This window comes from Centrocercus urophasianus, unplaced genomic scaffold (assembly GCF_019232065.1).
Source record: "Centrocercus urophasianus isolate 14NV4802_14NV808 unplaced genomic scaffold, USGS_Curo_1.0 seq_59, whole genome shotgun sequence".
Lineage (NCBI taxonomy): Eukaryota > Metazoa > Chordata > Aves > Galliformes > Phasianidae > Centrocercus > Centrocercus urophasianus.
The window spans coordinates 166,163-237,332 of NW_024885188.1; the positions used below are offsets into that span (position 1 = coordinate 166,163).

Genomic DNA, 71,170 nt, shown 5'->3' on the forward strand with positions numbered 1-71,170 from the left:
TTTATCAGATTTGCCAAAGTGCTGAGAGCTCTCCCTGAGTGCTGCTGGAGAGAGCAGCAGGAGGGACTTAATGGAGACCGTGTCTCTGTGACTATAAACTAAAACAAACAAGCAAAGAAACAAAATCCTTCTCAGAGGCAAATGCTTTAAGATACTTTAAAAACCTCACACCAAGGGGGAGGGAGGGGAAGCACTGCTTTAAACACTTCTGTCTGAGGGGAAGCATAAGGGAAAAGAAACGGCTTCAGGTTGGACCCTGGGCTGTGTCCCATGGATGTAAGGAGAGAGCTCCCAGGGGCGAGGGGGCTGTAGAGGTGCTCGTGTTAAACCAGACAGCCTATTAAACTGCGGAGTCACTGCTGTGACTCCAGCATGGCACCAGCAGAGAGCAAGCAGCACAACCGAGGCACGGAGCATCATTAAAAGCAGCAGCGCTACAATTGTCAGCTCTGAGTTATGATCTGGGCAGCAGCTGCAGATGCCATCAGCAATTTACTTTCCAGAGGGAAAGTGCTCAGCACTTACAAGCATCACCTCCACGTTGAGGTATCTACAGGCAGATGCCCAAAGCCAAAAGCTCCCGACATCACGCTGAGCTCGGGATGTGGCCGAACATCCAGCATTGCTGCTCCACAACCAGCAAGCTCCCATGTGACTTTCTGTGCTGCTGGTTTTCAAACAGCTTTTGCTTGAGCAATGACTACAGATTGGTAGATGAATAAGACATTTTGATTCCTTTCCTTGATCCAAAGCTTGTTTTTCTTCAGTATGCTTTCAGTTGCATGTTTTCTATAAGGCTTTTCACTGCAGTGCTTCTGATCCATAAGTGGGGTGATGTGGTGAGACTGGCATATATTTTGAAATAACACCCCAAAATACCACCATTTTTAAAATGCAAATAAATGCAGGAAGAAAAAAAAAAACAGACTTCATGAAACCACTTTCTTAAAAGATCCTGAAACTGTTATTTTGGAAGAGAAATTCTCTCTCACAGAAACATTTGCTGTTGGAAAGGATGCAGGGCTACATTACAGCACCCTGAGGGGTTCCAATTGTAGGGAGGTGTGTAAGGATGCAGTGACTGCTCAGACAGGAGAAGCTCTGTGGTACATGTTTGGATGTCTCTGGGAACACGTGCCGAGCGCTTGCAGCAGTGGGTGGTACCTGTGTGTCCCTGCCAGGCCCCCCTCCCTCTGCGTGGGTAGGATGGTTTTCTTCTCCAAATGGCATTTATTCTCATCACTGCTGGTTTCTGTGTGGGTCTGCACTGAGCTTCTGAGCTCTGCTCTGATGGAGGATGAGCTCCTGCAGTATCTGTTGACACCACCACGTCTGATTTCCCTGGTAACATCGTACATGCTCTGACACAGACTTCTGTAACCATAGATACACATAAGCAGTGCACAGCAACCTGCTCCGTGCTTTTCTCTTAGATGCCATCAGCATCTGCTTGGGCAGCTCCCAGAAATCTTTCAGCCCATAGAAATGGTAAATTGTATGGCTGAGGGAGAGCAGCCCCTTCCAGCACCGGAGAGCACAGGGCTGCACTCTGACGTTGAGCTTTCCACTGCATTTGAAGCACAGGCCCCATCTGGCCAACGGGTACCTCTTCACACTGCATGGCAATCCCAGAATGAACTTCTGAGCCGTGTTTTACTTTGGCAGCTGAGCAGCTCTGCTCTTACCTCTGGGCAAATGTGCTTCCAGGATGGGACGAGGGGCAGGGGAAGAAGACGACTGGTGGAAGTGCTGCTGCACTACATGTGGGCCTTGAGAAGCTGCTGCAAAGTGCCCTCCGTGACTTGATGGGGAGATATGCGCAGCGTGTCCCAAAGGCTGTGCCAAAGCACCTCCGTTCAGCTCAATCAATCCCCTAAGGGCTTTGCGGGGTTTTCTAAACAACAGGAATCCTCTTGTTCCTCCCAGCACTGGGGACAGAGATAAAGGATCCACAGATCCCAGAAGGGGATTGCCTTGAATACAGCATGTGCTGAAATACGCTCTCAGGATAAGAACCAGCATGGACCTGTGGAAGTGGGAATCCTGTTGCAGCCACAGCTTGTTCTGGTCCTGGCAAGTGCTCCAGGGACAGAGCTCAATTGGCCCCAGAGCTCTTGAGCAGCAAGGGCAGCCATTGAAGATGCCAGGAGCAGTGCCACACGGCTCTGGCAGTGGGCAGGGGATGTGGGTCCTGCTTGGGCTGTCCTCCAGTGATATTACTCCCCTGCACCTCCTCCCAGCCCCTGCAGTGACTGGGGATGCTGGAGGAACTGGAGGAGGAGAGCAGGGCATGACTTAGTCTAAATGTATTATTATCATTCCTGACTCTAACTTCCCCAGCCTCTACACCAGCTTGTTGTCACTTTGAGATCACCTGTTTTGAAGGCAGACCCCGGGGCTGCAGCTGCAACCTGTCCTGTGGCCCACATAGGGGAGATGCCCTGTGCCAGAGCCCCTCACTGCCCGCACTGTGCCCTCAAAGGGAGCTGGGAGGGCACCCAGGCATTGGGGTAGAGGAGGGAGTGCCTTTGGTTTCATTCTGGTGCTAGAAGGGTTTGAATTTCATCCATCATGGTTCATCTGTGCTTGTCCCACAGTTCCCCCAAGGCTGGTTGGCCACAGCCTGGGTAACACACATATGTATGCACAGGTCCAGCATCCAGTGTGCTCAATGCACCTGCAGGAACAAAGTGCTGAGAGAATAAGGACCTTGCAGGGAGCTGTCTGTGCTAACACCAGACATATCTAAAGAATATTGCACAGAGAATGGCTGTCACAGCATTCAGCCTCTCAGCACTCAGTGCCACATGGACACCCCATGTGCACCCAGAGCCGAAATCCCTGGGGAAAGGAGCAGGAAGGAGGGAGCACGGATGAGTCCAGCACGGCTGAATGCTCAACTGGATGCTGTGGCTGCATGTCCCACTATGGGGAGTGTTAGAAGAAACTTGAGTGTGTGGGGCAGGCAGCACTCTTTTGGCCACAGCCCTGTGAGCACGAGCCCAAAAGTTGTGCCGACCCCCACCATGCCCATCAGCAGCGACCACAGCTTTGAATGCCCCTCTAATACCTTTATGACCATCTATTCTGTGCTTTTGCAGAAGACAAAAGTCTGAGTGACACAACCCAGCTACCAGCACAGGAGACAGGAAGAGGCACAGGAGACCTTAGAGCTCAAAGATCCATTAGGCTGAATCTGAGAAGAGAGTGGTGGTGGGGAGCACGGTCATCTCCTCTGTGTTTTGCTCTTGGGATTGCGTGTAAAGCCAATGTTGGTGCATTGCTCAGGAGTGCAAGGAGGGGTAAATGCAGGCAGGGAGTGGCTGTGGTGTAACTGTGCTCTGACTGCTGGGATGGTCTGATGGTGTGCTGGAAACACTTAGCTTGAGGGGACTGCCTGCACTCCAGCCTCTCTTGTCCTTAGTGCTGGCCCTGACATTTCTCTGGAGGCGGCCCAGCTTTGTTAATCTTTGAGAGCAAAACCTGCTCCCAGCTGAGCACAAGCAGCAGCAGTGCTACGTCTGGTAGGGATCTTCTGGCTGAGAAATCCTGGGGGGGTCTCAGCCTGGATGATGTGCTTTAGGGCTGTGTCCCTTTCCCCAGCATCCACTGGGCTGTGCTTCCTCCCCTCTCCCTCTGCTGCCCGCAGATGCCCCCCATCCTCCCTGCTCAGACCTGTGGTAGCCACCTCAGCTGCTGTGGTCCCAGCGGATACTCTGGTGCTTCTGGGACGCTCCTCTGTGGTTGCCACGCACCTTTGCACAGTCACTCATCCCCACGTGTCTGCGTTCTCTGGTGCCCTCCTGCACCCCCCGTATCCCATTGCATCTCCAAAACACGCTGCACTCTGCACCCTCACATCCCCACAGCGCTGCGTCCCTATTACTCCTAAAGCTTTTCCTGGCCCCCCGCGTCCTCGCGGTCGCTCCCCGCGGCGCCGTGACCCCGCAGCACCACAAGCACAGGCATCAGCCGATCCCCTTTCCTTTCCACAACACCCCCGTGGCACCCACCACTCCTCCCCGCAGCCCCGAGGTCCTCCTGCAGCACCACACCCACTGCGTCCCCCCACTGCCCTGCGGCTCCGCGGCTCCCCGAAGGGGTTCGCATTCCCCCGCATTCCCCCCACCCCCCTACAAACCCGCGCACACACACACTCCCCCCGCACGGCAGCACATTCCCCCGCATTCCCCACAGCCACCGCATCCCTCCGGCCCCGCGGGAGCACCGCACCGCCGCGCCCAACGCACGCCCCCCGCATCCCCACGTTATCACCTCCCACCCACTCCGCACCCCAGCATCATCCACCCCCTCCCGCTTCCCCCTACCCCAACCCCTTCCCCCACTCCCGGGCCCCACCCCGGAGCCTCCCCCCCCCCCCCCCCCTTTTTCCCCCCCCCCGAAGCCCAATCAGGGCGGGTTGGACGAATTCAAACCCCGGCCCCGCAAAGCGCCGGCGGCGGTTCTGCTGCGCTCCATCAGCCGGGAAGGCTGCGGAACGGGGCCGATCCGGATGGGCTCGGAGAGCCGCGGGGCGGGCGCGGCCCTCTCCTGCCGCCCGGAGAGCAGGTGAGCCGGGTGGGGGGCGGGGGGGCACAGCGGGCACTGCGCCGGGAAGGTGTGGGGATGCTGCCGGGAAAGTTTAGTCGCGATGCCACCGAAACCGGAGATGCTCACCCGGCCGGGATGCTCCGGGCACCGCCCGCCGGAGGCTGCGACGCGTAGGGAGAGCCCACCGCCCCACCGCCCCCCATCCTCCCGGTCTCCGTCTCCGTCCCGAGCCGCTCCCCCGGTGCGGCTGCATCGCCCGCGGTGCGCCCTGCGGAGCGGTGGGGCGTCTCCTGAGCGGCAGCGCAGCTGGGATTTGAGGGTCCGGAGCTCGAAATGGGGCTGGAAAGAAATACCACCGCTACGCCAGAACGTCGGGCTGGGGTGATGGGGGGGGGGGAATCTTACTTTTTCTTGGGGGGAAAAACAGGGAATTTCTGTGGCTGCTGCAAAACTGCTGGTTGTGGAGTTCTTGCAGCAGGGTGCAATGGGGCGTCTGCAAAAGAACCCTTTGCGTTGAAGGTCTTCAGAGAATACCCACCCTGCGGGTCTGGAGTGCTGGTGTGCATCAGAGAAACTTTGAATTCAATTAAGTTGATTTCTGCCTTCCGGAGCTGTGGGTCTGTTCATAGAACTGCACCAAGCCTTGGGAGAAAGGAGCCAAAGAGCAAAGCAGGAAGGAGCTGTGAAATTTCAATCTCAGCCCCCATAGGAAGAGTTGGAGCTGCAGGAACTCTCCTTGCGATGCTGGGAGTGCCAGTGAGCCCTGCCCATGGCAGAGGAGATCCAGCTCTTCCAAACCCTGGGAAGACAGTGATGAGACTGCTTGGAGCAAGCAGTTTTTGGTGCAGAGCCCTTTGTTAAATATAATGGTAAAAGCTGTTGTTGGCAGGGACAGGTACGCATTTGATAGTATCTATAGGACTCCCAGCTTTACCTCCCCGACATTCCCATCTCTCTTCTGCTTTCTCCCAGCTATTGCAATTTGCCATAAATCATCCCCAAAGTAAAGAAGGTAAAATCCTTAGGATTTTAGGCAGGGTCCTCTTGTCTGCAGTACAGGGGGAAGTGTGACTCCAGTTCTGCCTGGTGGACAAGCCTCATTCGATGCACTGCAAATGCCTCAGCACCCCAAGCTCAGGGAGTGGGACTGCAACAAGGTACAAAGCTTTGCCCTCTGGTTGCTTTGCCCTATTGGATCCTGGTCAGTTTGGGGCACAGATCATGAGCTGAGCAGAACCACTGCATGCAGTGGAGATTTGTCCCTGGGGTGCTCAATTTGCAGCTAGGCAGAGCAGGCAGTCTGGGAGCGTTCCTCGGTGATGATATCACTCAGAATGTGCCAGCCCCGGTTTTGCAGCTGGGAGAAGGCAGAGTTGCAAACATCCTGGTTCACTTCACATGTGGTTCTTGCTGTGCCTCTGTAGGGCAGGTGGAGGGGGTGGCAGGAAAAGTGTGTGCAGTCTTGGCTGCCTCCAGTTTGTCTGGGCAGGTGGGCTGGGTGGCAGTGGGCTCTGTCTCATGCTGTGACATGCTTCTAAGAATCCAGCACCAGCTTGGTCCTTGCTGGCATTAAATACCCAAATCTTCAGGGCAAGACGGCTCTCTTCCCTGTAGCCCAGGGAACCCTTGGTGAGCTTCTGCAGGACATGTTCTCAGGAGCACTTCCATGGCTCTGCTTCCAGGAGAGGAAGGGGCACTGTGCATTAACCCTGCAGAACATAAGAAAGGCGTGGGCACGATAGCAGCGTGCTGCTCCCCCTGGAAAGGACTCAGCACTGCTCCCTGAATGCGGAACCCCCGCAGCTCTGTTTGCCTGCCAACCTGCTCTCCGTGCTGGGAGAGGCCAGCTGGTCCCAGCAATGTGCCACCCACCTGTTGAAGGCAGCACTGGCAGAGAACAAGGCATCACTGCCTTCCTCACCGTGCTGCTAACAGAGAAATGTGCTCTTTTCCTAGAGCTTGGTAAACTCTGCTGCTCTGCCTGCAGCCTTACAGGGGCAGCTCTCCCACTCCTCACCGGGGGTGGAATGACATCAGTGACCAGCACTCCTTGGTGATCGTGGAGAGGATGGGGCTGCAGCAGTGACAAGCTGTGGGTGGATGCTGCAAGGCCAGAGGGCTGCAGCAGCAGGCCTGTTTCCTTGGCAGTGTGGTTTGCTCATGGAAGCTGACATGGGTGACAGAAGCTGGTGGCATCCTCTGGCTCCTGGCTATGAACTGCCTCATATTGTGAAATGTCAGTAGATCCCAAGCTGGTGTGTTTTCTGAACAGCTGCTCCTATGGAGAAAACACTTTTGGGCTGTCAGGCGCCTGGGAGTTGCTCTGATTTCACAGCAAATATTGCCTACAAAGTAAAATCAGAATCTAATATTCTGAAGGGGAACTTAATGGCCATTAGGCTGCTGCTTTCCTGCTCTCAGTGCAGATCTGCACCACTTAACTGAGGGATTAAAGACATCAAGACAAATGAAGAAGGCTGCCAAATGGGTGTAGGGTGGCATGGGGCTGGCTGCTCCAGGGCACAGGGCGAGGCAATGGGGCAGGAGGAGCAGGGAGCAGAGGAGGCTGCTGAGACCATTGGCAGCAGCACATGTACTCACTGTCTGCCAGGACAGAGCTGCAGTGACCTGCACTTGTAACCTGGGCATGAAATGGTCCCATCTCCAGGGGTCAGCATCCCTGGGTTCCCCAGCCCTGGGCCTGCTCTCAGCAGAGCTCTGCCTGTGGGTCTCAAGCCTGCTGACCGTTTTGCATCCCAGACCTGCTGCTCAGCATTGCCCCAAGACCTTTTGATTGCACTGTTGAGATCAGCAGACCAAATTTGGGGGCAGGAGTCATGATCTGCACGGGCCACGCTGCCCCACAAATTTGCTGTTCTCCCTATGGCCCTGTGCTCTCTGCCTGTTTTCTCCAGCAGCATCCTGTAGATAGAAGTGGCCAGCAGCACCTCACACTCCCCACCAAGCCTATAGGTGCACTCCTTCCACTGGGGATGATGGGCAGCCCATCCCTGCACATCTCCATGTCTCTAGGTTGCCAGCCCTGTGAAGCCGGCTGCTCGCTGGCTGAGAGGTGCAGGCCTTGTGCTTTTGCTGCAGCAAACACCCAGCCAGCAGGGCTGCAGAGCTGAGCCTGCACCTTTTCTTATCCATTTAATTAGGAAGGGACAGTGGCCATTCCTGAAGCAGACTTTGACATCCAACGCAGCACTCGCTGCAACCAAGCAGTCTGAGCTCAAAGCTGGTGGGGATCCTCCAGGGGTGCTGCTGATGTGAGGCTCTGGTGTGATCCTGACCCAGAGCACCTCTATGGGTAATGTGTGATGCTTTCTCCCAAACTGCTGCATTGGTGATCACATCAGTGATGGATCTGCCTTCTCTAAGGTCTGTCTAGAAGACAACTGGATGCACCTTGAGCATCCCAAGGTGGGGGGCTGCCCTCCAGCACAGATTTTATTGTGTGGAGAGGAGAAGAAGTTTCAAGAGTGCCGTAAAAAAGATCATCAAATGTTTGGTATATTTGCAACTCCATTTTCAGCCAATGTAAATCCATTATTTGTGAGTTATCAAATGGAGTACATAGAGTTGCAAACAGACATTCAAGTCAAAGGAAAATTTGACCATGTCTCCTCGTTAGAACTCTATAAATCTCCCTCTTACCAGAGAAATATCCCTCCCTTCACAGTCACATCGTGCTCATGCCACTGCTTTCTGGCAGTATGTACATCTGTGAACAACTGCTGTCAAGGATGAAACACAGGAAGAGCAAAATGTAAAAAATGTGACAACCACCTTGAGAGCTCACTGAGAACTGCAGCCACTGCACTGAACCACACTGATGTGTTAGTTTCACAAAAACAGTGCTACACATCCCACCAATATTATGTTTTTGTTGTTCTCTCTTTTTTTTTTTAATGTTTTAATAAAAAATATTGACTATGTTATACAATATTAGCAGGGCTGGTCCAAAAGTAATGCCTCCTATTTTATGATGTTGGCCTATTCTCAATGCACCTCACTCTCCACTCATCTGTCAAACAGTTTCTGAGCTTACATGTGAGGATTTATGGGAGACAGCATCATGAGCTTTGCTGAACAAAGACAACATCCTCTGCTCTCCTCTCATCTATCCAGCCAGTCATTCTGCCATAGAAGGTTACCAGATTGGTTAAGCATGATTTCCCCTTGGTGAAACCATGTTGACTGCCCCTATCAACTTACTGTCCTCCACATGCTTAGAAATGGCCTCTGGGATGAGTTATTCCATCACCTTTCCTGGGATGGAGGTGAGGCTGACAGCTCTACAGTTTCCTGGGTCCTCCTTTTTGCCCTCTTTGAAGACTGGAGTGACACTGACCTTCTTTCAGTCCTCAGGCACAGCCCCTGTCCTTCATGGCCTCTGAAAGATGATGCCAGTAACATCCACCAATTCCCCCAGTACTCACGGGTGCATCCCATCAGGGCCCATGGACCCATGGGAGTGAAGTCTGCACAAATGATTCCTAACCCGAGCCTCCTTCATCAAGGAAAAGTCTTCCTGTTTTGGGATGTTCTGGGCTCCAGGGTCTGCAGTTCTAGTGGGTTGGTCTCAGAAGTGAAGGCTGCAGTAAAGAACACACTCAGTAACTCTGCTTTCTCACCAGGGCTCCTTCCCTGTTCACTATCAGGATAACGTTTTTGCTAGTCGTCCTTTTGCTCCTGATATATTCAAAAAAGCCCTTCCTGTCCTTTATACCCTTTGTCAGATTAAATTCCAAATGGGCCTTAGCCTTTCTCATTGCATCCCTGCATGCTCTGATGATAACTCTGTATTCCTCCTGCATGGCTTGTCCTCTTTTCTACATTCTGTACATTTCTTTATTCTGAAGTTTCTCATTGTTCTCATTGTTGCCCCAGCCCAACTAAAACTCCTTAATACCAGTGTAGTATTAAGAAGCAGGCATTACTGTTATTACAGTGCTGGTACATTTCCACCTATCGTGTACCATGATGAAACAAAGGTTCATCCTTTATGTACATTTGGGTAGACATTGCAAAATTCTGCCTACCTGTTTGGTGAGAGATCTGCAGTCGCCTTGAGATCTCAGCCTCACCTCTCCCACTCATCCATATTTGGTCAGGTAACAGTAGGGCTAACGTCCTTCCAGCCCTTCCTGCAGGCTGAGAAGGTGTGCTAATTGCTACATCTTTCTCCTTCCCAAAAGACAAGACCAGTCACACCAACAACATCACGATCTCCTTGCTAGTCATGCAGGTCTCTTGCCTCCTTTGCTAGAATTCTTACTAGTACAAATGACTCTCTGCCCAGACGATGAGATACTGGATTCCTCTTCCTTCTAGGAGCTGATTCCATGAGATCCCTACCAGCAGGTTTCTGAAGAGGCCAAAGTTAGCTCTCCTGAAGGCCATGGTTGTGTTTGTTGTTGTAGCTTTGCATCCTCCCTGTAAGGTCCTGAACTCCACCATCTCATGTTTGCTGCAGTCAAGGCTACCCCCAGCTTTCACTCCAAACACCTCTTCCTTATTTGTTAGCACAAGGTCCAGCAACACGCCTCTCCCTGTTGGCTCCTCTATCACCTGTGTCAAAGTTACCAGTCCTCTGCAATAACCTCTTGGACTGCTGGTGCCTGGCTGTGAAATCTTTCCAGCCGATATCAAGTGGTTGAAGTCCCCCATGAGATCACGGCATGTGATCATGGGCTACTTCCAGCTGACTGTAGAATGCCTCATCATCTTCCTTATCTTCATCAAGTTGTCTGTGCACTCACAACCCCTGGTAGCCTGCCTTTAATTCTTACTCATAATCTCTGGATTTGCCCTTCAGCCACCCCAAGGCAGAGCGCAACACATGCCAGTTGTCCATTGGCACCCATGGAGCCGTGGGTATCGATGGCCTGTCAGGTCCTTAGTTGCCAGCTCTTTCCCTTCCTGTCCTGGCAGGGGTTAGTGCTGCCTGCCAGCAGCTGCAGGGTCTCTGTGCTCCTGACCCCAATGCAGAACCGTGTTTGGGGAGGATTTTGATCATTAAACCAATGTATTTGGGAGCATATTTAGCTGTTCCTTGAATGGACTGGTGTAACTAAAGCTGTACCCAGTTCATGTGGCTATTTAAGAGCAAAAGGGGTTTAAGCAGAGAGCACTGTGTCCACAGGAGACCAATCATTTGAGTCCACAGAAAGGAACAAACAACTCCAGGGAGCTCTAAAATAGGCAGAGCATTATTTACTGGACTCTTTCAGCCTTATTTTAAGCTCTATAGCACTGAATGCCTCTGAGCTAGCAGTCTGTAGAGCAAAAGAAAGTCTGTTCTTGTCCCACATTCCAAAGGTATCACAACTCACATGTGATCTCTGGGAGACTGGACATGCTTTGGGGATGGTATACTGTTGGTCTGTGTGTTCTGTCTTGCTTTCCAGCATAGTGTGCAATGATGTGAGTGCAATGAGCTTGCTGCAACTTCACCTACTTTTCTGCACCTCTAGGTGAGGCCTGAGGGCAAACGATATCCAGTCTGGGTCTTCAGAGTCTGGGCTCTGAAGATTCTTCTCCACCTTTGGGTATGATGAGTTTTTTGATGAACTTGGCTAGCTCTAGGCCTGCATTGCTAGTTCTGTCCATTCTTTGCTGCAGGGGTTCTGCATGTGTGAGGCAACAAGGCAGCATGACACAGCTCTGGGTGTGCAGCCACGAGCTGACCTTGTTCTGCTTGTTCTGCCCATCACTGGTGTCAGCAGTCCCCATAGCCCCACTGAAGCCCAGAGGCTCAGAGACAGTGCTGCTCACAGTCACTGCAACCCAAGTTTCCATTACTCATATATTCAGTATAACTTGCTGTAGCCTAAAAAAGGGAAGCCTGAGAAGAGGGGCAGGAGTTCAGGCTGTAGTGAAGCTGATGAGCAGATGGCCATCTTCAGTCTTCTCTTAAAAGATGGTGTGATCTGGGGCAGCCTGCATAATGGATGGACAGATGCCATGGTGCTGTAGTGGGGACAGCACAGAGGTACCAGGCACCCTTGGAATGGAAGGTAGTAAAGGGCTGGTGAGGCTCCAGATTTGCTGCCTTTTAGCAGCCTCGAGGCCTTTGCACCCTTTGGATATGTTGTGCCCTCAGCTTCTCTCCCTAGGCTTTTGTGTGGGCATCAGCAGAGAAATGTTCCCCTATGCTAAGACAAGTACTGAATTTGCACCACCAAGCAGGGCAGTTAACCTATTCTCCCTTTTGGGAGGAGGGAAGGGTCAGCAGGCACTGACCTCAGTCAAAGCTACTCTGAATGCCCTCCTGCTGGTTTTGTATGGGGAAGGGCATAAGCAATGGGATCTGTGGATCTCTGGGATGGAGATACCAGCACTCGTGTCATGCTCCTTCTGGACGTGTGCAGTGCTGATGTCCTCACATTCAGACTCCACAGTGAGAAGCTGGAGCAGCTTCTAGTCAAAGCACTAGCTGGGGAGGCATGAGCTGGTTTTAGCCTGGAGAATGGAGAGTTACTGGCCTTGGTTTGGGGCTAGATGACTAGACTAGTGCTGTTATAGCACCCGTGTCTTTTCTCCATGGGCTTTTTATGTGTCTTGACTGACAGCTGGCAGCACCAGCCGTTGGCTAACTGTCTGATATGGGCTGATATGGGTTGATATTCCGCTGCCTTTGCTGCATCTCACCCAGGAAGTGTGGTGTCACATGCAGCTCAGCACTAGCTCCAGGGTCTGTTCAACACTTGCACTCACACATCAGTACAGCATACAGGTCCTTGTGCTCTGCTTTACAGAGCCTAGTAGCAGAGGATAGAGCTGTCAGCAGCAGTTGCTGCCCAGGATCCTATATGTATATTGGCAGGTACCATGCAAAGCCATCTTAGAGTGGAAGAAAGGTGAATGAAACTTCAGCTCCTACATTCAGGCTTGAGCCTCAAACAGCACAGCTCAGTTGAGTTTCACTGGCTTCAGGTGAGCTGGGCAGATTCATGGAGAAAAAATGCTCCTGACTGCTGGACCGTCTGGGGTGGGCAGACCCTCTGCTCAGCTGCAGGGAGCTTTGCTCTGTCCTTGTGGTATGGAGAGGGCTGCAGCTTCCCTCTCCCAGCTGTGCTGTAAAACCAGGCTGCAAAAACACAGCTGACACCTGTGAGGCTGGAAGGAAGCTGCATCAGATTGGCCTCGTTTCCCATCCCAGCTCCCCATGGGCAACAGAGAGTGTGAGTACTGAGGGAGATGGGGGTTACAGTGTGATCGTGTGGCAAGGATCAAACATAATAAGTGTAGCTCTCAAAATTCTGGGATAAGCTTAAAAATCCTTCTGCCTACAGAAGCGATCCAAGATGCTGGGATCATGCATGACCCAGCCATGACTCTCTACTTTTATAGTAATAATAGCAATGATAACATAGTAATAAATTTGAATCAGGGGCTGATACTAAAGTATTACCTTTATAGTCTTGGGAGATATTGGAAACAGCAGGATGACTGCTGTGTGTACCAGATATATGGGCTAGGCAGCCCTCTCCTCCTGCTTCACAGCCCTGTGAAGGGTGATGTTACCCCAGCTTGTCCCTGTATTTGCTCTTGTGCTCTCAGACTGGTCATAGAGTTCGCAGAATTGTTTGAGTTGAAAGGGGCCTTTAGAGGTCATCTGGTCCAACTGCTCTGCAGTGAGCAGTGGGCTCAGAGCTCCCTGTGGGAGCTGCTATTACCTGGTAGTGGGGAGGCACACCTTGGCGCTGGGTAGTTTGCACAGCCAGGCAATTCCTTTTCACTGCTCTGTGACTTCTCATTTCCCATGAGAAACTATTGGATTTCTTCCTTAGGTGTATCCTTCCCCTCCAGGAGATGCTGCTGCCCTTGGAAGGGTGGGCACAGGGCTCTGAACCACGGAGGTAAGTACATCTCCAGGGATCTGCAGAGAGGCAAGGCATGCTGCCATACCAGATTTCGTGCAGCCTTATTTCCCTCTCCTGTAGATCCCATGGGACCCACTTGTTTGATCTCCCAAGACCTGCAGTGATTGCAGCTTTAGTTTGTCAGCTCAGACAAACTGCCTCTATTTCTGCTCGGAGCTTCCAAGTCCCTTGCAAGCAGCAGTTACCTCAGGGCTAGTTATCAAGCTTGGCCAGAGGTGTTTCTCCCCTATATTACTCAGAGTCCATGTCATCCAACTGCTTCTAAAACAGCCTTCATCCCTGCTCTTGTGCCATGAGGTGTGTGGCCAGGCAGGGCTGTGATGTCTCCATCATGCTGTCCTGCCTCAGGTGTATGCTCCAGGCAGCAGCAATCCAGCTCTGGCAGCGTGGCTCTGGAAGCATCTCTAAGTGCTGACGCTCTAAGCGTATCGGTTTTCTAGTGCACTGAATAAAAAAAAAAAAAAGAAATAAATCCAAGGGGATAATAAACTAGAAAGTGATAGGCCAAGAACAGCGACAATAAATGGATAACCACTCAGCCTCCAGGGAGGAGCAGAGCAATTTGTTGTTCTTGAGTGCACATCTGAGCAGAGACAGGCAGGGCGTGCAGGCATATATGCATACCTCTAGGGAAATGCATATGCATTTCTGGCAGCACATATGTGCATGGTCACACACTGCTGCAGCAGGATACACAGAGGCAAATTGGCCATGCTCTCCTGCTCCCTGTTCTCCAAATTTTCACCGTGTCACAGATGCTCCTTTGCTACCCAGGTATAATGGATATGGGATGAAGGCTCTGCTTGCATGGTGTGAGATGTTGGTGTGCTGCCAGTTCTGGAAGTCCTCATGCAATTAAAGTGAAAAATCACTGCGAAGTCCACAGTTCTCTTCACTGCTTGCAAGGAGAGGCTCTGCCTGTTTTGCTGCATCCTATCCCTTTCATGCAGCCTGTTGGGATGCATCTAACGAGCCTGGTTCTTGTTCACGCTGCTCTCTGCATACACAATGGGATGGACATAGAACCACCATAAAACCATGATCTCTGTGCTGCCTGAGCTCTAGGAGCATCCAGCAGCACGTTGCTCCTACCTCCTGCCCACGTAAATAGGATCAGCCTCGTGTGCCCATTGACCCAGCAGGGAAGCTGGGTCAGGGGCTTGCTTGCAGGCAGGAGCAGAGTTCAGGGGTTTTTGGTGTCTTGTGCAAAGTATGGAAGAGACAGAATAGTTGGCACAGATGGCCTTCAGCCAAGGCAGACTGTTGCCCAAGTTCCTAGGAGTCATGCTTAATGAACATGTGGTGCATGGACAACATGGATGTGGACAGAACCCATCTCCTGGTAGTGAAGGGGGTTGAGGGAAGATACCAAGGCAGGATGTCTAGTAATAGATAGAGGACATCTAGTAATAGGTAGCATTAGATATGTCTAGTAGTAGATTTGGAGGCGGACGGCCCTACCTGTGGTAGGGAGGTTGGAGCTTGATGCTCCTTGAGGTCCCTTCCAACCCAAACCATTCTATGATTCTATAATGACATCAGTTTCAGGATGGGGTCAGCTGGCCAGTAAGTTGTTCTGGATCTTGCAAGGTTGCCAGACCTTGAGGCCGGATGGGGCCACCCCAAAGACCCATTTTCTTTTGCTTGGATGTGTGGCTTTTAGAGTTTGTGCTGCCATGGTGTCTAGAGGCACAGCTGCACGCAGTAAGGGTGCAGTTCAAGGAGAAACGGCAGGACGTGGGCACAACCTGGAGAGCTGATGATGCAAAAGAACAGGGGGGCATACATGCCAGCCAGGCGGATGTGCCTAGGCCAAGTCACAGGACAGCTATTGCTTGCAACCCCCACCAACACTGGCACTCAGCCTCTTATCAGCCCTGCCCTTATCTCCATGTTTGTTTGTTCTGGCTCGTTTTGTATTGCATGCTCCCCTCCTGATGTCTGTTGTACCTTCTGTGCTCACTCCCACCACCTTGGCTCCTGCTGGTTGTGTGTGATGAGCTCCAGCTCTGCTGTGGCTCAGCCATTCTGCTCCTGTCCCTCAGTGCAGAGGGCTCCTCACTCTGACGCCTGGTCAGAGTGTGGGGGTCCATTGGCCCTGGGCCACCCCCACAGAACTGCACCACGTGGAAAATGCTCCTAAGCTTGGAAGATACCTCTAAATGCAGAGATTAATTCACTGGAGCCTTTGTTGGTGCAGACTGTCTGCATTGCAGGTTTGGGAGAACTTGTCTTTAATTATATCATGAGGCACTTGTGTTAACGAAGGGATTAAGGCCCAGAGAGGTGAACAAATGCAGGCCAACTTTTCCTCTCCCGTTTCAAGGTCTTTCATGCTGTAATGTCCTCTGTCTCTCCTCTCCTTTTTCCTCCTTTATTCCTGCCCTCTGCTTGGAGCAGCCTTCTGGTTTTCCCCCAGTGGAATCCAGTGATGCTGACCTACATTCTGGATATGGGTGTTCGCCTCAGACCTCCCACCAGCTAGAAAAGTCTTCCTCCTCTTGGCTCCTTGTAGAAGCAGTGGGGCCACTTTGCCTCGATATGGGTTCTGTGTCACTGAGGTACAGAAATCACACTGATAGTACTGGCTCATATTTATGGAAACTATGATAAAGAGCACAATAGCAGTATTTGATAGAACATATTCTCAGCTACAAAACACCCTTGTTCAACATAATTGCTGCTAGCTGCTCGTTTTCATCAGTGTTGAACAAGAACTGCATGCCACGCTCATCACACAAATCTGCACCAGTGGATGTGACCCGTGGTTGCTGTCACCACTGCTGAAATGCACCACACACCACCTCAGTGTGCTCACATCTGGTTGGTCTCCATGAACATTCAGTGTCAGTGAACTCCAATGAGTGCCATTTGTACCTCAAGGAGGAATTCAGTGCCACCCCATTTGCTTCATCTGCACTCTCACGTCAGACCTCCCCTCTGCTGCCATCTGTCACATGGCAACAAAATGTAATGGGTGAGAAGGTTCAACCTCTACTGCCATCCCACCAACGTCTGCCTCTGATGCTGTGTGTCAGCATCACAGAACATGAGGCATTACTTTCGGAGCAACCCTTGTAGATGTACCTGTGACGAGGGAGAAGCAGGGAACCTTTCTGTTGTACTGTGCATCACAGTGAGGGCAATAGGAAAGGATTACCTGGCCCTTCTACAGAATGATGGTCAGTTAGAGAAATATGGAGAGCAGAACGGCAAACCGTGGAGGATGGGGGCTGCCCAGGTTGACCTCTTTATGTTCTGTGCCTCTAGCATGGCTGTATTGAAAGCAGTGCCCCACTGACTCCTGCTCTGCTCCTGCTCAGGTGTGTGAGCCGGACTTTGCCATTAGCAGAAAGGTGAGGGCTCTCTCTTGTAGTGCAATGCTGAAGGAAGGGAGCTGATGGGACGAAAGGGTCACAGCCAAAGGCAGTGCAGTGTTGGTCTGTCCCTGTGTGCAGTGCGGGGCAGTGCCACATCACTGCCTGCAATAGTGGGAGCACAGCTATGAGCAGCAGTGGGATGCAGGCATTTCTGGCATCAACAACTGTGGGAATCAACCTGCAGAAAGGCTGGGTCTGTTTGGAATCCCTGAGTTTTGTGATGAAGAACTTCTGTTTTCTTGGCTTTGGTGTGAACCTCCTTGCCTGCGCCCACCCAGCAGCAGAGCTGGAGGGAGGCAGAGGGGCTCTGGCAGAAGCCAGTGCAGTGCTATGGGGTCAGGAACTGGGGTGGGCCTTGTGCCCATGTCAAATACTGGAAGATCAGAACGACCTGACAGTGCTCCTACCAGACCTAGGGCAGAGGGGAGAGACTCAATTGTAAGGCTGGCTTTGCCAATGGCTAAAGAACATCTGAGTCCATAGGAACCAGTTCAATCCTGGTCAGAAGGTGATATTTTGGTACCTGTGGAGGGTCTCTGGGATTCATTAGCACTGAAACAGATGATTAGCACTGCCAACAGAAGATAATAGGCATCGGAGATATCTTTGTAATCCCAAGTGAGCTCAATAGGGGTTGGAGAGCCTTGCCTTGTGCTGGACAAGACCCTTGGTTTTGACAAACACGAATCCTTGGCCATGATGTCATGCACTGGAGAAGTTGTGGGCAGCTTTGGTTACAGCCTGGGCTGAGGAGATGATGAAAGCTCAGAAGGATCTGCTGGAGCCCACGCTGTGACCCAGGGTAGTGCTGTGCCTGCAATGTGTCCATGGTTGTTCCCACATCTGGCAACTTGTTTTTCATGCCCACCTTCGCACCCTAGCACAGCCCAGGAGCATGCAGTGAGTTAACAGCAATCTGCTCCGTGTGCTGGCTGTCTCAGAGCTGCGGCTGAATCTGCACAGGACCGGTATTTATTTGAAAACAGCAGAATATTTGATACGCTCAGTGTTGTCAGAACAGAAGTGCACACCTGTGTCAGCTCTGTTCCTGCCAAGTCACATGAAGTCTAAGCTTAGATTCAACTGTTTTCAATTTTAAAATTACATTTTTTGCATTGTAACTTAGCTTTTTGAAACAAGATATTCAGTGACAACTGGGAAGGCTTATTACTCCAACGTCTCTTCCCAGTTTGATGCTGTTTCTTGCAAATGCTCCATAATTTCCATAGCACAGCATCTGCTGCAGTAGCTGTGGACCCAGGCAATGCTCTGCAATGCCAGCAGTCTCCCAGAGGCTGCTCTGGAGCTCCAACTTGAAAAAGACACTGCATGCATTTTGCTGTCAGCATAAACAGGAGTGCAACCCCTCTTTAGTTCCTATGCTTTTATTTGATATTTCAGACATTTAGAAAGCAATCCAGTGAGATCAACGGTGTTCTCTAAGCTTAAGTCACACCCCTCTCTATGGGATCCAGTGCTTTATCTGTAAGGAGAGGTCTGGTCTGGAGACGGTGTCTGGATGCAGGACTCGAGTGGATGCTGAGTGTGAGGACAGCCCTAAACTGGAGGAGCTGCTGACTCCCTCAGTGGCAGAGAGGCCTTGCAGAGACCTTGACACACGGCAGGGCTGGGCAATCCCCAGCAGCGTGAAGTGCAGCCAGAGCAAGGGCCGAATCCTGCCCCTGGGTGTGCAGCCCTGCCGCGGCTACGGGCGGGGGATGAGAGGCCGGACAGCAGCCTGCAGAACGGGACCTGGGGTTCTGGTTGACACCGAGTTGGGTCTGAGGCAGCAGCGTGACCTGGAGCCTGAAGGCCCCACAGCCTTGAGCTGCTGGAACTCAGGAAGTGTTGAGACAGTGATCTCAGATATATGGTATAGTTTTTATTCTGTCCCATGTGACTTGATCCTTTAGTTTCCCATCCAATTTGGCATATTCTGCACATCTTCCAGAAAGCCTTGGATAGGTTAATCTGTCCCTTCACTTTCATTAGGTTAATCTGTCCCTTCACTTTCATCATCCTTCACCCCTTTGCCTCTGGTGAGTGTTGAGATGTATTCCCAGATCATACAACTTCCAAGGGAAGGGTGTTTGCTGCCTTACTTTTGATATCCTAATGCCAAAACATAACAACACTGTACACTGTGAAGAAAACCCAGAAGCTTGGCCAAATGAAGATGACAGCAACATAGTGCTGGTTTCAGGCATGTATGTTCTGACCTGTGGATGTTTGTTTCCCACTACAGCCAAGAACAGTGGTGGGCTGACCAGTGCTGGGCAGGCAGGACAGAAAATAGTCCTGGGAATCTGAAATTCTGACTTCTGATTTTTAGCTGTCAGGAGCCCAAGGAGACATACTTGGTAGTTGCCAGTAGAGGCCAGAACAAGGCTTGGATGAATGAGACAAACTTCCCAGTTATGATGTGGTGGAAGGAGAAGCTGTGGTCCATAACACAAGGGCTAGTGCTGGATGGGTATCATCAGTGCATGCTCCTTCCTCCTCCTGGTGTCAGAAAGGCCAGCAGCAAGCCCAGACCCTGGCTTGGCTTGGAATTAACAAAAACTCCCCAGGAGATAGCTTTGTCACAGCCTTTGTATTGTTATTACCTCAATCAGGGTGAGCTAAAAAGTTAGAAGGCACAGTACTTGCTGGGAAAAACAACCTGTGCCATTCTTCCCTGTTCCTTCTCCTCCGTGGGCATAGTCACACCAGCTCTGCTGGGAAACACAGAGCACAGAAAGGAAATGGTTTGATATGCTGCCAGTGCTGGAATAAGTGCATGGATTAGCTTTAGGCCAAGCGTGGGCTATCTTGTCAAAGTGGCTTGAATAATTCAGGTCCTTAGGGAGATTTTTGCTGATTTGGAAAGATGTGCCTATGCACAAGGCTGAGGGATAAGGCCTGAGGGGCAATGCATAATTTTAAGGCTGCCTCTGTTAATGCTATCCATTTGCCTCTGATATTGGAGCTGCTGTTGAACACATTGCCTGACAAGTACTCTGTTTTTGGTGGTGATACTACTGTGTGAGCAGGAGGATTGTCGAGGAATGATCCAATTACAGCCCTAGGGCAGACTCACCCAGGCTGCAGTTTTTCCCCCTGTGACTGACCAGATGTCTCTTCCCTAAACAGCACCTTGCAATACTGCCCTGCCTGCCTGCATTCCAGGCAGAACAGAACCAACCTTCTTCCCACCAAGCAGAATCAGTGCTGTTTGAGGCAGGACAGGGTGGTATGGGATGCTCCACTTTTAATTATCTTCTTCTTGGTCTGTCAGTATTTCCCCAGGTCTGAGAAATAAGCTCTGTGATTGGTCTGGGAAGCCATGTGGGAGCAGGAAGATTTGCCAGAATGTTTCTTGGTTGCTCTGATTCCCTGGCCTGAGATGCATTCCCCTGCCATCTTTCTGCAGAGCCCTATGCATTCTCAGCATCATTCCCGCTCTGCTGGAGAAAGCAGCAAGACTTGAGAGGCCTAAGAAGAACCTGAAGGGCTGAAAGAGCAAGCTGAATTTGATCAGCAAAGAAAGGGAGTGAACTCTTCCTAACACATAATGCTATTGTGAAGTGATCAACATTTCATTGCATCTGCTGGGACAAGATGAGAAATGATAAGTTTCATTTGGAGCTAATGAGGTTTAGGATAGATATGAATGAGATGCAGACCGTTTAAAGGAATCTTCATCAGATACATTTTAAGAAAGCAAGTGACTGTTCTGAGCATCCTAGGACTTATCTCAGTGCTCAGCGCACGGTGCAGTAGGATCCCTCTGATGGAGGGCATGCTGTGTTGGATAAATCACTGCTTGCACATTTACAGCCAGGCTGGATCCATCCATGGAAATACCCAAGCACAGCTATGAATGCTGTTGCATATGAATGGTTCCAGGCAGGACAACAATTCAGATCACAAAATAATTGATAATCTTTTAATTGCAGCAGTGGTTTTCTTTGGAGCAGCATATTTGCCCACTTGATAAATAATTCATAGAAGAGCCTGGTAATTAAATGTTAAAGACCTAATTTGCTTAGCATTGTTTGTACTTATATTACTATTTAAATGCAAGAAGTCACTTAATTGCTAATTAGAAATAGTACAATTATATACCATCTTACAAGAATTAGTCAGCATTTCTGTGCATTGTTTGTACAGAGCATAAAAACTTATTCTTTTTTCAGCAGTCATCTTGCAAGTTGCTATCCCATTATTTGTGCTGATGGAAGGCATGCACCCCATCTTCCTTTAATGGCTATTAAAGACATGAAGAAAAATAGTAATTAAAAAAAAAATAAACTGCCTGTAGAGAATCTCTGTGGAGCTGCTTAGCTGTGTTCCCTACCTTCCTGCAGATTTCCTTGCAGAATGTTCCCTGGACATCAGCCCCCATTGCATCTGAGGTGTTGGGTTACGTATGGTGCCCAGTAATGGAAGGAGCCTCATGGGTCATGGAGAGAGCAGCACAGAACGTTCTAGAAGTTGTCTTCAACTTCAGAGCAAAAGCTAAAAATTCAGGTTCTCCATCTAGTCCTAAAGATGACCACAAGATAGCAAGGGAAAGTAAGACAAAATTGCCTGAAATCTATTGATGGCATGCTGTTGGGATTTGTGTAGTTGTCTTTGTTTGCTGTTGTCCCTGGAATGTCCGGGAAGAAAACTCTTTAACTTGTGGTGTCAGAAAGCAGGAATTCTTTTGGTTCACAATGTGTACCGGGTGACTTGGCCAGCCATGAGCACCTCTTGGAGCTCTGGTGCTACACTTCTATAGTTAGTACATACATTGGCAGTACACCTCTCGGAAATGGCATACCTATTCGTTCTTATTCCAAGGACTCATTAGTGCATGTTGATGTCCTTTGAGTGTGTGCAGTGTGGCCCTCTGGTGCTCTTAAGACCCTGTTCTTCATCCCCTTGATTCCATCTCTGGCCTCTTCACCATGACCCTTGTCCTTTCAGCTGTTTTCCCCTAATTTGCCAAATTTCCATTGCTCGTTATGCCACAATGAGCAGCTTTTTCTCTTGGTATACGACAATTCCAAACAGTGTATATGAAATCCAAGGGGAGTCCTTGTGCCCAGTGATACAAAGCTCCCAGGATGTACTGCATAGATAAGAAGTGGTCTGCTGTGACATCAGTGAAGCACAGTTGCTCATACAAAGCAGGACTGCGAGGCCTTCACGTTCCAAGCAGAGCTAAACTGAACTAGCACACATCGATTCCTTTTGCTAAACTAATATTGGTCCTTAAACTAACTTATATGGATCCCTGTTGCTAAACCAGCCTATGTCACTATGATTACTTTTCCTTCCCACTCACCCCTGATGGCTGGCAGAAGTGAGTTACTTATTAGGCTTGAAACTTCTTGGCTGCAAATACTTACATAAATCCCGTAATTAATTTTTTGATGAAACTGCCTCTTCCTTCATCAAGGCATATATATTTTCTGAAATACATATCAAGGGTGATATTCACAAGCTTAAACTCAGCCTACTGCATTTTATCTCACTGGGCTCTCAGACTCCTTCAGAATGTATATATGAGGCAAGTTCCCACCACAAATCACTTTCTGTCTTTATCTTTAGATGTAGTTGGCCCAGGTTGGAACAGTTTGGATCAAGATAGCTTATGTGTATAGCTCTTACACTTCAGGTACTCACATGAGTATTGCTAGCCTTCTCTGGACACTGACATTATTTGCAATGAAACATAGTCATGAAACATCTCTAGCAGAACATAGTCATGTTATCTGTTAATAGTTAAAACAATTCCATAATATAAATGCTTATTCATGTATGAATGAATCTGCCCTCAGCTTTAAAAAAATAATAATAATTATCTGATCAGGACTTTGTTTCCTATGTAGTAAAACAGGAACATAGCAGTACTCCAAAGGTGTGGATGAAACTGTGGGTGCACACAAGTTCATACAAGGCTTTATAGTGAATTCCCAGTAGCTTAGGAATTCATCCTAAAGGACTCATGCTAGTTAATACAAACTTAATATGAACAGCACGTGCAGTTTCATGGTAAGTTGGTTGGTTTTGGCTAAAACCATCTAAACAGGTTAAGGGGAGAATGTAGGATGAATAAGTTTGTGGGTCAAGATAAAGAAGGGAGATCCCTTACCAGTTACCATAGCAAAACAGACTCAGGGAAAATGGATTTAATTTATTGTCAATTAAAACAAAGCACAGCCCGCTGGCAGAGAAGTGCTCATGGCAGCAAGCCTGCTGGAGCTCAGAGAGCATTTGGACACTGCTCTCAAACAACGGGTTTGGTTCTGGGTGCTGCTGTGTGGAGCTGGGAGCTGGACTCAGTTGTTGTTATGAGCTCCTTCCAACTCACGGTAATCTGTGATTCAACAACAGCATGAAATAGGCTGGAAGGGCACTTTCTATTCCCTGACACTTGAGCTTCTAGGGAAAGGCCTTGGAGGAGGCAATAAGATATGCTGGGATATTCCCATGAAGGGTGAATTAGATGTAAAGACTAAGGAACCAGAGGTCCCAGTCTTACAGAGGACACTGAGAAAGAAAAACAGCAGAGCTGTTGGACCAGGTGAGGGATATGGGTGTAAATCAGGGTTTGGCTTGTCCATGGAGCAAAAGAAAAGTGTGTGGAGGTGTTCTGCACTGTGTGCTCATCAGGTGCGTGGGACGGAGGCGATGAACTTGGTGGTGGTGGGGGTGTATGTTCTGCAGACATGCTGTGTGCTTGCATGCAGACAGAGGCTGTGTGCATGTGGATGTGTGCAAACACAGTCTGAGCTGGGAGTGGGGGTGTGGGAGGTTTGGAGTGCAGGTGCTCTCAATGTTTGGGCATTTGGACAAAGGAACATATCTGTATTTTTATGTGACTCCCAAGAAACAATAATCAGTTCCCAACTTTTCTTAAACTTTTCTAACTTGAGGGATGTGCTAAGGTCTTGCCTCTATGAATTCATCATTAAATATTGCTACTGAGTCACTCCCAGTCACAAAGCTTGCTCAAAGTCAGTTCATTACACAGCTTCTGCTCATGATTCACTCATAGCTTTTGATACCAGGGTGTGAAGGGGGACAAATCACAGAATCACAAAATCACAGATTTGCAGAGGTTGGAAGAGACCTCAAGAGATCAAGTTCAACCCCCCTGCTAAAGCAGGTGCCTTGAATAGGTCATACAGGTTGGAGTATGGACAGGTCTTGAGTATTTCCACAGAAGGAGACTCCACAACCTCCCTGGGCAGCTTGTTGCAGCGCTCCATCACCCTTCCTGTAAAGAAGTTCTTCTGCATGTTTGTGTGGAACTTCTACGTTCAAGTTTTAGGCAATTGTTCCTTGTCCTATTGCCATTTTTTTGTGCTGAAGTGAGGATGAGTGTTGATCATTCATTTCATTCTGGGAATCTACTCGTGGAAAAGGCTGAATGCACTTCACTGGGGTATTGTAGGATGTCACCCTACCCCTAGATATAATTCTTCTGCCCTTACAGCTTTTACCAGGTTCTGAGTGGCTTGAAGTGGAGATATGGGTGTCTGTAGCCCAAAGAAGGGCCTAGAAGGTGCTCCGAGCTGCCAGGATTCCAGTTTAATGAAATCAAATAATCTCTGCCATGGATTGTTGCCTTCTGATTAAGTGATAATCAGATCCGAGCTGGTGACTATCTTTTAAGTGTTGTGCACAGGGAATGTTTACAAAAGACAGCTTGATTTCTACTGGTGGACTCTGACCAACAATGAAGTTACTGTGGCATCTGGAACAGTCATGAAAATTGGTCCTGCCCACATCAGTGGGTATACTGGGTGTCATCACAGAGCAGAGGCATTTCTAGATGTTTTCACCAGTTGTCGGAGCTCTTGGAAACAAGTCCTTCAGCTCTGGCACCCTTTGCCTTTTTCATTGCTCCCTTGTTTCACTCCCCAGCGGAGCTCTTCTCCTAACCTTTGTTTTGGGTGATTGGTTCAACTCACAGCTGCTCTGCATTATGCAGTTGTTGGCCTTCATCTTCTCAAGGACGCACATCTGACTTCTGCCCAACTTGTCCAGAAAGACTCCAAAGCTTTTTCTGCAGAGCTGCTTTCTTTGTTTATTCTGACTCCAGCCTTTCAGTGAACAACTGGACTTCCAGTGCATGGCCATGCCAAATATTCAGATGAGATCCTTGTCTGGAGAAGGTAGTCTTGAGCAATAGCGGGACTATGCCTTTATTGTCATTGGTCTCTAAGGCTGAACAGGATATTATTAAGTTGGATAGAAATCAGTGAAGAATGAGGCTGATGAATGAAGATGGGCAACAGAATATTTTCTGTGAAAGTTTGGATTGTCAGAGGTGTCTTACCACAAGATATTAATGCCTGACTGGAGAGTAGAAGAGCAATACCAACTTATTCTACCAAGCAAAGCCATCATTAGGCCCAATGGCTAAAAGATGAAGCTAGATAAGCAACGGCTAAGTACATGTGCACATTTTAAGGATATTATTCAGTTACCTACATGATCTGTTGTTCAGTTTTCAAAGAATAAAAAGAATCTTAGGCATGTTGGCTTCCTGACACTCACTCGAAAATAAGCATAGAAAGACAACTTAGGGAAAATTTTGTATTTTTAGCAGAACTGTCCTGAGACACCAGAGGCAGAGGGCTGAGAAAACACAAGTTCTGTGTCTGTCTTTGGATGCACCGAGTGAGGCAAACCTCACTGTCATGTAGACCATCTGGGTCACAGCAGGCACAGATGCCCTGGTCAGGAATCCTTAGCTGGTATTGCTATGGTGGTGGTGAGGCAGAATACAGGATTGCAGGCCACTGATTCTTCTGGAGAACAGCAAATATCTTTCCTGGACTGAAGACATTAAAATAGAGATACAAGCAACAACATATTCTGTATAGTCCAGCAACAGCAACACTCAAGACTTTTAAAGTAAGTTGGGAACAAAATAAAACACATAAACAGGAAACAATATGCTACAGTATTGAGTATGACTGTCAGTTAGATTGAGTTCTCTTCTACAAAATTAGCATTGAGAGAAAGAAATTCAATTTAATGTAACCTACCAGAATTTCAGCAAAGCACTTGACATGCTGAGAAATTAGTATTGAGACTGGGGGTGATGGTGAACAAAACAAGATGAGCTGCCAAACAGAGGAAGATGTGAATGGCTTTGCTGTAAAGACAGCATTGAACAGTGTTCTCATGAAGTTTCTCACTCCATGCCTCCTGAGGACTGACTGCCTTCAGGTGTTGTTAATGGTCAGACTCAAACAAAGAAAGAAATGTTCTGAAAAAAAATGGAAGATGACAGAGGCATCACTGAGGCTTGAAAGAATTGGGACATCAATACGAGGATCATGGGGTTAACAAGGAGCCTGACCCATAAGAAAGAGGGGGTCTGAAGGATCAGGATAATGGGTTGGATATAGCAGTGCCATGGGCAGGGGTACGTATTTAGATTGTAATATCAAGAATTCCTGCTGGAAGCTGAGAGATTAACAAGTAGAAATGAGACAAAGAAGGAAAAAGCACGTAGGCCACCCTGAAAGTAATGCTTCCTATGTATTTCCATGGAAACTACAACAGACTCAAAGAGCATAATAACACGATTTGATAGAACAAATTCTCAGCTACAAAACATCCTTTTTCAACATAGCCATCACCATTAGCTGTGCATCTTCACCAGCAATGAGAAAGAGTTGCAAGCTGCTCTTGTACAAATCTGTACCAGTGGTGGTGAACCACTGTTGCTGTCACCACTGCTAAAATGCACCTCCCATCCCTCATGGTGCTCATATTCACTGTTGGGTCTCCATATATGTTCGCAAGTGTCCATGAATGTCACTGGGTGCCATTTATTCCACACGGCGGAATTCAATGACACCTCTGATTCATCCACACATTCATATCAGATGCCATTCTGTAAGACTGCCCCTCTGCTGCCATCTGTCACACATCAACAAAATGGGATATTGGTAATGGGGTATGGGTGGGAAGGTTCTGCCTCGACTGCCATCCCACCAACATCTTCCATGTCATGGGTTGATATCATGAAACAGGAGGCATTACTTTCGGAGCAGCCCTCGTACCTACAGGAGCCTTTCTGCCTTTAATCTCTATGTCTCTGAGTGGGGCTGTATAATATTACTTCAGCGTTTTTCTGACTGGAAGAACTCCCAGTGAACATTTACAAAAGCCAGCAGCCCTACAGCGCACTGCTAGGCTCCCCAGCAGCAGATGCTGAGCTTCTGTTTGCCTTATTACACTCAATGATGAAACCAAGGTGTAGAGTCACTGTTTCTGTGGCTGCTGAGCTGACTCGTCATGGCTGTGCTGGATAATTCAGATGATTGGCAGACCTGCGAGGTCTTAAATTTAATTGCTCAACTTTGGCAGACAGTACTCTTCTATCTTATTCTGTACCCTGATGCAACCACAGACATCAGCATCTTCCTTCAAGCACAGCAGAGACACTTCTGCCATCCCAAAAACCTTCTGACCTCCTCTACTGACACAGAAGGATTTGCTGACCTCTTCCCATTGTGGAGCACATGAGCATTCTCCATGCCACAGGCCGGGCACTCTTGGTCTATGCTCTGCCCATGCTGCCTCATCTCTCCCATCACCATGTCCATCACTCTAGGCCTCATGCAGTCCTTTGCTCTAAATTATTTATCCTCAACTGTCTAACAGTCACACCTGAGTGAGCAATGCAGTGAACCCCTCTTGCAGCTGCATTGATGGGGACAGAAACCCCAGGCAGCGCGCGGTGCCTGTTGCTCTCTCCTGACTCTCGTGCACCAGCACCACGTACTCACCCACCTCCATCTGCTCTCACTGTGAGGCTGTGAGCAGGCCTGTGTCCAGAGCAGGTTGCCATGGCACCCAGCCTGGGTTTAATCACATCTCCATAGGGTTTGCTTTTCCTGAATTGCGAGCAGAGCTCGGTGTGAGGTCACCGCCACCTCTCTCATTCCATTTTCCCTTAAATCACACATGCATATCCTCAGTCTTCTCATCACAACCCTATTTTGTCTAGGAATATTCATAGAATCATAGAATCACACAACAGTTGGGTTGGAAGAGACCCCAAAGTCCCCCCATGCCCCCAGCTCAGGCTGCCCAGTGGCCTGGTCCCTCCATGCCCATCCACGGCCTGGTGCATCTCCGAGAATGCGGTACCCGCAGCTCTGGGCTGTGCAAAGGCCTCACCGCCTCTACATAAAGAATTTCCTCCTCACATCTGACCCCAGTTTAACATTCAGTCCCAGTAGAGGTGCAGCCACCTTTGAACACAGTGCTGTGGCATTAGCAGACCAGCAGGACAGATGCAGCTTCTCCTGGTCAAGAAGATTTTGCTGGCACAAAACCAGGGCTGTACTTTTCCCCTGAAAGTAATGCCTCCTATTTATTTCCATGGAAACTGCAACAGAGCACAAGAGCGCCGTTTGACAGAGCAAATTCTCAGCTACAAAATGCTATTTGTCAGCATAGCCAGCACCACTAGCTGTGCTCTGTCACCACTGATATTGTGGTTTTCAGATCTTTTGTGATTTCCTTTGAAATAAATAGGAGGCATTGGTTTGGATTGGCCTGCGTTATTTACCTGCTGTTATCAGGCAGTACCTTTCCCTTGCCGTTTATTTCCATGCTAACATGAGTCCTTGCACACTGGAGTTGTGCAAGACACAGGTAACCTCTGCTTAACCCCAGTTTGCATTTATACTGGGATGATTTTTGCTGCCTAAGCCCTTCCATTTGCCCTTTCCTTCTTTCATTCCCAAATTACAGACTCCAGAAGCATCTCAGCTCCTTCTCATCAAAGCCAGAATCTGAATTAATAATGTGCCAAGAAAATAAAGATTGTTCAACAGACTTTAAATCAAGGAGAACAGCATGTTAAAGAGTTTGGACAAATCATATTACTTTGCGTGCAGTTTTTGGACTGGCAGAAATAAATCTCCCATCAATTTATTGATGGTGACAAATTCTTTCCAAAGGAGCCTGCTCAGGGAGTGTTCCTCTTTATCACTAAACTCTGTGAGAATTATCTAGAACCTACTTAATGTGTTCCAGTGAAAGCATCAACACTTTGTATTACTGAGTCTCAGTGTCACCTGGGTTAGCACATTATATGAATATATCTGCTGAAAACCATGTTGGTTTTGGGATGCTTCTCCCTTTGCAGCTGTCTGGGTCTGAGTTTGACAGAATCACTTCCAGAGTCAGGTAGGTCCCCAGACAGAGAGTATCGTCAAGTACACAACCTGTCTTACACTAGATGTAAAATTATCTGTGAAAAATTATTTGTGCGAGCTGGTGTAGGGAACCTGCTTTGGCAGGGGGTTGGACTCGATGATCTCTGCAGGTCCCTTCCAACACCTACTATTCTGTGATTCTGTGTAGATCCATGGAATTGTAGAATGGCCTGGGTTGAAAAGGACCACAATGATCATTGAGTTCCAACCCCCTGCTGTTGTGCAGTATCAGCAACCAGCAGACCAGACTGCCCAGGGCCACATCCAGCCGCATCCTGGCCTTGAATGCCTCCAGGATGGGGCATCCACAGCCTCCTTGGGCAACCTGTTCTTGTGTGTCACCACCCTCTGCGTGAATTGTCCATGACAAGAAGAAAGCACAAAGAAAGCTGCATGGTCAGTATTGCTGATGGCTCAGGTGCTGCCAGCAAGTGCTTGAGAGAGGCAGTCACCAAGGTTGTGCTCATGTTGCTGGTGGGACCGAGCACCTGGACCCTTATTGATATTGTTGTGCCTGTGTCCTCTTCCCGAGTTTGCACTGCCAAAGCTCGAGGAAGGACAGAGGACAAGGCTAGTGCAGGAGACACCCATGTAAAATGTAACACTCCAGTATGCCATTCAACATGAGCCTCCCAGATTCTCTTACTTGGTTTATGCCTGCCCCCACTGCTTGCCCCCAGCCCAGGCAGAGATACTTGTTCATCACATGAAGCCATCCCTGCACCTCTGGGATGAGTGCTTGGAGCTAGGGGGAAATGTGGGGCAGCTCTGTCTGCTGCTAACCTGGTGGAAAGTTTGACCAGGTTTGACCTGGTGGAAAGTAAGTGGAAATAGGGAGGTCAGGGCCATCTGCAGGAATCAGGCTACAAGGCATGATGCCTTTTACAGCTTGAAAATTCAAGGACGTGCTGGAGAGCATGATTCCATCCCAGGCAGTGACAGTAAGGGAAAGGGAGTCTCTTGTGCTTTGTCAAACCGCACTTAGGTTTCTGCAGACCTACAGTGTGAGACTCGGCTGGGCAGCACACTGAGACCTTCAGGGAGCAGAATTCAGCCGTCAGCTGGCTCAGAGCCTGGCCATGGGGGTCACAAGCTGGGCAATCTGTGCCCAGATACTGCTGTTTACTCAGCATCTACACTACAGCTTAACAAGGAGAAAAGAAGTTAGTTTATTACTGCAAATGACTCTGAAGTAATTAATTGATGTTGTCAAAGGCAAGGGATAATTCCATGGCTGTATAATCCCAGAAGAAAGACACTTCTTATCCCCTGACAAGGCAGCTTTGATACAGCTATTTCAGTAACATGTGCTGCAGTCAGGAAGGGGACGTCTAATTTAATGATTCATTCTAATTAGGGCGAAGCAGGCATATTCCCTCTCTGCCCCACAGCACAGTGGCAGTCAGGTCTTTCTTGTCAGCATCATCTCCTTGGGCTTGCAAGCAGAATTGGTGCTGGGAGAAGTTTTGTTGGAGTACTTAAGAACAGGAGTATTTTCTACTAAATGTCAGAGCTCTGCAGCCCTGATTTAGTGGTTGGGCCAAGCCCTACACGTTCCTATCACTGCCTGGCTGTTTGTCTTGTGGAACTGCCTCTGCTGGCCACAAGCAGCTCCTGGCACCATAGTTCTGGCGGACATCAGATCCCAAGGGCCTTTTGGCAGTGCCCACAATAAAGAACTTTCTCTTTTGTACCTGCTGCTGTCACAACTTGTACATAGGAGAGGCAGTTTACATGGTTGCTTCTTGCTGCAGGTAGATAGAAACAAGGCCACACCATCCCCAGTAGCTCTGTCACAACAAGCTGTCTCAGTTTCTCCTGCCACCAAGGGATTTGTGCAGCACTGCACAGCCTGAAGGCAGCTGGATGCACACTGCACAGAACTGAGACTTCTCAGGTTAACAGTCATGCATATCACTGACTTCTCACAGTACCACGATCTCTGTGTCAAAATCACTGCAGTGTGTCTCGTCCCCCGTAAGAAAGACTCCACATGCACACACGTGCTCACCAGCATCTTAGTTAAATTGCTGGCTGCTAAATCTGGGCTGCATGTCGGTGTCTTTGGCTGTCTCACCACAAACCATCATTTAGTCCTTTGTAGTGCTTTTGTCTTGTCCAGCGAAAGCAGACAGGGAATGCACAGGGAGTAGGGCAGCAGATCTTGTTGCCTCTGCTTTGCACCATGCCTGCCTTTCACCTCCCAGGAGCAGTATCTCTGTGTGCCTTCCTTGGTGTGCGTTGGCTCTCCCTGGGCTGGCTGTGACCACTGCTGTCTCTGGTCTGCTGAGGACTGTCATGAGCTGTGGGTGCAGCTGTGCCTGGAGGACTGCGCTGTTACTGAAAATCATAACCAAGAACATTCTCCAAACCAAATGATAGTTTAGAAAGCCAAATCTGGTTTACTGCAGCACTAGGTGCATAGGGATCTCTCCACAAAACATGCACACCCAAGAGCTTCATAACCCTTGTTATATACATTTAATATAGGAATCTTCATTGCAATTTCTGCAAAGTTCCCACCTGTTCCCAGAATTGTCACCAATAGAAGCATAGAATCATAGAATCATCAAGGTTGGAAAAGACCATCAAGATTATCCAGCCCAGCTATCCACCTGTCACCAATATTTCCCCACTAAACGGTGTCTCTCAGTACCGCATCTAAACATTTCCTGAATACTTCCGGGGATGGTGACTCCACCACTCCCTGGGCAGCCCATTCCAGTACCTGACCACTCCCTTGGAGAAGAATTTCCTAATGTCCAACCTGAATCTCCCCTGACACAACTTGAGGCCATTCCCTATTGCTGAGTTACATGGCAGAAGAGGCTGACCCCCACCTCGCCACAGGATCCTTTCAGGATATTGTAGAGAGCAATAATGTCTCCCCTGGGCCTCTTGCTCTCCAGGTTAAACAATCCCAGTTCCCTTATCCACTCCTCATAAGCCTTGTGCTCCAGACCCCTCACAGCTCTGTTGCCCTTCTCTGAACACACTCCTGGGCATCAATGTCTTTCTTGTAGTGAAGGGACCAAAACTGAAAATGGTTCTCAAGATGCAGCCTCACCAGAGCTGAGTACAAAGTGATGATCACCTCCCTGCTCCTGCTGGCAATGCTATTTCTGACAGAAGCCAGGATGCCATTGTCCTTCGTGGCCACCTGGGCCACTGCTGGCTCATGTTTAGCTGAATGCTGACCAACACGCCCAAGTCTGTTTCCTCAACACAGTCTTCCAGCCACTCTGCTTCAAGCCTGCATCATTGCCTAGAGTTGTGTGGCTGAAGTGCAGGACCCAGCGCTTGGTCTTCTTGGGCTACATCCCATTGGCTTCAGCCTTGCTATCCAGCCTGTCCTCATTGTTCTGTAGAGCCTTCTTATCCCCAGGCAGATCAACACTTTCCGCCAGCTGGGTGTCATCTGCAAACTGGCTGAGGGTGCACTCTATGCCCTTGTCTAGGTCATCAATAAGGATACTGAACAGGATGGGCCCCATGGTCAACCCCTGGGGAACTTGACTTGTGGCCGGTCACCAGCTGGGTGTAACTCCATTCACCACTACTCTCTGGGCCTGGCCATCCATCCAGTTCTTTACCCAGCAAAGAGTGTATCTGCCCAAGCCATGGGCTGACAACGTCTCCAGGAGAATATTGTGGGAGACAGTGTCAAAGGCTTTGCTGAAGCCTAGTTAGACTATATCATATTAAATCTATCATTGCACCTGCACCATTCAATCAAGAGGGTCTTGCCAGGGCTCTCTCTTGGTCTCTCAGTTGGCCCATAGATGGTCCTGATGCTGAGGTACACAGACTGCTCTTTGGCACCTCCGTGTCTCGTACATCACCCCTCAGTGCCTCCTTACAATGTCTACCCACTCCCATCCATCTGGAGTTTAGAGGGATCTGTTCCCTGAACGTCAACCAGACTCTTTAAGTCTTCGGTATCAATGCTTCCTCTCCCTCTTTCTGTAATGTTTAAGGGAGTTCTTGGCAGCCTTTGGGGCCAGAAGGCTTTGAGGAGAGAATTCTCAATGTGCAGATATGGAAGAATAGGTCAACTATAAAACATCCTTCACATTATCCACAATAGTTTTGCAAAGCTGAAGTTGGCTCTGAGGAAAGAGTGATGAGGTGCAATTCTCTGCATGATTAGCTGCCATTACAGAGGATTCAGCTGCTCCCAAGTACTCTGGATTAGCAGTGGAAAGGACACACTCTTCCCTCACTGTCACCCAGGCATATTGAGAAATATTCCCTCATCAGGAAGGTTCAGGTCAGCTCTGAGTACTTTCCAGGAAAGGGGATGATAGTGTGCCATGAGCCTGCTAGTATCAGGGCATCAAGAAAGGGGAGCTGGTGTGTTTGAACTGGCTCAGTCCTTCCTCAGTCTGCTCAGCTCAGCGCGCTGTCATCTGGCAGCTGAGAGGTGACAAATTCTCCTGAGTGGTCTTGCCTTTCTGAAGCAGCGCTGTGTTTGTTGCAATCCAGTCTCACAGTAAGTCAGAAGTTAATGTTCATTAAGTCCTTCGCCATTGGCAGTTAAATTAAAATCTTCAGTTGGTGAAAACTGCATGAATAAATAATTATTTTCACTGAGCCATGGGCAACTATTCTTGCTTTGAACTGAAGCCTCCAGTTGTACACTTCCACTCACTGTCCTCAAAGACAAAAACGTTCATTCTATGCCACAGGGTTTTACCCATCGCTACCGCTGCAGTATTTTACAATATCACTTTGTCAGCACTAAAAAAAAAAAAAAAAGTACAGAGGTCCCATTTATTGCATTTCATAGGTGAATAGATTTTTGATTAGAGAAACACTCAGCTTTTTTTCTTTCAAAAGTGCTTGGCTGAGTGGTGAGATAATGCAAAGGCTGAACCTCAGTTAATTGTCCAGCCCTTCAAGTCCTGGCAGAATGAGCTCCCTTACTGTCTGCACAGTGCAGGTAGGTGAGTCCCAAACACCACTCCTGGTTCTTTGCAAATGTGTTGGGCTGGTTGGAATTAGGCTTCCACACAGACATGATTCTTCTCAGGGACAAAGGAATAGAATACAGTGCTGGAAGAGAATATTGTATATGATCTTATATCCCTCCATACACAGTGAATCCCATGTTGTGCAGTTCTGGATGGAATTTGAACCAGGGCATGACATGGTGCATCTTCATCCCATCTTCCCATGGCAAGCCTGAGCCATTCTACGGTTCTGTGATGTTTGTTCTTCAGAGTTCTTGCAGCATTTTCTTAGAAGAGAGCAATTCATAGTTTCTGTCATTAAGCAAAATAATGTTTGCAGGACCACATGCTGCTTTGCCTTAATCTAAAGGCAAGGACATCCATGGGGTATAATTGATATGCCAAGTAGGAGCTGTCTCCAGACTCCTCCATTACCTTTAGCCAGCTAAGTTGATCCTGCAGCCAAGGGATATGTGCAGCACTGTTCAGGTTTACTGTTCAGTGTTTACTGTTTACTGTTTACTGTTTTTACTGTCTCTGTTTACTGTTGCTTTTGTCTCTGTCATTTAAATGCTCAGTTGGTGGGGAGCCCTTGAAACAAGTCACCTTGCAGCTGTAATTTATCTACATACCTGCAGATGTGTGAGCCATAGACCACATACAGCCATATCAGCAGTCAAGTTTAATGCTTGAATTCCCTGCCTAGTGAGGTATCCACTCCTTGTTCTGTATCATTTACGTCACATTCAGGTCCCACACTTTCCCATGCCTCCTATTTATTTCCATGGTATTACAACAGACCCAAATAACACAATAACACCGTTTGATAGAACAAATTCTCAGCTACAAAACTCTGCTTTTCAACAGAGTCACCACCATTAGCTGTGCATTTTCACCTGTGATCAACAAGAGCTGCAAGCTGCTCTTGTACAAATCTGCACCAGCAGAGGTGAACCGCCGTTGCTGTCACCACTACTGAGAGGCACCTCCCATCCCTCACGTTCACTGTTGGGTCTCCATAAATGTTCTGTGAGTGCTTATGAATGTCAGTGGGCATCATTTGCTCCACAAGGAGGGATTCAGTTCCACACTGTTGCTCCATCCACACATTCATGTCAGATGCCGTTTTGTCAGACCCTCTGCTGTCATCTGTCTCATGACAACAAAATGTAATGGGGTACTGGCAGGAAGGTTCAGCTTCTGCTGTCATCCCACCAAATTCACCTCTAACATTCCCTGTCATTATCATAAAACAGGAGGTGTTACTTTTGGAGCAGCCTTTGTACACACAGATACCATTCTCATAATCTAAGGCCATGTCTCTAAATTGCCAAGGAGTTCATTTAGGGAAAGACTTTGGGTCCATCTGTCATAACATTCCTTCATAGCAGGAGGGGTGCTGTGCACTCTTACACTGCTGCATGCTGAAGCCAGTTCTGATTCCATCATAATACATTCATCTTTAATCTGGGTAATACCCACTGTGGTACCACTGATACGGCGTATAGCAACACCAGTAGTGATGACATGCATTATTATGTAGCAACTAACATCACACAATTCAAATTATTGGCTGTCCACCCAACACCAAATCATACTGAGGTACACAACCGACTTCCCCACCCTTCTGCATTCCCCACCACGTGCACTCTGGTCCTTGAGCAAAAGCAATCTCATGGATAATCTTGCCTTTGCCAGATGCAGGAATAGCCCTGTCTGTCCTAACCTGTATGTTTTTTTGCATGTGCACTACAGGGGCATCATCTCCTGCAGTACATAAGGTTTGTGACTGATGGCAGATCCCCATGTGTCAATTAACAGATGGCTTTTGCTAAAAGTTGAATGTCCCAGCACCTGTTGCCCATCTATATGTTGCATCTCTTCCCTGATGCCCTGAGAAGTCATGGACATAATTCACCCTTAAGTTCATCCAAATTCCCCTGAGCCACTTCAGTCCTAGCAACCTGATCCACCTGCTGGTTGTTCTGGTGCTGTACAACGGCCCAACTCTTGGATACGTGGGGAATACATAAGTACTGGTACAAACAGCTTCTCTACCTTGGACACAGTATCTTTCCACCAGGCAGTGACCCAGATAGCTTTGTTTCAATTGTTCTCTTTCCATTGCTGTAATTGTGTTAGAAGTGCAAAAAACTTTGGCAGAAAATAAATGCCCTTGCATCCCAGCTTATCCTCAGATATCAGAGGGATTGTGGGCAGCTGGGCTTAGATTTTGAGAGATGTTGAATTCAGAACTACAAGCCTGGTCGGGTCCAATACACGACGTGTCATGATTGTGGATTCACAAATAACGCTCTCCAGTTGTCCAGTCACACCTGAATGTACTCTCATGATCGCTCTTAAGGAATTTGGCTGCTCCCAGTGAGAACTCACACAGCCAGGTAAATTAATTGCGCAGTTTATTAAAGCAGCAGCAATACAAGTTCTTTTGTCTGCAAAGTATGCGAAGTTAACCAAGAACACACATAGTACAGATGACTACAACCATGTTAAATGGTTGGAACAAGTCTATAGAGAATTCTAGGTTTCCCAGGGAAGAACTTAGCACAACCTCGCATATGAATCTTACCCAGCAGGCATCCCTATGGGGGAGGAGTGGGGCTCAGCCTGTCATCTGATCCCAGAAGCCAGTGTTGTGCTGTTGACCAATCTGTGATGGTATCTTTCCTCCCCTTCCTCCTCTTAAGCCATTTTTAACTGTTTATTTTCTTTCTTTCAGGTGGAGCTTTAGCGATTCTAATCAAACACACCTGCACTTTGTAAAGTTTATTCAGAGAATGCATTTTTGACAGAAAGGTGGAATGCTGCTGGCTCAGTGTAACAAGAAGGATGTTTATCTGTTCTGTAGCACTATCAAGTTCCCGCCTGCAATGTTATCACTGAACTTGGCTGTGTGTGTGTTTGCACTCCCCCCTCAGTGTTGTATCACTTAGAGTCAGCGTATCAAGCTCCTCTGGCACTGCTAGCAACCTAAGGTTTGCTGGTCTTGTGTTGCTTAGAGAACTAACACGGAACAGATTATCCACTTCATTCCACCCTGGAATTCTGCCTTCTCTCAAGGAGTGGACATTTCAATAGATCATCTCCAGGAGATGTTCCATGTAATCTACCCCAAGGCTGTAGTCACTCAAAATTCACAGTATTTAGAAGGAAGGGGAGGGCACATGCAGTTTTGTTATGAGGGTTAGAGCTCCCAGGCTGCTCTATATTTAAAGAATAAGATGATTGACTCATAGTCATAGCATTTATAGAATCATAGAATTGTTAAGGTTGGAGAAGACCTCTAAGATCACCTAGTCCAACCACCAACCCATCTCCAACATATCCACTAAACCATGTCCCAAAGTGCCCCACATACCCACGTGCGGGAGCCCCTCCAAGTAAAAGCAAACTGAGGCCTGCACTCAGCTACCAGAGGGATTGGGAAGATCACATTACTGATGTCAGTTGTGGCATACCACTTGCCTGCCTTTGACTCCAGTTCGTTTTGGCTAGTATGACAGGCAGCAGTGCTTAATGGAGGTGTGACTTCATTTGGGTCATGATAGCCCACTGTCAGCCTCCAATCTCTGCTGAAATTTTACACTGGTCATATGGGACCACTGAAAGGTGAGTGAGTCTTGCTGATTACTCCTTGGTTCTCCAGCTGGTGAATCAGCTGATGGATGGAATCAGGGAGTCCTGGTTGGTGTGATATTGACACCAGAGCATTGCTGTGGTAGTGATTGGCACCTGCTGTTCTTCCACCCTTAGCAACCCCACAACTATGGGGTCCTTTGAGAGACCAGGCAAAGCAAATATCTTCTTAATGTCCTCCATCTTCAGTGCAGCATTGCCAGAATCAGGACATATCTTTTAAAAAAATTCTGTCTGCTTTTTAGGATTCCACACTTGTTCAGAGGTGAATTACAGACCCACTGGAGGTGATAACAGTGACAGTACCTGCCCATCTCCTCCCACACACCCTGCCATCCACAGCCTCAGGGGAGAGCTCTGGGTGGTATTTTTTAATTGCTTCTTAACCAAAAGTGGAAATACATGCAGAAGACATAGCAATAGGATTGTTCTAGCTGGAGCATCCCAGCTATGCAAGAAAACTTCAGAAACTATTTTAATTTGCCTGTAGTAAAGAGTGTTCTTTTTAAGAGTTTCCATGATAAGGTTCCTGAAATGCAAAAGTTATGTCTGTGCTGAGTGCAGATGTCAAATTAAATCCATGGTCAGTATAACATGAGTGTCTGCTATATATAAGCTGGCAAAACTACAAATAAGCTTAGGCCAGCCCCCTGAGATGGTAAACCTGGAAGGAGTTAAGAAAAACAACCCAGAAAGCAAATAAAACCACACTGTGAAGAACAAGATCAGCATTGTGCCAGCAGCTGTTGACCTACTGTAACACAACAATTTCGTTTTTACGTGTTCTGGTCAGATATGCCTTTATCTCAACCCACTGAGCCCCACACTGGGCACCAAATGGACTGTTGTGATTTAACCCAGCAGCAGCTCAGCCGCACACTCCAGGACCAGCTGCTGCTGTGAATTTGGACGCTGCTGGCGCACGACCAACTCTGGCCTACACCTAAGGGTGTTCAGCCCTTAGGCAAAGATGTGGCAAAGCTCCTTGGCTAATCACAGCGCATGAGGCACATGAAAGCCATGGCTGTGGGGCCAATGTGGATGTTGAGAAGGGTTGGACTGAGTTGGCCTATGCTGGGCTGGAATGAGGCATAATGGGAGTTGGGCAGGGATGGATTGCACAGTGCAGAGCCCCTCAACTCTGCCAGTAGCCACACATCAGCAAGGGGGTCCTGAGGCACCCCTGTGCAAGCAGCTCCTCTGGCTTACGGGTCACACAGTTCCACAGCCAGGGACACCACAGATCATAAGGGGCTCCTATGACACTTCCATGAGTGCCTATGAGGAAGAATTTTAGCTATGATTCGTTCACATACTCCCAGTTCTGGCCAAAAGACTGATGACTAGCAAAGCAATATTAATATTGCAGGGAGGCCACTCATGGCCCTTTGCTCCTGGCAGTGTGTGGTCTCTGTGATGATTAAGTGTTAGAATGTTTTCTGTAAGCATCTCTGAAAAACAAGCAAACAAACACAACCACAAAATTGCATTTCAATTAGCAGCTGCGGTGGATTGGACAGGAAATACTGTGGTTATTTCTAGATATTTACAATGAATTACTTTATTGAAGGAAGGGAATATGCTGCACTGTGCTGAAGGGGAACCATGGAGGATTTTGCTTTTATGATTTGGTGATTAGTTTTTATAGAATGGATTTTTGCACTGGGGAAATTGTGAAATCATAACAAGGAAGCAGTGTGGAGAAGGACTGCAACACCTCCCAGCAGCTACATGCAACTTGGGCTTCTAATCCATACTTACGGGTGCCACTAACAGCCAGTAGAAGTACAGCAGCTTTTTATGTCCCTTTCTGAGCACATGAATGAGGAGGGATGAGTCACTTTTCACAAGAGCACATAGCAGTGGATGTCACCCCTGGTTTCCCTTCCATTAAGTCTCCTGCTTGAACATCTGCCTTTGTTCCCTGGGAGTCCCTGTAGGTCAGAGTTCTCTTCTTTCCTTCTTTTTTTCATGAAGATTTTCATTCATGAGGATCTACGTGTGCAAGGCCCCGCTGTTAGCAGATGACAGGAGCCACATGTGGACATAGCAGTGACAAATTACAGGAGAATCTGCGTTCAGAGGGATATCCTGCTTCCAGAACTTGACTGCCATTCTCACTCATGGTGCCTGGGAATGGCCAAATCTTGCTTTCTGGGCTTGCTCAGACAGCTAAATTCTGCCAAAAACTCAGGGATGCTGTTGGTCAGGTTACGTATATTTGTTTACCAGGCACTCTTCACTTGTTGAGCTCCTGCCAACCCTGTCCCCATATCTTTTAACTCAGGACTCAGAACAAGGAGACACAGCCTTTGTCTGTGGATGATCATCAAAACTGGATGTGGATCATCTCCCCATGATCACTGCTGCAGTGGGTCTGCCAGTTATACTGACCCCTCCTGTCCCTGACACTCTCCTTTTGCATCTAGTGTTAGTTCTTCCTCCAAATCATATTGCCCAGGCTTCGAGGCTCCTGTCACCTTTCTCCAGAAGAGAAAAGATTGCCATCATTTGCTTATACAGATCTGACACACAGAGGTGGGGAGGGCGTGCAGGTGGGAAGCAGCAGCAGGCAGAGCTGGTGGCACACACTCAGCCACGAGCTTGTGCAGGAGTGTTAGGCAGCGGGGCTGAGTGTGGCTTCTAGTTGAGGTCCAAGCATGTATTCACACTCCTGGACCTCTCCCGAACCTCAGCTTGTTTCCCCGTGAGCTGGGTGTGACACTGCCAGCCTGACAGCACTTTGCATCCCAAAGCTGCAAGGCTTGGCACTGAACCTGGATCACTCCTTGAGCCTGGAGTGAGAAGGTGCATACAGGGTTGTAGTGATATTTTGCACTCCCAGATCCTTCACTCCTTAAACATCTTCATGGCCAGCTGTGCACCCAGCATCTCATAATTAAACTGCATCTTGGAGGTGCAGTTCCATGTGCTGGGTGCTGCATGAAGTCAGGCTTGGATTTAATGCAGGCATAGTAGGGGTGTGCCTGCCCAGCAGGAAGGCTGTCCTTGCTCCTGGTGCATCTCAGCCTGCTGAGAGCAAAGCTGTGGCTCTGGGACAGACACAGCTGGAGCAACTTTTGCAAGGGAGTTGTACAAAAGGAGGGTTTCATGGGAAAGGAAGGGCTGTCTGTTCTGCTGTACAACACCTTTCCATGCTGGGATCTGCTCCTTCCATGGGGACATGGTAAGGGTGGAAGTGCAAAGGCCTGTGCTAGACAGATTTGTAGCTGGATAATTCAGATTGCTCCCAGTGCCTTCCCTTCCTTTTGGGAAATGTGGGTGAGACATGTAGGTGCCTGGCAGACCCCGTACGTACTGAACTGGGAGAGCATGGAGCACCCAGGGGGACACTGGGATTCAGGAGCTGGATCCCAGGGATGGCCAGGCCCAGCCCACAGTCCCCAGCCCCATTTCCTCTTACAGCATCGCTTTCCCAGGCAGGCAGCTCACAAAACTTCTCCCAGCTCCAATAGCTGTGCTCCACCTTTTATTATAATTGATTCTGCATCGCCATAGGAACCTGCTCCAGTGTGAGTGAAGAGCAGTTGCCTTCCCTGTGCGCTCTCCAGGAGAGAGGCATCTGCTCCTTCCCTCGAGATGGCAAGTGCTGGAGCTGGGAATCGCTGTGGCTGAGTGGCTGGGCCCCCCGACCATGCAATCCAGGTATTGTCCATGCCCCAACCCCTCGCAAGTGTTCATGCTATGGGGAGGGCAGAGGATTTGCAGAGCCAGGAAGTGCAAAGGGGAGGGGGAAGTTGTCTCTATGCTTAGTTGTCAAGGACCTTTCACTGGTGATGGGTTCGGGAGATGGGGTAGCTCTGCTCATCTGGTGTTGGGACCAGTATGTCTTCTGGTGGAAACTGTTGAGTCTAGATGGAGAGAGCAGGATGTTGGGCTTTTCTGTTGTTATGGGTAACAGACAGATTTATTGTTGGGTTATCTTCTTACCGGGTGGCTTGGTTTCGTGGTGGTGGGATTTCTGTGTGCTGGGATGGCTGAAGGCACATGAAGGGAGTTCTGCAGAGCACTGTGCTGGGCTGAGCTTCCCATGCTCTGCTCCCAGGGAGACCAGGGACTGCAGTATCTGGGAAGAATCATCTCTCCTTAGCTGAGGCTCTTGCCTGGAGGTTGCCTTCTGCTTGTCTGTCCTGAATGTGATTAGAGCAGGCCATCTCTGTGGTGAAAACTGGATAGAGAAAAGACAGAGTTGGGTGAGGGGCACCGTGCCTAGCAATGTGCCAGGGAGGCTGACTCTTGGTATGGTTCAGTCTATCAGGGTACATGATGCTGTGGACCTCAGAGCCCCAGAACTGCCCCTGCACCCTCTAGGGGCAAGAGTGCCTCACCCTCAGTGTTTCGTGCTGCTGCCCTGGCCTGATTAGCTCCATCCTGTGCTCCATGCCCTGTCTTCCTCTACCGTGGGGCTCAGCAGCAATCCTGAAGTAGAGCTGCCTTGCCAGCAAGTCCCCTCCACAGTGGCTGCATGGGACCAGAAAAACAGCAGAGTGCCAGCCTTCCTGTTAGCCATGGGCTGGTTGTCAGAAGACTTGCCAGCCTTTTACAAGGGGGCTTGGGTTACAGACGTGCAGGGCTGCAGGGCTGGGATGGAACCAAGGGGCAGTGGGCAGAAAGGGCCTGGGGTCCTCCTGCAGCCCAGGCAAAGGGCTGTGGGTACATCCCCTCAGCCCGGTTCTTCATGTCATGGGCAGATGGGCATTCCTCAGCCCCTGCCCTGGTGCCTCCCTGCACAGCGCATGGGGCAGAGGAGAGTCACAGAGCATCCCTCCCAGGGTCTCGACCTGTGTAGTCCATGACAGTCCTGCAGGACAGAAGTGTCATTCCTTCTGGAAGATGCTCGAAAGCAAACGTTAAACATTCTTTAGAGCATGAGGGGACATCTGGACCCATTGGTGCAGTTAAGGGATCCTGCTGACACTTGGGGTCTTCCTTGGACCTTCATGGGAGCTGGGAGCTGAGCCAAGTGATGGAGAGGTGCTGGCAGGGCTGGTGGTGGAGGCCCTCCTGAAGGAAAACTAACTGCTGCCACTCATCCCTGCAGACTGCTTGTAAGGGACCCACAGCCCATTCCAGGGCACTGCTTTGGAGCAGAAGCCTGTAATGCATGTCTCCATGCCATGATCTATAGCCCTGTGGGACGGATTCCACAGACGATCGGGTGCTTGTTCCTGGAAACAGAGCCTACAAATTCTCTCTTTCTGAGGGGCATAACTAGGCTGGAACAGGAGGAGATCCTGTGGGAGAAAGTTTCCTCCAGAGGAAAGGTGAGCACTGCAGAATGGCAGGTGAATGCAATCGTTTGGGAAGGAGTGAAGAGGGGATGCAGCTCCTCTTATTCCCTCCTTAGAGGGATCTCCAGCTGCCCCTGGCTGTGGCAGCAGCTCTGTTGATCCTGGCAGCCGTGCAGTAACCCAGTGGCATGTGTTCATTTGTTACTGTGGGGAATCAGCAGCAACATTGACTGAAAAAGGCAATGCAAGCCCTGCCAAGAATTCTGCTGTGCAGCGAGATCCCTATGGCAGTGCCAGAGGTGTGCCCAGCCTGGCTCTGAAGGAGAAGGGCCTGTGGGCCAGGAAGCACGGCTGTGGAGCAGCGGAGGGAGAGACAAAATCCTTCAGTGCCGCAAGTAAAGCCTTTCCGTCTCTCTCTGGAGCTGGTAGGCCTGCAGACCTCTTGCTTAAGCACTTTGCCTGCAGCCCTCACAAGGGTTGCTTGCTTCCCTGTCTCCCTGGCAATCGCGTTTGCTCTCCGGTTGCAACAGGAGGTTGTGTGCCATGCACGGCAGTGGGATGAATATTAACAACAGGGAACATGTGGAGCCGGGTCCTGTGAGACCCCTGGCTCCTGCAGAGCAGCTGAGTGCTCCCAGCTCTGAGCAGAGCGTGTATGTGGCATTGCTCCCCTGTCCTGCTCATTTTGCACACCAATTCCTCCTTGAACCCTGGGTATTTGGGATATTCCTCCAGCTTGCCTTACGTAGGTTTGTATGGAGAGCAACAGTGGATCTGTGCTTTGAAAAGCAGGGTTGCTTTAGCAGCATCCTTATGAATTTGATGCCGTTCCTTGCATGCAGACATTTTGTTTGCTCTCTTCATGTGGAGCTGAGCATTTTAGCCCCCTCAGAACTCTCCTCCATCAGAACTAGTTCTGCTTTCTCTGCTTAAGATATTACACACATTTATTGATGCTATATAATTGTACATGTCTTCTTTTGTTGTGAGATGGGACTAAGAAAGTTGCGTTTATTTAAAAGCGTGCAAATGAAGTCCCTCCCTGGCTGTTGGACTGCATCCATGACACAGTGCAATTAAACCCTGCTTCACTCATAATAGTGCTCATCTTCCAGTTCCATTCTTGGAATAGGCCAGCACTTCGGGTACAGTTCTGCTTCACTGTGTCAATCACGTGGGTCTTTTTTCAATTTCTGCCACTAAAATGCATCCTTTGCAGGGCTGGGTGTTTCTTGATATCAACTACAGTGTTGAAAAGCTGTCTTCATCTCCCAGCACTGTAAGACAAGGGTTGTTAGTGCCTTGGTGAGCTGCCTCAGGCCCTGGCTCCACAGCTGGGTTCCCTTCCCACTGATTCCTTTTGTGCTTTCCCATACAGCAGCTAGCTCTCGCTCTTGTCTTTTGGTCAAAAACCTGCAAGGACTGGGAGGGTGGAATAAGCTGATGCTAGTGGATCTGTCTGAGGGCAGTGCAGGCAGCAGGCTGAGTCATGCCATGGCTCCATCCCTCCATGGTCCCATCCCTCTGCCACTGCTACTCATGGGATCAGTCTCCATTTGGAGGTGTCTCCAGTGGGAAGGGTGAGCCCTCCACACCAGATGGCATCCTGCATTGTAAACACTGTTCTGTGCCTCTTTTTGAGGTTAATATTTCATTAGATATTTGTCATTTGCCAAATTAACATTTAATTTGTGTTTTGTACCCGTAAAAATATCCCCACGGTGTTGCTAAATAGTTGACAGTCCTCTTCCTTTGTGAGTTCTCTCCCTGTTTAGTCATTTCCTTGCTCATGCATTCTTTTTAGTTACTAAGGGAACATGAATCTTAATAAAACTCAATCACATATTCCTTAAATAACAGCTGCCTTCACTTAACTACCTTACCAGCATTTTCTTGGGAAATTAAGGTCTGATTCTTCACATGGTAATAAAATAGCAACACATCCTGAATGCGAGAGAAATATTTTAATACAGGGTTACGATTTGGCAGAAAACCTTGTATTTTCCTCCACATATGCATGTTTCTCCCTGCATTTTTGATATCAGTTACAAGTCAGTTGGGCACCTCCAGACACATGATTTGTGCTTGCGTTGATTATATTGCAGCAGGACCTGTTCTCAGCATCGCTGGTACCAAGGATTACAAATTGGAATTCTCCTAACCCAGATGTATCCATGGGAAGCATGAATCTCCACTGAAGTCTCTGGTGGAGGGCTGCAGCTGGTGGAAGTCACTCAGCCAGCAGTGGCTTCTTGGCAGCCACAAAGCAGGGATGCTCTGCCATGTTAATGCAAGACATGGCGTTAGGGCTCTTGGTGCAGGGTTGGACTCTGAGATGCTGTCTTTGTGCAATCACAATGACCAGATCACAGAAGGCCCCAGTTATCCCAGCACCGAGCTGGGCACTTGTTAGTTACACATAGTTACACACATAGTTAGCACTTGGGAAGAGCTCTCTCTGCAGAGATTATTGCAATTTTCAGCCCCACAGCCTCATGCAGTATAACTTCTGGAAGAATAATTGGCAGAGGGAGAGAAGGAGCCTGTGATAAGGAGCCTGGTTGCTTTTGTTTATTTGATCTCTGAGCTATTTTCACCAAAGTCTGAATTCTGACAGATGTGGCCAAAAATTTCTGTGCGTGTCCAGAAAGTCACTGTGCTATGTGTGGAAGTTATAGGATGACGTTACTGAATGTCTCCTGTGGAACAGCAGCTGGTTCCCACCTACACATTTTAGCTTTGCTCTCTGTTCAGCTCTATGAAATCGAATTACAAAAAGGTCCATGAACATCTCTAGGCCCTGACACTCTAGCTTGGGATTTTCAGAAACTGTTGGAAGGTCACTTAGTATTACAGAGTCACAGACTTGAAAGGGTTGAAAAGGACCTCTAGAAATGGAGTCCAGTCCCCCTGCTGAAGCAGGTTTCCTTCCATAGGTCACACATGTTGGTGTTCAGATGGGTCTCAAATGTCTCCATAGGAGGAGACTCCACCACCTCTCTTGGGCAGCCCGCTCCTGTGCTCTGTCACTCTGACAATGAAGAAGTTCTTCCTTGTGTTACTGTGGAGCTTCCCGTGTTCCAGATTCTTCCTGTTGCCCATTGTTCTATTGCTGTTTGCCATCAAAAGGAGTCCGCCTCCATCGACTTGACTCACACACTTCAGATATTTATAAACAGTGATGAGATCCCCCTCAGCTTTCTCTTCTCCAGGCTGAATAGTCCCACGGCTCTCAGCCTTTCCTCATGCAGAAGATGCTCCAGGCTCTGAATCATCTCTGTGGCCCCTCTGATTGGGTCACGTGGAACCATCATCTGCTTCTGTGCTCACTCTGTGTCTGACCACCATCTTTCCATGGGAACAATATCAGACCAGTCTGAAGAGCTTCCAGGCAAAGAAGTCAGCTCACTTTGAGGCCCTGGGGATGCTTTATTCTCAACTCTGTCCTCATCTTCATGGTTCACATCCACCTCTGGACTACTGACCACTCCTTGCAGAGTGTGAGGAGCCAGGTTCTACAAGGCACTGTGCTCTGGGGCTGGCCATTCTCTGCTGACTGCGAAATGTGCTTCCTGCTCAGCTGGAAAACTCCCCAGCTCAGTTCGTTCACCCCATCCTTCTCCTCTCCTGATGCAGTACTCATGACATGGGAATCCACAGCACGAGAGCAAGGGAGAGTCAGAGGCTTGCCAGTGTAGGCCTGAGGGAGCCTAACTGACTGCTTGGGCGGCTGCTACCAGGGAAGGCAGGAACTGCCATAGAAATCTAATATTTGCAATTTGTACTCATTAAAGATCAGATGATACATTTGTCAAAATCCCTGACAGAGAAGGTACGAGAAGTGCTCCTCTCTGCCCATGGCACTGCTTGGCTGAACAGTCCTGGTCTTCCTCCATAGACCTGCCAGCAGATGGTTGGGTCCTGAGCCAGCACGATTTCCCAAGATCAGGGTATATATCTGTGTTTTTGTGAGAGCACTATGGACCAGAACCTGCCAGGGCCACGCGTGCCTTCGCCCAATCAGTCATTCCTGTGATGGAGACCTGTCATTGGAGATAATGACCCATGTGCTGTCCTTGAGAGGTAGCTCATGAGAGCTGGTGCCTTCCTGAAGCGCTAAAAGGTTCTATCTGGCAGACCCACAGGCTCCACACTGCTTGAGCTGGGCTTCCAGCATGGTTGAGAATATATGGGAGGTGGGTGTAAACCTCAGCATGATGAGCACTTCACAATCCAAGAGACTTCTGATTGCAGTCATCCTAGGGGTGCATCCTGTCACTGGGACACTGGATATAAGTAGTTTCCCTTTGGAGATGTGCAGTGCGTACTTCCCTGCAATAATGTAGCTGACAAATGAAGGTAAAGATACTACTCACCCTCCAAGGACATAAGAAGCCTTGACATGTAATTGGGAAGCTGGTGTCAGTGGAAGTGTTGAGAAAGCTGTTTTGGAGTGGTTGGTATTTGGGGTTTAGACATACCTTGGCCAAGTATCGGCATAGATGCCAGCTCAGGGCTCATCATCCATATAGAGAAATGTGTTTCGGTGGTGCTTTGTGCCAGTGGGAGAACTGGGCTGTGCTGCACACTGCTGTAGAGATGCCTATCAAGAGAACATTCTATGTCTGGCCTAGACACAAAAGATATTCTGGGAAGGGAGAGTACCAAATAAATGGGGTGAAAAGGGACCAGAGAGCAGTTGTGATCAGCTCTGTTCAGGACTGTGCCCACACCCATTCAGCCTCTTCACTATCAAATCTTGCTTTTGCCTGTTTAGGCTTCTCAAGCAAGGACAGAGGGAAGGGGATTTGTCTATTAAGTGCCTCTCACCCCCTGATCACAAACTGTGCTGGACTGAAAAGTGCAGCATGTGAGGATCAGCCAATCTCCAACAAGTGGCAGATCACTTCTGCTGCGGGAAGTTGTGACAGATATCAGAGCTTCCTTCTGCACACATCACCATTTCCATTCACAGTGTACTCAGAAACAGGAGTAGCTTACCTCTATACAGATCACAGGGCACTGGGTCACTGTCTTGCAACTGAATCCTGGGACTCAGGAAGGTGGACAGAGAGCACACCCCTCTTTCTCACCTTGCTGCTGCTGTTGCCCTTTATTTTTCTGTTTTTGTGATATGAAATTATTTTTAAAGCCTGCAAGCACTGTTCCTTGCGGTGTCCCAGGAGGTGCAGATAAACGAAAGAGAGCAGGTGTTCAGCATGAGTCAGAGCCATGTCAAACATTCTGTGGTCCATAGCTGGCTGCCTTTTCCTACCGATAGTTGCTCCCAGTATTGCTGCCTGGAGGGCAGGGGCATGCTTGGCTGGGTGTCTCCTAGTGGGACCTTTTGCTGCAGTCTCCACAACACTAAGAGCACTCAGGCTCCAGGATGGAGCAAGGGGACTTTGGTAAAGATGTTGTCCTACCCAGGAGAGCCCTGGTCTAAGAGACACTGTGAACTCACAGCATTTGCTAAATCAGGAATGTCTTTGTTGCTTTGTTATGACAGCTAAATGACTGCTATTCTTTTAACTTCTGTCAATTTGTCTTTCTGCTTTTCATCCCTAGCCCAAGAAAGCTGGATCCTGGAGATCTTTGCTCAGTGATGTGGCTGTTGGGAGGCAGTCTTCTGCTTCTCCTGCAACAGCAATGCTAGTGCACCCACACAGCTGGAGTGAGGTACGTGCTCTCCTTCTCCTCCAGGACTCAGCCCCTTCTAGGCCTGGTCCAAAACTGAAGGCAGTCATTAACTCAAGTGACACACAGCAGCTGAAAACATCACCCTTGGTGAGAATGGGCAAACTGAGCTTGTGCCCATCTTGGGAAATTGTCAAGGCCAGACAAGTAAAGCCCTGAGAAACCTCCTCAGATTCACAGCTAAGGTCCTCAGTCTCATTTTCCTGTGATTCAGGGCAAGTGGTCCCACGTGCAGCACTGTGCTTGGCAGGCAGCTAGCCTCTCCAGAGGGACTCTGGGGATTTACGTAGAGGCAAGCTCAGGACTAGCAGACTAAGTTGCCACCCACCCCGTTCCTTTGTGTCCCTGCTGAGTGGCATCACTGTGGCAGTGCTTCCTGAGCTTGCCAGAAAACCATGGACCCACTTGTGAACCTGTGTCTTTGAGGTGGTAAGGGAGATTTCCTTTTGAAACATCCTCACTTTCTACAAAGCACCTCCTCCCTACATTTACTCCTCCTTCCTGTTGTCTTTCTCACTTCTTCAGCTGCCAAAAGTAAAAACAATAACCCCTCTGATTCTTAAATTACTTGAAGCAAAAATGACTCCTGGTGAATGCTGACAGTTTAGAAGTTGAATTTAAAACAATAATAATTACGAAAAGTTTCAAGCTGAGAGTACTACTTTTCAATTAACAAATACTCTTCCCATGTTTCCTGCCTGAAAATACGTACTAAATTCAGCCTCTGGCCATAAATATCACTGTCCCCAGGCTTTTCTCTCAGATAACTGACTGCTTGTCTGGCTGCGTCAGCAAGCACAGAACTGCAATTCTGGCAACAGAGACTCTTCCCTGCCCTCTCCCGTCTCTAATTATTTAGCAGCTAAGGTGCTCTTTAGCTGAAGCCCGCGGCCAATTCCTCCTCTCTCTCCGTCTTGCTTTTTCCTCCAGGAGCTCTCGGTCTGCACAGGAGTGAATCCTGAGCTCCTTGGCTCAGCTTAGCAGTGCTGGTGGCTATGGAGTGAGCGGTACAGGTGGTGTTCCAGGTGCACAGCAGGAGGCTGGAGCTGGCTGCCCAAGCCCTGATGCTCCCTGTCCTCGTGCTCTTTGCAGCTCGTGTGCCTCACCTCTGCCATGAATGATGCATCGACGATGGATTATGAACTGCTGTCCCCGTCCTTGGTTGAGCACCCGGCCAGCACTGCGGGCATGGATGCCGAGCAGAAAACCGTCTTTGCCTTTGTCATCTTCCTCCTCGTCTTCTTGGTGATGCTGATGGTGCGCTGCTTTCGCATCCTGCTGGACCCCTACAGCCGCATGCCTGCCTCCTCCTGGACTGACCACAAGGAGGGGTTGGAGAGGGGCCAGTTTGACTACGCCTTGGTGTAGAGGGCAGGGATGGGGCGAGCCTGGGTGCTCCGAGTGCCTCCCACCCCAGCTGGCCCCGGCCCCGGCCCCCCCTTCCTCTGTGGTGTTGCCCCGGGCCAGCAGGGATGCCGTGGGCAGGGAGGCGAGGTCGGGCTCTTGTCTGGGGTGGGTTTTCTAGGGGTTTCTCTCTTTTCTAAGCACTTTTCAGTTCTCTTCGCAGCCTGCAGCACTCTCGGCAAGACGCATCGGAGGGGTGACGTGACTCCCCACGGGTCTCGCTGCCCACCGTGCCCGGGGCAGTGCTGCGTGCCGCAGAGAGGGGCAGGAGGCAGCGGGGCAGGGCATGGCAGGACCTGCCCTCGGCCACGGCCCCCACGGCTCCTGGTCTGGGCAGCCCTGCCCTGCACCAGGCCGGGTGTTGGACCCCCACCTCCTCCTGCCTTCCGCGTCACCTCTGTCTGTGTCCTCTGGGGAGTGCTGACCGTGGCCCAGTGTGTGTGCGTGTGTGTTTCCCTGTAGCTGAGCTTTGTCTGTGAGGGGGTTTATAGGCACCTGACCCGAGTGTTGGCTTTGTTCCTCTCTGTGTGGCAGCCTCAAAGTGCCCCCCACAAGTAAGGGGGAGATGGAAACCCCACGTGCAATGCCCTTCTGCCCTCCAGTCCTGCAGCCCACTCTGTGCTTTACACCATCATGACCGCTCCCTGCCAAACTGGTGGAAATGGTCTGAGCAAGGTGCAGTCATGCAGCCACTTGCAAACCTGCCTGGGAGCCTTGCGGGGAGCCCTGCAGGGATCTAAAATCCCCACGCAGCACTTGGGAGGTGGCTCTCATCCAGCCCAGGCCTGGCAGTACCCAGCAGTGCCTCGCTCTGCACATCGCTGCTCCAGCAGGACCTGGGCAGCCTGGGCATGCTCCTGCATCTGCCTAGCAGAAGGGCTGTGTAAGTGAGGGGAGCTATGGCTGTCCCCATAGCGGGGGAACCCGACTGTGGGAACCGTGCCTCTTAAGCAGGGGTGCTGCAGCTGGCCGCAGGGCTAGCTGCAAAAGCTGTGGTGGGGTATGGCTGTGGGCTGGCAAGTTGTGTGCTATGGGATCTGAACCCGTGGGAGAGAACTTCCTCCTGCTCCACGGAAATAAAGCTGCACTGTGCTAACCCCACACAGCTTTTCCTCTGCTCTGTGATGCGTTCCATCGGGCACTGGGGTGTATGGGTGCATGTCAGTCATTGCTGGGAGTCATATGAGCACTGGTACAGGGGAAGGTGCAAGGGCTGACTGCTGGGTGATGCAAAAAAACAAAGGCCCAAGGGCTGCTTAGGGCACTACATAACACCCTGCTCTGGTAGGAAAGTCTTTCAGAGTCTTCTCTCTTGGAGGTGGCCAGACAGGTATTAGGAGTATGGGATCACATAGACAGCAAAGAAACGGGACACTGGTACTCAGCTCCTGTGAGCCTGCTTCTGCACCTTCCTTGACACCACTGGGTGCATGGCCAAGAACCTACATCACAGAATGTACTGCAACAAACATTCACTGCACGGTCCAGACAGTCCCTATGTTGTGTGACCTCTGCTCAGCACAATCACTATTCAGCAAAACTGCCACAAAGAACCTGTGGGTTGATTTAAAAACTATTTACTAAGACAGAAAAGGAAAATGGAAACAAGAATATGATAATAACTATATATATGTATATTCACAATGCAATCACTTGCTGCTTACCAACTGATGCCAAGCACCCACCCAAGCAGCAGTTGCCCCCTGGCCAGTTCCCCACAGCTTTGTGCCCTTCTGGATGAAGTCACTTGGGATGGATTCTCCCTACGTCCTGGTTCTGCTGTGCCCCCTGAGCAGCTCCCAGCAGGACTGAGATCTGCATGCAGGCACCAGCCCATCCCCATGTCCATGCACCCAATGACTGCATACTGGGCCACCAGTTCTGCCTGGGCTGGTGGGATGCATGGAACAGAGCAAGGGACATACATGGAGGACGGGGAAGTGGCACATGGTGCCCATGGGGGCAATGAGCCTTGCAGCACAGTGTGATCCCCCAGGACACCCCTAGCCCTGCAGGGCAGCAATGCTGAGGGGATCCAGGCTGTACATGGAGGTGGCTGAGCTGCCTATGCAGGTTGGGTGGCTGTGATGTGAAGACTTGAAGTGACTGTTGGTGCAGGTTTGAGAAAATGGACAAAAACTCTGGTGAGTGTCCATCACATTGTAGAAGCACTGCACTCTGTCCTGGAAAGAGTGAAGGATGGAGAACATCATGAGTGGGACCATGGTCACCAATTGCTTCTGGAAGCGTCACCATGTTGTTGTTTAACTAATATGCACTGCTCTCTGCCTTAATTTGATAATTACCATGGACGTTAGATTTTGGAATATGGGGGAACACTAAGCTCATCTTCCATACTCACAAGATATATACGTATTTGATGTGACTGATAATCCTCACAAGACACTCCTCATTCCTTCTGAATATCATGTAGCTTGAGTGATTACAATCACAGGGTAGAATATGTGGGATAATAGCTTAAGGTGTAGCACTGTTCACTGGAAATTAAGGTACGGGTCATTCACAGGTGCACAAGAGCAGAGTACAGCCTCTATGCCACTAAATTGCACAGAAGGTAGAGTGGAGTGGAGCTCCACAGCCAAGTGCTGTGACCTACAGTAGTTCCCTAAGCAGCACAAGGTATCAATAACATCAAGAGAACTGATGTACTGACTTCAACAAGAGCAGTGCTAGGATGGGAACTTTGTGGTGCTAAACTACTTCCCCAAGTCTGTCATCTTCTTGACAAAAAGCTGTCTTTGGTTGAACTTTGCTCATTATACACTTGTTATAATACCAAAACACATGTCCGTCCCAAAGGCTGCCTGCCTCCAAGGCATGACCACTCCTCACTGAGCATGAGCCCTGGAGGTGTTTAGGGCCAGGTTGGATGGGAACTCTGGTCATTCTGATCTGGTGGTTGGAAAGCAGCCCATGGCAGGGGTGTTGGATCTCAGTGATCTTTTAGATTCCTTCCAACCCAAGCCATTCTATGATTCTATGATAAAAGTGGGTCAAGAAGGAGGGAAGATTAAGGAAGATCCCATTGCAGACAGGTCAGACGTGGCCTATATCTCACCTCTGGGATCTGCCAAGGGGCTGAGCCTCTCCTCCCCCCATAGGGACTCACCTTGGGTAAGATTTGCACCCTTGGCTATGCTGAGTGCTTCCCTAGGAAACTTAGTAGTCTCTATGGAGTTGTTTTATACCTTAGGATGCTGGTGGTCAGGCTGTATTACACTTAGTTCTTTGCAGATGCTTTGTATTATTCTTGGTTAACCTCATACACTTGGCAGACAGTGAATTCTTCACTGGCAATCCAAAAGAACCTGTCATCCATTGCTAGTAAACTGCACTGTTCACTAAGCCAGCCGTGTGAGTTTTGATTGGACACGGCCAAAATTCCTTCAGTGCTCTGGCTGTGTGTGCGTGCACACAGATGCCCATGTTCCCCTTCACACCAGCACAGCACTTAGTGCTGCTTATCCTGTGCAAGTTTCCTTTTGGCTTTGTTTCCTGACCAGTCATTATGTCTTTATGTCGGCTGCTTCCATCACCGTTAGCTTCATCCAGAGAATGGCAGGGAGTCTGCTCTGCCCCACACTCACCCCACTCCCAGAGCCACGCTGGTTGCTGACAGCACTGCGGGTCTTCTGGAGCTGCAGTGCTTCTTTCATGGTTCACCAAAATCAGGCTCACGGCTGCAGTTTGAGGCTGTGCAAAGAACCAGGGGTTGGGGTGAAGACCTCAGTGGAGCTCCATGGGATGGGCTGGAGGCATCTCAGGGCCTGGGGCTGGAGGAGAACCTGTTGCATGGATCCTACCCACAAGAAGGGCCCTTATTCCCTGTTCCCAAAGCTCACCGGTGATGCCAGGGCCTTCCTCCCCGCTCTGCAGCCTGCTGGCATTGTGCTGTTGCCCAGGCTGTTGGTACAGCTGCAGCAGGCAGGAGGGGGCCCTGCTGGGGGCCAGGGTCTCCAAGGACATCGCTGTTCCCATGGGGCAGCGGGGGGCTGAGTGCTGAGCGCTCCCAGCCATGCTCCTCTCCTCGCAGCCTCACAGGACATTGGCAGGGTCACTGCCATGGATGAGGCCATAAGCAGGGGGTGTCCCGCAGCCCCTCCTGGTGGACCCTGAGGTTGGGAGGCCTTGTCGTCGTCCTCTGCAGCTGCTCCACAGTCCAGCACTTACAGCACGAAGAGGCGCTGCTACCCAGCACTGGTTGGCGTAGCAGCCCATCTCAACCCCCTCACATTCACCAGTAATGTTTTTTCTTCACTTGTGTGTTGGTTTGGAGGTTGACACACACACAGTGCTACGTAGTGGGATTGCAATTCCAACTAGATGAGAACAGAATGTTTTAAGTTTCATAAATAAAACACACAATCATCTTGAAGTCTGTCAATTTACTCATTTACGACTTGAACAGCCATGTCTGCACTACCGCCCTTCATGTGGGCATAGCTTTAATGCAGGCCTGCTGAAGCTTGCTGATCCAATAACCAACTGAAGCCTTGTAAACGTTCAGCCTTAACAACAGTCACCTCTTCTGTCTTCAATCATCAGCTCTCCTTTTTCTGGCCTGTAGCAGCAACCCAGCTGTACAATCTGTCCATCTGCTTCTGGCTATTTTCAGAGAGGTCAAAGGTGTCGATTTAGTGACTCAGATCTTCATCCCAAGCAGCAGGTAAGACACTCATTCTGGGGGCCATGTTTCATTGATAGGGGTAAGAGAGATGTGAATCATTGGTGGAAGAACATTTTTTCGGGTTATGCCCTGTTCTGGGCAAATGTGCTTTCAAAGCAGGGAAAAACACAGCGTGGGAAGAAGCTGCTATTCCTCTGCAGTCTGATGGGCAATGATGCTGGTTTCATTTCTTTTAAATATGTGCTTTCAGCAAAGAGATGCTGTGACAGAGTTCATCCAAAGCTCCAGACTCCTGAATTCTCCAGACCTGCAGAAATTTGCACCGTCTCTCATGATGAATGGATTGCCATATGTTCTGACAGGAGATCCTCAAAGTGTCAGCCACAGCGGAGCACTAATTGAGATGGCTGTTCATACTACAGCTGTCTTGCTGTGCAGGCAGAACCCCATCCTGCAGCCCCTGAGGAATGTGGCATTCTTGCCACACCATGGAGTTTAAGAGACGTAACTCAAATGGTAGTTCAGCACATTGATAACTCTTCCATACATCTTGCTGCGTCCTCAATGATGTAACATCAACACCAGAAGGCATCAGCTCATTGTTCTAGTTGTAAATTACTGATGTGTGAGTATTTCAGTGCTGTTGGGATTAATTAGCACAGCACCAAGCTTTGGACTGGTACCTTTTCCAAGTAATTCTGTCCACTGAGCAATATCAGACAAATATTTGAGTGAGCAAATCACTTGGCTGATCACAGTGTGAAAACCTGTGTGTTCCAGAGGTTGGAGCCATAGGCTGTCAAGATGGAAGGATCTGCTACTTTGCTTCTTCTGGCCGCCAAGACTTAAGGAAATTTCAGGTACACACCAGGGACATGGAGTCATTCCAAGAGGAATCCAGTTCAGGATGTCTAGAAAATACACATGCAAGCAAGTCAATACTAACAGTTTTAAGAGTAGAATTTGAAAACATACATGTGACTCACACTCTTTGTTTGCATGTCCTCTGCTCTGAGATGTCCTCATTCCCCATTGTAGAATCATAGAATGGTTTAGGATGGAGGGGAACTTAGGTCACCTAGTTCCAACCCAGATGCCACGGGCAGGTTTCCTAGCCACCAGATGAGGCTGCCCAGGATCACATCCAACCTGGCCTTGGATGCATTCAGAGATGGGGCATTCATGATTTCTCTGTCCAACCTGTTCCAGCACCTCCGCACCTTTTGAGTAAAAAATTTCTTCCTAACATCTAACCTAAATCCCCACTCTTTTAGTTTAAAGCCATTCCCCCTTGTCCTATCACTTATCAGATCATGTAAAAAGTCAATCTGCCTCCTGCTTGGCAGCTGCCTTCAAGTGCTGGAAGGCTGCAATGAGGTCTCCCCAGAGCCTTCTCTTTTCCAAGCTAAACAAGACCAACTCCTCAACATGCCTTCTTAGGTGAGGTGCTCCACCCTTTCCACCCTTTGGATCATCTCTGTGGCCCTCCTCTGGACCCCCTCCAACTGTTGCACATCCCTCCTGTACTGGGGATCCCAGGCTTGGGCGCAGTACTCCAGATGGGGCCTTGCAAGGGCACAGCAGAGACGGACAATCACCGCCCTGCCCTGCTGGACACCTTCCTCAGGCCTTCCGGGCTGCAGGCACGCGCTGCTGGCTCATCTCCAGCTTTTCATCTGTCCAGACCGTCAAGTCCTTCTCCAACAGCTATTTTCAATGAGTTCTTCTGTCAGCACACATATCTGGGATTGCATCAAGCCCAGTGCAACACCTTGCCTTCGACCTCATTAAACCTCATTAGGTTCTCTTGTGCCCACTATTCAAGCTTCTCCAGGTCCCTCCGGATGGTGCCCCTTCCTTCTGCAGTGTCAACTGCACCACTCAGCTTGGTGTCATCAGCAAACCCAATGAGAGTGCACTTAGTCCCACTGTCTATGTATTTGATTAAGATGTCGAAGAGCACCAGTCCCAAGATGGACTCTTGGGGGCACTACTTGTCAACTCCAACTGGACATAGAGCCAATGACAACAACACTTTGGCTGTGACCTTTCTTTATGGTCTTTGTGGACAATTCTTTATCCATGTAATAATCTATCTTCACATCTATATCTCTCCAATTTAGAGATAAGGGTGTGATATGGGACTAAGTCAGAGGCCTTGCCCAAGTCCAGTTGCCCTTCCTTTGTCCAAAGGTGCCATCAATCCATCATAGAAGGCCATGACAACGAACCAGTGAGCAGCTGCTGCGGTGATGGACTAACTAATATATTCCTTTGTCACTTTTTTCCTCCTTAGCACTCTTTTCTGTCTACTGTGGCAGAAGATATAGTGTCTCAAGCGAGATCCTGGGAAGGAATGCACTGGCATGGGAAGTGCTTCTGACTGGATTTGAAAGAAACTGAAGAATCCTTGGTTTTGAATGAAGCAATTCCTCATGTGACCACAGACAAACTCCTCTGCATGATTTATCCTTGTAACTTTAGAGGTGTATCTACAATTTTTGCTGGTAATGCACCAAATTTCACTGAGTTTCTCTTGGGTCTCAAGCTTATAGATTTGTTTATAGAGTTTTAGACTGAGGAAGACCCATCCTACTACTTCTGGCAGAGTTAGAGGGGTATGAGCAGAAGGGGAGCACTTTCCCATCTTCTCTGCTTTTTGCATTAGGATTTACCCCCAAACTTGGAAGCTGGAGACATGCAAGCATTCATGCTCACTAGTCATTTTGGCACATAGTAGCAGAAATTTTCATGTTTCCATTCCGTGTTTTTCAAGGAGAGAAGCTTTCTCTAGTTCCTGTATGGACCTTTCACATTTTATTGGGCTTTGGGAACTTCGTTGCTTTCCAATAGACCTTGAAGCATATTACTTGCTTCAATATGATGGTGCCCATGACCAGAAATAACAGGGATTTCATAAAAGGCTCTTATAATACTATTCTGTTTATTTCTCATTCTCTACAGCAAGACCAAATAGCCATCCTTGAGGCAAGAATTTGAGACTGGTGTTTTTTTTAAAGCAGGTAATGTTTTCATCAGTAAATCTTCATATTTTAGGTGCCATTTATGTTCTGTTGCACAGTGGTTCCTTCTGTAAACTTCCTGTATTACCAACCATCTTACCATTGCAATGTACAGTTCAGGATGGCTCTGACACAGATGGTTGGTGATAATCAGGTGTGGTTCTGATACTGCTGCCCAGAGAAGCTGTGGATGCCCCATCCCTGGAGGTGCCCAAGGTTGGATGTGCTCTTGGGCAGCCTGAGCTGGTGGGTAGCAACCTTGCTATGGCAGAGATGTTGAAACTGAATGATTTTTAAGATCCCTTCCAATTTAAGCCATTCTATGATTCTATTAAATCTAGAAAATAAGGTGGGAAGAGGTAATTTATCCAGAACATAGCAGTTTTCTAATTCACCAGGTGAAGCCTGGATTTCTGCTTCATTCTCTCTCTGTTCTCACACTGGAATTCAGTGTTCTCATTTTTACTTTTTGCTGGTCTCACAAGCCCATGGAGATCAGCTGCTGTCTTGGCTGTTGTTCCCAAGTTGAAGGGCAAAACCAGAAGTCATTGCCTGGCTTTCAACAATTGTGGTATGCTTTGATTCAGTAACTTTCTCAGTACCCAAAGATGAAGTTTTTGTCTGTTGTGTTTTCAGGACAGAAGGTACTGCCTATCTGAAAGATTGCATGTGGGGTTTTCCATTAGTTTACGCATTGGCCTCTGGGAGGTGGAACGAGCCATGAGGATTGCTGGTGTAATTCTGAATTTGCAAAACCTGCACTTAAAAAAGTGCTTGTCAAGCTTCTGGTTTTAGGCTTTTCAACTCCCTGCTCATCCAGGCTGATGTAAGTTACATGGTTCTCTACTGACATATAGTAAAAGTATACAGACATTTTCTTAGATGGACCGTGGAGTCTGCAGTACTTCTACCAAAACTCCAAGAACTATGATGTTCTGTGATGCTCTCTCCTCCTTGACTCTCTGGATCTGCTCTTCCTGTCCTTGCATAAAAACGTTGAAGTTGCTAAGTCTAATGGCAGTGGCTTCTCATCTGTTCAGCATGCAGCTGGCCCCATAGGTCTGGGTGTTTCCACTTTCACAGAAAATACAATAAGAAGAAATGTCCAACAAGAAGTAATCAGCCAGCAAAACCATGGGAATTGGCTTACTTGGTACAAAATTTACTGAAAATCTTCCTTCTGTAGTACCTTTATTTGGCACTTGTTATGGCATTCAGAGACATCACTGGGTGTGAATAACCTTGTGTGTTTTCTGTCAAGGCAAAAGTTACTGCACACACTGTATTTTCCAACAGGAATAATAAAGACAGAACTCAAGCTGGCTGCATACTTGGGGATGCACAGCACAGAAAAGGACTGGGAGGGTCTGACTGACCCACGTACCCACTTGTCTGCATTCTGATATGCCTGCACACACATTTAACGCTGTAGTTTCAAATGGCCAAACAAAATGCAGTGAAATCTTTGTATGATTGTGCCTCTTTTCATCATGCTACATCATGACTATGGCAATCTTTGAAGATGCAAGACCTGAACTCACTGCCCTACTTGCCCAGGAGTGGCTTTGGTTTCATCATGCAGTTGCATGCACTCTTGTGCACACGTAGATGTGCCACTATTTGTTCAAGTGGTAGGAATCCATCCTATCGGATGGAGAAGAGACTTTCTGGTAAGACTGGAGATCTGCGTGCCTTGTGCTTGATCTGGACGTTGTTGGCTATACTCGTTCTTGCCTTTTGCCGCTCTTTAGTCACTGCTGAAGATTATCCAGACACAGGAGTGCAACTCAGCAATCTTCCTGCCGCAGCACATTCACAAAGACTTGGCACAGCTGACAAAAATTTGGGGAAAGAGTGTGGATGAGACTATCCACATCCTTCATCTTGTCCTAGGCAGCTTCCTTAAGGATCCCCATCAGCACCTATGGACAGTGTAAGGAAACTGCAGCCACATCACACCTGCAAGAATTTTAAAGGCAGCAGTTATTTAGACTTCCTTGACTCTTTCCAATGGGCAGTAGCTGAACTGATGAGGAAGATGCATCAATTTGGGGCTTGTTTCTTACAGAAGGAGTAAAAAATTCTTGTCTGTTTACTTGCATTTTGGAAAAGGAATTGCTGAATAAATCCTCATGATGTGTTGACAGAGCTTTCAGTTTGCAAACAGAGGTGCTAACTCAAAACACAGTGCTGTGTGTAATTTATATGCTACCCTTTAAATGCTACCAAGAAGATATTTGATAAAAGGGGACTGGCAGAGTATGGCTTACAGTAGAATTTGGAGTTCAAGTTAACATGAGTCATTGCTGTAGGGTGTTTTATATGTAACAGCTACATTTTTGGTGCATGACAGCACAGGTCATTACTCAGGTTCTGTTCTTTGGTCTGTCATTGCTCACAATCTGACCTTGGACAAGTTGTTTAACCTTTCTGGGATTATGACTTATAAATGTCTGCCTCATTCACATAAAAGCCTGAGGTTACTGTGTGCTGTTTCGGATCGTGCTCTCTGGCTTGGCTGAGATACTCGTTTTGCTTCTAAGACCTCTGTAATTCCTCTTGGCTCATCGTGCAAACTTACAAGGATGTCCTGTCTAGAAGCTAAGAGAATCAAAGCTTTTTTGTTGTTGAAACACTGTGAGCATAACTCTTAAATACTTCTCTTGCAGGGCCAGTTCACTTTGATGGGATGCTTTCAAGCAAGGAGATAAGAAGCAAATAGGAAGAAATTGTTGCAAGCACAGTTATTATTCTTGATTTGAAGGTGATAAATTTGTTGTAAAAAAAGAAAATAAATGCAGTAGCTGAGCAATTCAAAAGCCACTTTTTTTGAAATCTGACCTGCTGTGATGCCTATGCTGCCCTTTCCTCTTGGCTATTCCTGAATCCAGGCTGTTTATGGTACAACTGTAGGTAAGCATAAATTTATTGCCATCTGGTCACTTCCATCTCTAAGCTCAATGATTCCGTGATTCTTTTATAAAAAACATGGAAGTTGTATGTGTGAGGTCAGCCAACTTTATTCTATGTGTGGAAATTAGAATCTGAGGGTTGAGTTGTGCTGTGATAACTTTGTACAGATGGGAAAGTAGAAATACCTGAGTTCAAAACTTTTGTCCCAGTGAGCAGAGGAGTGCCCCAAATTATCTGCTTTCTTCCTCCATCACTGTTATCTAATTAATGGAGGATCTGAGAGCTGAGTGAGCTGCAGAACAAGGAACAACTTTATGGCTTAAACAGCAGTCTGGCAGTCTGTCGTTTTGACACACCTTTCTCTAAGAGTTCTTCAGCTTTGACGTAATTCTGTGTCAGTTGGTCGTTCCATTAGGATCCTTTCATCCAGATCACAGAGCTGATCTCAGCCCAGAGATCACCAGTCTCCTTGGCACTTCCTTGCCCACTCAAGACTGGAAACCTTCTTGCAGGAGCTCTGTGAAGTGACCGTCCTAAAGCTGAAGCACATCAAATCTGTGAATGAATTCAGACCCACATGGAGGCAATGGATTTATGCAGCCCCAGCAACCCATATGTAGAGATGACTTCCCCTTCTCTGCCTCTGAAAATGCCTGTGATGGAAACAGTTCTGTTAGCACATTACTGCTCCGCTGACCACACAACACAAGCATCACTGTTAAGAATACACAGCTAGTTGGAAGACACCCTGCACGTCTCTGGGATCTGTGACTCCTCTGCATCTTATGCAGCCTGTTTTGGGAACACTGCTGAAATAGTTGCTACTCTTGAGTGCTAAACACAAGCAGCTGCTCTGATGACTGTGCTTAGCTTTCTTCACACACAGCTTGGTCCTAGCAATTTGATTCCAGGTTCCTTAGTCCATGAAATCCTCCATGGCATTTGTAGGTTGCTGTACACTGGGTGTTAATACTACTCTTACTCTTCGATTTCCAGCCTGAAGGAATTGTTCTTTCCTCTCCTTGATGCAAAAAGACCCCGAGTTGGCTGCAGAGCTGCAGGATGCATTCCTGGGTGAGGCTCTCCTTTCTCATTCTGTTGCTACCTGGAAAGCAGCTGCTGTCTTCAGGAGAGCACAGAGAGGTCGGACAGCTGGCAGCACAGTCTGCCCATGGCCAGCACTGTGACCTTCCTCCTGGTGCATGGGCACTGGTAGTGCCTCAGACATGCAGTGCCAGTGAGGGCCTGGATGTGCAGGGACTGGCATTTCTTGCAGATGCTCATTACAGCTGGTGATTTGGTGTGGACCTCTGACTGTGGTTTTACCTTAATCTAACTGGGGGTCAGCGGAAATCACAGTCCATGTGATTGTTAGCAGCAATGGATTCGCTGCAGGTTAAGGCCACCCACCTCTAATGAAATTACCCGAATTTTGCCTAATGAATTTGAGTTGCAGATACTGTGCTACTCGAGTGCAAATTAATTTAATTATGCTCATGTTGTATACACATTTCACTTCCACCACTGTACAATCCATTGTTGGAATGCAAACATGTGAATACTGATTTATGGCAAGTTGCACAGCTTTGGGTGCCAGGGGTCTCCTGCAAAGCCAGCACACCCCAGGATTTTTTGTGATGCTTTTTTATACATATTTTTATCACATTCCCACTGCACTGATACAGCCCTCTGCCCACAGTGAGTGAGTTAAAGATAGGGCTCATCTCCCTACCTGCAGGCTATGTTAGTCATGCTAATTAACTGCACGTTTTTTTTTCCCAAGATGCTCCTGTCTTCAAATACACTTTGTGTTGTGATTAACAGTTCCTCTACTTAATTAATTAAGCAGTTTCAAGAATGCTCATCCTGATCAAGATAAAAGTACATGTTTACTGTATCTAAGGATGCACATACAAAGACTTACAGACATACAGACTACAGTTCATACTTGACTGACAGCATTATGATTTTATGATTACACTGACATAACCACACTCCTGTCCTTTGGCAGTTAAAGCTGGATAAAGTGGAGCCTATGATGTATGAGATGAGCTTTCAATTTTTTACCAATATAAATATGATAGAGCCTGAAATGTCATCTAAGCAATGGCAGCACAGTGAGAGAACTGTGATCCAAGAGGGAGGCTGCTGGAAGGGGTGGTCATAGGGTAACTTAGTGCAGGGCAATCTAAGGGGAAACTCGTGGATATTGTTTAAACATCTGAAAGGCTGAGGTACACACGTGTGCCTATGGATTCTCCTCTATGGCCTCTTCGTTGGGAGCAGCACAAATGCTTGGGGTTCCAGCTGCTGCAAGGGAGACTTGGGTTAGTGTGAGGTGATAGTAAGGACAAAGAAGTATGGCAGCAATTTCTCCATCACCATCAAGAGCAAGTCTCACTTGGCCAGGAACACCAGGAGTAAAGCTGTCCTGCTAAGAGGTAGGAAATGTTGTACCACCAGCACAAGAGGTGCCATGCTCAGTGCTGCCAACCATCCAGCAACACAGTGGGACCTCCAGCCATCTGGTGACACAATACCCAGAGCCAGTGGTGAGTGACAAAACCCAAAGGTTCCCATTTCTCAATACCACCTGGTAACTTCTGGATGAGAAGACTGTGTGCTCCTGCCTCAAGATGAAGAGCTGATTGACAGAGAACACAGTGAGTCCCTAAATGTCTCAGGCTGTACCAGCTTTAGTGATGGGGATGTCTGTAGGAGCACACTTTGCTGTTCAGTGGGAATACCAGGACTTGCTCCCGGTGCAGTGTGGAGCAGATGCACCTTGCTGACCTCTTGCAGATGCTCCAGTGCTATCTCCTGCAGAGCATGGGTGGCTTTGTGCTGCTGTCTGCAAAGCTGAGGCTGGGACCTGCCTGTCTGATGTCTGGGTTTTGCTCTTGGTGGAAGGCAGGGCAGCCCAAACACACCCTGCCAGGTTTGTCTTCCAAGCTTCATTCTAAGACTGCTTGGCATTGCCACCTCGATGGTTCCTTGCCCTGTTCCCTGGAGGACGATGTGGGCAGGGACATGAGCTGGATGCCAGGCTGGGAGCTGGCACTGCTCACATCAAAGTTTCCAAACAGAATCGGGTCGAGCAGATTAATGGAGGGTCCCAGTTTCTATACAAAGACCTCCAAACTGTGGTATGAACTGCAGCAATCACATCATCAGAGCTTCAGTGGAAGTGCTGAGCTCTGTGTGCTGGGCAGCACAAGAGCTCTGACATGTGGACACAGAGCTGCAGGGGTGAGGCAGCCTGGGCTGCACAGCTGACCTGGGCAGAAGGCAGGCAGCCATCAGCAAAACAATGACAAAAAAGAAGAGCATCAGGGCTTGGTTGCCAATGAACCTAAAATGCTTCTGAAGCAGCAGGACCCTTCCCACATGCATTCCGGCTCTGCAGTGCAGTCAGAATGCAAGCAGTTCTCCTTCGAGGCGTGGTAATGCAGCCTCCTTCCATGGGTCATTCCCCAGGGACAGCTGGCTGTGTGCTGGCAGTGATCCTAGTGGCTGTGACATGCACAGGCTGACTCCCCCTGCAACTCCCTTTAGTTCCCAAGAGCCCCTTCTGTGGGTCTACCTCTGCTCCTGTCTGCACTGCTCCTAACAAGGTAATGCTCCCTAAGAACAATGTAAGATTTTCGTATCAATATGTGGTTTGCACATAGCAAAAGGTGGAGAAATAGCAGAGGACAGGAAGGAAATCAAGAAGGTTCCAACTGGACCCACGCTTAAGAACAGATTTAATTCTCACTTTTCTCCACACATGAGAATATGAATGCTCTCTCAGGAGCTTTCCCATTCTTTCTCTCTCTTTTCCTAACACTGCCAGAGATCTGTGTCCCTTGCCAGCCACCCTTACCGTCAGGCTCCTCAGACTGCAGCTGCATGCTCTTCCAGACCCTGGGGAACCCACGTCTGAGAAAGGGATACGGCCTTTATCTGATGACACGGCCTTTATCTGATGACACTGAGAGCTGCCCACTGAACAGGGCTAAGTGAAGGTACAGCTCTCAGCTCTCATCAGAAATCCAGTTTTACCAACAGCTACTTTTATGGAACCTTGTGGCAGTATCCGTATGCTTGTGCAGTCACAGTCCTGTGTTTTCAGAAGGCCAAACGAGACTCTGAATTTATGTACACTGTGATCTTTGTGTTAGGATCTGGAAGTTAGGATGCTGTCCTGCATGTTTCTGCATGTTTCTGCTCTGATATTGAGAATCTCACAGATCTCTGCAGCCTACAGCCCTCCCCTCTGCCTCCAGCCTCCTGTACGCTGCATCCTCCCCCAGCCATCCCTGTGCCCCCACCCACGTCCCAGCTGCCAGGTTGGCACCGTCCCCAAGGAGCACCAAGGAGGAACCAGCAGCCAGCACCGCCAATGAGTGCTGCCAATGGGCGCTGCTAAAATGCACTGCCAATGGGGGCTGCTAAAATGCACTGCCAATGGGAGCTGCTAAAATGCACTGCCAATGGGGGCTGCTAAAATGGACTGCTAATGGGGGCTGCTAAAATGCACTGCCAATGGGGGCTGCTAAAATGCACTGCCAATGGGGGCTGCTAAAATGCACTGCTAATGGGGGCTGCTAATGCCAACAGGCACTGCAGATGGGTGCTGCTAATGGGTGCTGCCAACATGCACTGCCAGTGGCTGCTGCCAGCACCAACAGGCGCTGTCAATAGGTGCTGTCAGTGGGTGCTGCCAGCATCCACACGCGCTGGCAATGGGCACTGCCAACAGGTGCTGCCAAAGGGCACTGGCTATGGGGACTCCCAACAGATGCTGCCTGCAGGCACTGCAGATGGGTGCTGCCAACACCAGCAGACATTGCCAGTGGCACTGCCAACATCTGCCCCGCGCCCAGGTGGGAGGAAGGCACAGAACCACTTAACCCAAAATAATTTTATTGTTGCTGTTGCTTCCGATACAAAAAAGGAATCCCACGAAGAGCCATCTCTCTCTGTGAGACAAGGGCACAGGGTTCAGTTTCAATGCTTCCAAAAACATCCAGCAAGAAATGGCAATACAAAAAACACCACACCAGAGAGGAATTAAGGAAACCTTGAGCTTCTTCATGTGATAGCTTTGGCTCAACACACACACACAAACCCATCTCTGCTCATTTATTATTATTAATAGTTTTGTTTTTGTTTTTGTTTTTTTTAAAAAAGCACCTGTTGGGAAAACCAAACCAAACCAAAATAATAATAATAATAATAATAAAAAACCAAACATCAGGCCACCCATCCTGTCACTAGCTCTGTAACTCTTGCAAAACCAGAGTCTGGAGCTGCATTATACAAAGAGTTTTCAAGTTTGACGTTAGCCCAAATACAGTATATGTACACCTCCCCACTCTGTGCAGTGGAAGTGTACCAGGAGAAAACAACCACCCCACCCCCAAATACCAAGAAGCAGTTACAGAATATGCACTCCTCACACCACCGAGCAATCAGACTGTGGTGGTTACTCATAAATACGGAGGGGTGGATGGGTACAGTGCACTAACGCTGACAGTTCCATACCAGCACCAGCTTCTGAAAGCACCTTTGGATTGTTGTCAGGTAGTTCTGTGTGTCACCAGAGTGAGTTAGCACCTTTCTTGCCTTTGATGATGCACAGTGTTGATGCAGAAGTGAGAATGGATTCCTACAGAACGAGGCCGTGGCACTGCGGAGCTCTGTGTGAAGGACCACCCGAGGTGGGGGAGAAGCCCACCAGGACACAGCAGCCCACATGGCCAAGGGAGGCAGCGGGGAGAGCTCCTTTCACTTCACCTGTACCTTCCGGCCCCTCTGGAGCGCATTTCATTTGTCTGCACTACGAGGGATGCCTCTCAGTTGTCACCAAGGTGCAGGCAGTAATGAGGGCAGTGCCCTGCAGCTTCCATTTCCACTCCTGGCTGTGGGCAATCAGCCCCCTGGTTCACACCAATGGGTGGCTCAGCGTCAGGGACTGACCATGAAGGCTGGGCTGTCCCTGCCCCACGCTGCAGAGCCCACTCCCCTATCTGCTCCTGCTGGGAGGGTTTTAAAAGATTTTAAACCACTCATCAATGGTAGCCAGCAAGTCTGCCCCTGCAGTGTGCCATACGTGTGCACCAAGTTCTCCATCCCCACTGGCAAAGGAAGGATGGATGCTCTGAACCAGGTTGGTGACATGTTCCCTTCCAGTTTAGTTTGTTCATTTGCATTAACCAGTGCGATTATTTGCTTTTCCCCAGAGCTCCTATTCACATCTGTAAGGACACATTAACCCCTGGCTTGCTGGAGCTCTGTAGAACCCGTTCCAGCACCAATCTTTGGAATGAATGCACTGTTGAGCACACTGCAGCGTGAAAACCCTACGCTCCCTGCAGGAGCTCTGGTCCTTCGGGCTGGCTGCTTCATGACACGAGGTTTGCAGCTTGAGCTGCCCCCTCACTCACTAGCAAGCTTTTCAGTTTGAGACAGCAGCCCAAATGAACAACAGGACATGGAAAGGACAGAGAGACAGAGGAGCCAGCGTAGGTAGGGCTCTTGTGCAGCGCCATTATGACAACGCAGAATCAAAGAAGAAAATAAACTGCTGGGAAAGGCACCAACATCACACCCTTGAAGCAACTCCCAAAGCCGCCCCCAAATCCCCTCCCATTTACTGGGATGTGGGGCGGTGTATGGGCTGCGAGTGTGAAGGACCGGAACCTTCCCACGGTGCTGCCTCTGCCAGCTCAGATCAACAGCACCTTGTCTGAAGGAAACAGAAGGAGCTGAGTGCAGGGCGGACGCCCCTGCTAACACAGCGGGAACCTTTGGCAAAGCTTGCATGAGCTCTTTTGTGGTGTGGCTTGGTTTTGAGCCAAGCACCCCATGGAATGGAATACCCCTGCACGGCCCAGGTGAGTGCTGAGCCCACGGGGACATTTCCCATCAGTTGTGCAGTGCAGTGGGGGAGGTGGTGGCAGGGGGTGCAGCAAGAGAAGAGGCAGATGTTTCCAGGTGTGGATGGCAAGGCTAAGGACTGTACTGTCGGTTGGGTGGGTGGGTCTCATGGCTGTTAGTAGAGCTGGAGCTGAAGCTTCATCCTCAGTGCTTGGCCCAGCTCCCCTGCTAAGTAGTTGAGGTCATTCTTGGCCTCTAGTTTCTGCAGTTCCCTCTTGCGGTACAGGGGCACGCTCATGATTTCCAGCAGGTAGGTGCCTGGCACTATTTTCTTGCGGCCAAGGTGCAGGAAGCTGAGCCCTTCTTTTTGGTGGATGCGGAAGTAGCCATCCTCATTCCCATGGGAGATGAGGTACCGCACGCGGTTCTCCAGGGGCTCCACAGCTGGCAGAAGCTCCAGGATGTGCTCGTTGTGTGCCAGGTCAGAGAGGTTCAGCATCATGGACAGAGGAGTCTCCACATCCATGCTGGCCAAATTCACATTGTGATCCTAGGGAAGGAGCCAGGCGTGTTACTTACAGATGCTAAGAAAAAGGTGATGGCCTGATATGAGAAGAGTTGATTTAGGGGATTCTGCCTCACGTGACATCCTAAGGCAGCTCTGAGGAATGGGTGCCACTTCTATGGTCCTCCAAGTGTTTCTTGGTGCCCTGTTTCCATCCTTGAGATGGAACCAGCATGTCCATAGCCCTCATCTTCAGTGAAAAGCACCAAGAAATTCTTGGGCATTTTGCTCAAGGCCTGAAGAGCCTCCCAGACCTACCTGTTCTGAGTAGGCCTGTGAACTTGGAAAGCCTTTTAAAGAGGTCAAAACTTCCTCTTTCAAGCAAGAACCTGTAGGGAGACTGACAGTCTGGAGCCTGATAGCCTTCTATGGCACTGTGGGACCTGTTACCCCAATTGCATCCCTTGCCAGGAAACATGGCCAGACCACAGAAGTGTGTGTCACTTAAGTACAGAGTGGATCTGCCTGGATTGAGACAACCCCATGGGAATGGACATGCTGTATGGGTTCCACTCCAGGCAGCCACCCCCAAGTGACTCAGTTCTTATCTTGCTCTACCTCATCTGGGATGTCATGAACTTCTTACCTTGTGCCTCTCGGTGCCATTGACACTGCGTCGCTGTCGACCTCTCTTGGGATAGCCATTTATCTTGCACTCATAGCAGGTTTCAGGGGAGAGCAGATTGTCTTCATCCTCTTCTTGAGGGGCAGGAAGGTAGGCCCCCTTCCCAAAACCCAAGCCAGAAATACAGTGTCTGGTGGCAGAAAAGCAGAGAGTTCCATCTCAGATTCATGCTTCGAGAAGGAAAACTTTGCATTGCACTCATGCGTTCCTCATGTGGCACCCAGACACAAAGGGAAGATCACGCCTTCATGGCTTGTGCAGAATGTGGACATGCCTTGGGGAGATATCAGGCCACATCTTTTTTAATAAGGCAGTAGGTTTAATCTGTTTGAATCTGTGCTGCATCTGCTTCACTGATAACAACTGCACTAACTAGTGCTGAAAGAGGATATGGGATTTGGAAGAGGACATGGGAAGAGGATATGGGCATTAGAAAGGGGATTCTGTGAGGTGACAGCAACAGTCTGGCAATGGAGAAGCCAAGGGCTCATGGGAATAGGAGCTCACTGGCTCCCAGGGCTCTCCCAGATGGTTCTGGTGACTCTGGCAGGCAGTAGAGGTGTGGTGATAGAGGATGCCCAGGGACAGCATGCACAGAACAACCTGCAACATTTCCTGGCATTGTACAGGTGTCCATGTGGACACCACAGAATACACAAATACACACTGTGCAACTCATGGCCACCTCGTCATTCTCAGGGGCCTGAGCTACAAACTGTGGTGGAGCTGGGGCACCACCACCTGGTACCTGGTTACCTACATACTCTGCACAGAGCAGCAGGCACTTCTTAAAAGCGTCTTGGAGCACAGGAGAGGAGTGTGAGATTGCTTTCTGGCAGTAGAGAGCACTCAAGCACTTTGCTTCACACAGTCGAGGTGAAGCACAAGCCAGGTTGGAAACAGCACCTGATACTCAGCTGCACTTCAGCATCCACAGTGCTGAGAGATGATCACTTACAGACAGGGTGAGGGTGGGGCAGTGAGTGAAACTGCATAGGGTCCCTGCCAGGAAGCACTTCCAGGCTCTGGTTTCACCTACGTCTAAAAGCATCCATGATACAGAAATACATGGCTCCAGAAGCAGGCTGGAGATGAGCTGGGGTGAGAACCAGCTTCCAGTCCTGCTGGTCAAACTGGGCCATGGGGGGCAAGTCTCAGTCTCTTAATGACACTCTAGATGCATTTCAAATGTGCTTATCCAGGTATACCTCAAAGAATAAAAGTTATACCTCTAAGAAATCCCTACAGCAGAGACTGGTCTCTTACCCTTGTCCTGCTCGGAAGTAGCCTCCAGGACAGCCACAGAGGTAACCTCCATCTGTGTTGGAGCAGCCATAACTACAGGGGCTGCCACCAGCTGAGCATTCATCCACATCCTGGCACCCCCCAAAGGCCTGGTCAAAGTCAAAGCCAGACGGACAGACGCACTTGAAACTTCCCAGAGTGTTGTAGCAGGAGGCAGAGCCACATGCAGTTGGGCTGGAGCACTCATTTTCATCTGCACCAGAGACAGCAAACTGGTTAGAAACTCAGTGGGCAAAGGTTTCTGGGGCAGGGCAGGAAGCACAGCGATGGCTTTGCAGATGTGAACCCAGAAATCAGTGTCAGCAATGGTCAGGGTGGCTGCAGAGGGACTCAGGGCCCAGCTGCCATCTATACCTCAGCCCTCAGCCCATGATATAAGGGTCCCTGTCCCACACTTACCCACACACTGATTCCACTGATAGTGCTGCACGTAGCCCTGTGGGCAGCCACATCTGTAGCCTCCAAGCACATTCTGGCAGCCATGCTGGCACCGGTGGTTTCCGTCACACTCATCTACATCTGCAGGAATGTAACACAGGGGGTGGTGAGACAACTCCTCCTTGTTCTGTGGGCAGCAATAGGCGCACAGGGACCACACATGTACAAAGTACAAGCCTGGGAGCCAGTACCCATCAGGGTGCTCATGTAGGTGAATGGTTCTGCCTTATTATTGCTCTGTGGCTTGCACCTGCATAGCACCGTCAGCCCCAAGGCCCACATATATCCCCTTGCAGCTGCTGCTTGTATGGTTTTTGCTCTGAGGCCTCTTGTCCTGCCTGAACCATTCTGTTCTGCCTCATTCCGCCTGTGTTCAATACAGGCTTCTCTTTGGCATAGCACATGGTGGGGTTTGCCTGTCATGAGCTCTCCCACAGTTAGACACAGGCCTATTCCTTTCCCATTCTTGGCTGCTATGATTGCAGTACCAAGACCTGCTTGTCCAAGAGCAAGTCTGTCTCCAGGCAGATCAGGGCAGTGTGATGCTGTGAGTCAACCAGGAGCTCTTCCACATCAAACACGTTTCTGTCAAAGCCCCTGGGAGAAAGACCTACCTTCACAGTTGACACCAGAGCTGTCCAGGGAGAATCCCTTCTGACATTCACAGTTGTAGCTGCCTGGTGTGTTCAGACACTGCCCTTTGGCTCCACACAGAGAGGGCTGAGCCGTGCACTCATTATTGTCTGCAAAACATTAACATTGTAAGTCCAAGCCC

The 71,170-nt window shown here is 49.0% G+C and overlaps 2 protein-coding genes across 6 annotated transcripts in view; one reads left to right on the forward strand and one right to left on the reverse strand.

The window, feature by feature from the left end:
- The first annotated feature begins 4,524 nt into the window (after positions 1-4,524).
- CTXN1 (cortexin 1) lies at positions 4,525-50,276 on the forward strand. 5 transcript variants are annotated; one of them, XM_042836321.1, is made up of 3 exons: positions 4,525-4,569; positions 48,482-48,592; positions 49,703-50,276. In XM_042836321.1, the coding sequence occupies exons 2-3, from the start codon at positions 48,563-48,565 to the stop codon at positions 49,976-49,978; spliced, it is 306 nt and encodes a 101-aa protein (XP_042692255.1). In that variant the 5' UTR covers positions 4,525-4,569; positions 48,482-48,562; the 3' UTR covers positions 49,979-50,276. The 5 variants fall into 5 exon arrangements, with proteins under 5 accessions (XP_042692255.1, XP_042692254.1, XP_042692256.1 ...); XM_042836320.1 differs by lacking the exon at positions 4,525-4,569 and adding an exon at positions 13,353-13,421; XM_042836322.1 differs by lacking the exon at positions 4,525-4,569 and adding an exon at positions 43,218-43,338 and having other exon boundaries at positions 49,541-50,276.
- A 15,511-nt stretch (positions 50,277-65,787) lies between these two features.
- FBN3 (fibrillin 3) overlaps positions 65,788-71,170 on the reverse strand; it is a 126,755-nt gene continuing 121,372 nt past the window's right edge. The window contains 5 exon segments of the mRNA XM_042836325.1: positions 65,788-68,012; positions 68,614-68,782; positions 69,919-70,150; positions 70,357-70,476; positions 71,010-71,138. Coding sequence (XP_042692259.1) covers positions 67,638-68,012; positions 68,614-68,782; positions 69,919-70,150; positions 70,357-70,476; positions 71,010-71,138 — 1,025 coding nt within the window. The 3' untranslated portion in view covers positions 65,788-67,637.

Coding starts and splice junctions, on each gene's coding strand:
- CTXN1 (XM_042836321.1), top strand. CDS start 48,563: ATGCTAGTGCACCCACACAGCTGGAGTGAG. Junction 48,593..49,702: donor ACCCACACAGCTGGAGTGAG/GTACGTGCTCTC, acceptor TGCTCTTTGCAG/CTCGTGTGCCTCACCTCTGC.